General features: G+C 43.3%; 10 protein-coding genes and 1 non-coding gene across 14 annotated transcripts; 3 read left to right on the forward strand and 8 right to left on the reverse strand.

Annotated features, from left to right (window-relative positions):
* Positions 1-2,332: 2,332 nt before the first annotated feature.
* Positions 2,333-5,641, forward strand: LOC127784624 (uncharacterized). Its single transcript, XM_052311968.1, has 9 exons — positions 2,333-2,487; positions 2,583-2,782; positions 2,865-2,931; positions 3,610-3,662; positions 4,169-4,223; positions 4,320-4,394; positions 5,005-5,122; positions 5,225-5,271; positions 5,358-5,641. Exons 1-9 carry the CDS (start codon positions 2,380-2,382, stop codon positions 5,457-5,459), a joined length of 825 nt encoding a protein of 274 aa, XP_052167928.1. The 5' UTR covers positions 2,333-2,379; the 3' UTR covers positions 5,460-5,641.
* A 167-nt stretch (positions 5,642-5,808) lies between these two features.
* LOC127784623 (F-box protein PP2-A13-like) lies at positions 5,809-8,655 on the reverse strand. Its single transcript, XM_052311967.1, has 3 exons — positions 7,753-8,655; positions 7,090-7,208; positions 5,809-6,572 (listed from the first exon to the last, which is right to left on the reverse strand). Exons 1-3 carry the CDS (start codon positions 8,074-8,076, stop codon positions 6,143-6,145), a joined length of 873 nt encoding a protein of 290 aa, XP_052167927.1. The 5' UTR covers positions 8,077-8,655; the 3' UTR covers positions 5,809-6,142.
* Positions 8,656-11,562: 2,907 nt separating this feature from the next.
* Positions 11,563-15,229, reverse strand: LOC127783877 (E3 ubiquitin-protein ligase BIG BROTHER-like). Its single transcript, XM_052311021.1, has 7 exons — positions 15,040-15,229; positions 14,139-14,291; positions 13,952-14,016; positions 13,758-13,802; positions 12,677-12,801; positions 12,441-12,549; positions 11,563-12,164 (listed from the first exon to the last, which is right to left on the reverse strand). The coding sequence occupies exons 2-7, from the start codon at positions 14,281-14,283 to the stop codon at positions 12,129-12,131; spliced, it is 525 nt and encodes a 174-aa protein (XP_052166981.1). The 5' UTR covers positions 14,284-14,291; positions 15,040-15,229; the 3' UTR covers positions 11,563-12,128.
* A 1,678-nt stretch (positions 15,230-16,907) lies between these two features.
* LOC127784683 (protein YY1) lies at positions 16,908-17,653 on the forward strand. Its single transcript, XM_052312029.1, has 2 exons — positions 16,908-17,403; positions 17,511-17,653. Exons 1-2 carry the CDS (start codon positions 17,121-17,123, stop codon positions 17,513-17,515), a joined length of 288 nt encoding a protein of 95 aa, XP_052167989.1. The 5' UTR covers positions 16,908-17,120; the 3' UTR covers positions 17,516-17,653.
* Positions 17,654-18,148: 495 nt separating this feature from the next.
* On the reverse strand, positions 18,149-23,096 carry LOC127784682 (plant UBX domain-containing protein 8-like). The gene is made up of 10 exons (XM_052312028.1): positions 22,917-23,096; positions 21,585-21,646; positions 20,940-21,477; positions 20,648-20,748; positions 20,322-20,562; positions 20,053-20,241; positions 19,816-19,980; positions 19,231-19,374; positions 19,110-19,166; positions 18,149-18,584 (listed from the first exon to the last, which is right to left on the reverse strand). The coding sequence occupies exons 1-10, from the start codon at positions 22,998-23,000 to the stop codon at positions 18,471-18,473; spliced, it is 1,695 nt and encodes a 564-aa protein (XP_052167988.1). The 5' UTR covers positions 23,001-23,096; the 3' UTR covers positions 18,149-18,470.
* A 1,284-nt stretch (positions 23,097-24,380) lies between these two features.
* Positions 24,381-31,062, reverse strand: LOC127784883 (protein HAPLESS 2-B). Of its 4 annotated transcripts, none has more exons than XM_052312296.1 (17): positions 30,459-31,061; positions 29,367-29,455; positions 29,009-29,048; positions 28,705-28,762; positions 28,558-28,618; positions 27,958-28,036; positions 27,642-27,776; positions 27,369-27,566; positions 27,113-27,193; positions 26,943-27,043; positions 26,592-26,706; positions 26,280-26,312; positions 25,899-25,992; positions 25,708-25,796; positions 25,367-25,485; positions 25,124-25,179; positions 24,381-25,032 (listed from the first exon to the last, which is right to left on the reverse strand). In XM_052312296.1, the coding sequence occupies exons 1-17, from the start codon at positions 30,963-30,965 to the stop codon at positions 24,599-24,601; spliced, it is 2,289 nt and encodes a 762-aa protein (XP_052168256.1). In that variant the 5' UTR covers positions 30,966-31,061; the 3' UTR covers positions 24,381-24,598. The 4 variants fall into 4 exon arrangements, with proteins under 4 accessions (XP_052168256.1, XP_052168255.1, XP_052168258.1 ...); XM_052312295.1 differs by having other exon boundaries at positions 26,592-26,709; positions 30,459-31,060; XM_052312298.1 differs by lacking the exon at positions 30,459-31,061 and adding an exon at positions 29,714-29,723 and having other exon boundaries at positions 26,592-26,709.
* Positions 31,063-32,306: 1,244 nt separating this feature from the next.
* Positions 32,307-32,378, reverse strand: TRNAK-UUU (transfer RNA lysine (anticodon UUU)). Its single transcript has one exon. It is a non-coding gene; the product is annotated as a tRNA-Lys (tRNA).
* Positions 32,379-32,552: 174 nt separating this feature from the next.
* On the reverse strand, positions 32,553-35,875 carry LOC127785044 (RHOMBOID-like protein 2). The gene is made up of 5 exons (XM_052312466.1): positions 35,355-35,875; positions 33,995-34,158; positions 33,393-33,559; positions 33,061-33,308; positions 32,553-32,862 (listed from the first exon to the last, which is right to left on the reverse strand). Exons 1-5 carry the CDS (start codon positions 35,633-35,635, stop codon positions 32,751-32,753), a joined length of 972 nt encoding a protein of 323 aa, XP_052168426.1. The 5' UTR covers positions 35,636-35,875; the 3' UTR covers positions 32,553-32,750.
* Positions 35,876-40,502: 4,627 nt separating this feature from the next.
* Positions 40,503-43,376, forward strand: LOC127783828 (uncharacterized; the record flags this gene model as incomplete). The annotated part of the gene is made up of 2 exons (XM_052310980.1): positions 40,503-41,045; positions 41,125-43,376. Coding segments are annotated over 2 exons (741 nt in total), but the record flags the coding sequence as incomplete, so codon positions are not given.
* A 7,159-nt stretch (positions 43,377-50,535) lies between these two features.
* On the reverse strand, positions 50,536-57,649 carry LOC127784556 (homeobox-leucine zipper protein ROC6). Its single transcript, XM_052311884.1, has 9 exons — positions 56,739-57,649; positions 56,388-56,638; positions 56,173-56,290; positions 55,326-56,060; positions 55,136-55,237; positions 54,801-55,040; positions 53,531-53,705; positions 53,056-53,453; positions 50,536-51,589 (listed from the first exon to the last, which is right to left on the reverse strand). Exons 1-9 carry the CDS (start codon positions 56,898-56,900, stop codon positions 51,167-51,169), a joined length of 2,604 nt encoding a protein of 867 aa, XP_052167844.1. The 5' UTR covers positions 56,901-57,649; the 3' UTR covers positions 50,536-51,166.
* An 8,117-nt stretch (positions 57,650-65,766) lies between these two features.
* LOC127785184 (BON1-associated protein 2-like) lies at positions 65,767-67,071 on the reverse strand. Its single transcript, XM_052312610.1, has one exon. The coding sequence runs from the start codon at positions 66,773-66,775 to the stop codon at positions 66,185-66,187; it is 591 nt and encodes a 196-aa protein (XP_052168570.1). The 5' UTR covers positions 66,776-67,071; the 3' UTR covers positions 65,767-66,184.
* Positions 67,072-68,029: the final 958 nt, after the last annotated feature.

Genomic DNA, 68,029 nt, shown 5'->3' on the forward strand with positions numbered 1-68,029 from the left:
ACAATTAAGCCAGCCCCCCATTACCCAGGATCAGACCAGGTAAGCTGGACCTAGCTGCTACTACTTTCTGTGACCAAGAACCTGGCAGTGATGTAGTGTTGTGTAGCACCACAACTCAAATTATCCATTCGTACATCTCCCCAGTTTACAACAAGCAGATCAAGCAGCATAGAGGTAAGATGAGTTTCTGAATCTAATTTGCAGTTCAGCAAAGTAGCACTGCAAGGATGAGTTTCTGAAACTGATGGACTTTCAGAGTTGCAGTTCATCAGGCAAGCAGATAAGCAAGGCTCAGCCCCATCATTTTCAACTTATTCACCGGATTATTGTCACAGATTAATTGCTCCATGCTTCTTAAAAATACGAATTCTAAAAAAAAAAACCTACTTGTTTTAAGATATCTATTAAGTTTATTTCTCAAAGTATTTAATCTATCTCTGTAATCAAGTAGATAATCCACCGTAATAATCCAACAAATAATCTGTTTCAAACGCTAAACTGTCTCACATCTGGTACGTGCATACTTTGCACCGACGCGAGTGTATGCGAATTAAGGTATGGAGAAAAAGTGAAGCATTGGTATTGTAGCAAATGCTGGTGGTAGGCCATGCTGAAAGCATCATCCATCCAGCACCATGGTATCCAAAGTCCCAACCATCATTTTCTTTGCATGGAGACGCAGAGAAAGGAAGCTATCATGGACTTGGCAATACCTTGGAGTTGGAGGAGGACAGGTTGATCGGTTAGCGAGTGAATGGACGAACGGAAGAATGAATGAATGAAATCAACCTCTCCTTTTCCATCTCTGAACGATTCTGATCTTGACCCTCCAACTGAAGAAATCGATGCCTTGTGCGAAAACCACTGGCTTGATCGAACAGAAAACCGTGCTGCTGAATCCACCCCTTGTCCAGGCAAACGTACATAAACGTACATTGTAGTGCATCTTAGTTATCCAAAGGCTGAGAGTATTCTCAGAGCAATTGTATCACCATGATGTAATTGACTGAGACCAATAAAACGCTTCCGTGTTCCATTATCTAAAAAAAATTCAATTAATTTTCTGCTAAGTTTACACCGGAGGCCTTTAGTTCCTGCAGTTTATGCACATAACTGTTTATCCGAAAATGACACATACATGAACATGATTTTCAGAAGCTAATGAATAGGCAGAATAGAAGACGAGCATAATTAGCATCAATCGACTATGACATCCAGATCAACGAGTGGTGGAAAACACGAAACAGCTGGCGATAAGGTGGAGACTTTGCCGGCCGGGGAGAAGAACAAGTCACAAGAGAACAACTGAACGAGTTTATATTTTTTTTCTCTCTCTTGTTCAGTTAGTCTGTCAGTACCAGGCTAGCAGCTGCTTGGCAACTTGGCCAATGTACATGACGAATACATGATCCCAAAAGGAGAGCAATGGCGTAACTTCTTCGAGGAGATTTCCAAGGAGTTGCATTGGCCGCTGGCCGGTCGAAATCTCGTTCTGAATTGAATTCTGATGAATGGCTATCGTCGTCGTCAATCTTTTCTATCAGAATTCAGAAGCTAACAAAAACTTCTGAGCTTTCTCTGGCGTTTGGAAATTGGAAAGGAAGATGTGCAGATTTTTCTACTACGCGTGCTATCGATGGAGCTTTACGTAGCGATGGAGATGTGTGCTTGACAGAGACCGGGTAGATGTATTGGGTAGATGTATTGTGTCATTGTGTGCCTCCGGGATCTTTTCAGCAAGAACACATAGTGCTATTTAAGTAGATTTTTTTCTCTGTTCTTACTGGAAAAGATCGATCTTTTAGAGCATTTTTACAAAGTACTACTCCGTCCAAAAAAAAAAAATGCAAACTGTAGCTACGAATCTGGACACACATGTATCCAGATTTGTAGCTAAGATTTTTTTTAGGACGGAGGGGTACTCCAGTATAAAATATAATGGTACTCCATCTACTCATAAATATTTGAAATTCAAAACAAGATTTGACCAAACTTTTAAAATTTTAACTAGTTTATCAAATGCTTAGGTTTTTTTTTTAAAAAAAAAGCATGAGTACATTTGTCCTTCAAAAATATTACTCATAATACTATAGAGTTATTGCATTTTATAAATTTATTCTAGTATAAAATTGTTGTTAAAAAATATTGTTCTAAACGTTATGACACGAGGAAGTATTTGCAGAATGGGCTGGAGAAAAAACTGAATTCAGTCTGGGAATTTAGGCCCAGACCAGTATAACTATTGGGCCGAGATGAACCGGGCCCAGAATGAGCTCGCCGGTCCAGCCTTCTAGGCCTAGATAGATAAACCAGGCCCATTTGGTTAACCCTGAAGCTGCTGCTGCTGCCACTGCCCTCGCCGCCGCCGCCGCCGCCGCCATGAGAGGTCGGAGCAGCCGCGGCCATGCCGCCGCGTCGACGTCGAGCCGGCGTGAGGCCGAGGACGAGGATCCAGCCACCGCCTCCGACGAATCGGGCGACGACGAGGTAGCACCATCACCACAGGCCCCTCTCTCTACCCCCGCTTCCGTGTCGCGGAGCCATGGAGTGTTTCATGGGAATCCAATCCGCTTCCTCCGCAGGAGGTTTCCTCGTCGTCGGGGTCGGAGTCGGAGAGCGACGGTGACGCCGAGCGGGAGCGGGAGCGGGAGCTGGAGCGCGCGCTCGCCGACGTGCCGTTCGGGGAGCTGCAGCGCGCCCGCGCCGACGGATCGCTCGGCGGCCGCGGGTTTAGTGCCGCGGCCGCCGCGCAGAAGAAGGCTCGCAGGGCGAGCAAGAAAAGGTCCGGATGATCGGCGCGGAGCTGGTTTCGTTTTTAGGGTTCATGGTGTTGGTACTGATTGGTTCGTGCGTTGTTTGAACAGGCCGATGGAGATCAGCACCAAAGTGCGGCCACCGAGGTTCAGGGAGATCATTCAGGTTCCGAAGAAGGTGAGCTGCTACTCTGTTGAACTGTACAGTGTGTGTTGCAGGGAGCAGCAACCAGCAGGGTTCAGTTCAATAGATTACTACTCGTATTTGGTAGTGGAAAATTGGAGTAATGTCTATGTGAGTTGAGCCTTGAAGACTCACCATGCTGTTGTCCTGTGCAAACTTGTAGATAGATACTCCAACAAGCAATCTTATGCCTGTTCAAGTTCGACCTATACAACCTGTTGAAATCGGGCATTTTTTCGCCGCTTCAACATGGCTGTATATAAATGCTGCTGCACGTGGAATATTCATGCGAAAGTAGCAATTGTTATTGTGCGCCACAAAAGATAATTCTGTTGTATATCATGTGGATTTGAGTTTCATTTTTTATGCTCTGGTGCATAGGTGTAGGTGGCATTCATAATAGGTTCCTCCATTGGGATTTAGCCCAAGGACAAAATCTGCATAAATAGATTGCTTCTAATTTCTCTTTAGTTTCCCTAAACTACTTAAACCATTTTCTATTTTTATTGATGTTTCAATATAGGTGCCGTACACGCTAAGGGACAGTTTACAAACCATTGCTGCAGTTATTAATATATAAATTCTCAATGTGCTCTTGTTTGGTCACCAATAGCGGCAAACATATACCATTTTGTGATCCTTGTTCCATCCACTAAATTTGCTTTTCTTTAGGTTGTCAGGGACCCAAGATTTGAACCTGTATATGGACCTGTTGACAAAGAAGGGTAAGATTTTACTCCCTCCATCTCAAAATATAACAACTTTTAGCCCTCATGATTTGTCTCAAAATATAACAACTTCTCCACCAATATTCTCTTCTCAACCAATCACAACCCTCCACCATTCACTTCTACCTACTTTCTTAATAACTGTGTCCAATTCTAAAACTTCTTATATTCTAGGACGGAGGGAGTAATAAACTTACCATTGTATCATATGCTGTATGCTATTTTGTTTGGATAATTCTGCTTTGCTTTCATAGAGTGGTTCTATTAGGCTTTATACCATCTAGAAGTCCTGGGTCATTTACATTCTTGTCTAAGCATATCCTATTGGAATCCTGTTATTTTCTTGTTGATACTTGCATTTGTTTCCCTTCCCATATCTCCTAAGGTTTCATCCTCTCATGGTGCTATATGCCTATATTCTTTGCTTAACCTGGTACTAAGTAGTTGAGGTGTCTTTTCCATTAAAAGCTACTGACACGTTGATCAAATCTGTTGGCATGCAGGTTCAGGAAAAGATACAATTTCTTATTTGATGATGAACTTCCTGCAGAGAAAGAGGTTTGTTCTACTCCTTATGCAGATTCATTTGTTTGTAGATACTTCTATTGACAAAACTGAATGTGATTCCTGCACTGTCTTGACGCTTCTGACCAGAAACTACAAAAATCGATTAAGAAATCAAAGGACCCTAATGCCATTGAAGAAATGAAGAGTCGCATCACTTGGATTGTAAGTTTGTTTCTACTTTCTGACATTTTGGAGTTATATCAATGAAGAGTAAAGAGCTTTGGTGTTTTCCAATTGATGTTATATTTGTGGCACCTGCTCAGTGAAACTTTCATATACGAAGAAAAAGTCATCAGACTTTAGACCCCATTTTCTTGAGTTCTTTTTGTACTGGATTTCTGATAGAATATAAGACGTTGCACCTCAGCCTTGTAAAGCCTGTTAAGGAGGCATTGCCTGTTGTGCTGCATGATTAGATCTGTTTATATTTTATAACTGCTTTGTAGAAGATCATAAAAATTATAATGTAGTTATGATCAACATCATCTATTGTTGCTTCAAGAATTCAAGAAGGATAAGACAGTTAAGCAAGCTTCATTTTTTGAAGTTGCTAGTTGCCACGATAGGATAATCACCTTAGCATGAAACTAAAGTAAGAAAACTAGTTGGCCCCATCCAGCAAGCAATTGGCCAGTACAATTTGATAATCTTACTATTACAGTGAGAGTAAGAAATATGCATGATGTATCATAGGCTTGCATGAGCAATCTTATCAGGTTGCTCAATCTTTTTGTATATTTAGTTGATGCCTTGATGACACATACATCTGCAGGATAAACAATTGAGGTCTCATCCTAAGAAGAACGTTGAGTCAGAGATTCTGCGTGAACATATTAAGAAAGAGAGGGAAGCAGCAAAGACTGGAAAGCGACCATATTATCTGAAGAAATGTTGGTTCCTCAACCCCATTTTCTTCCCCCCCCCCCCCCCCCCATTACGTGTTTACTTACAGTGCTATTGTGCTAATGTTTACTTCCATTTTTCTTGATCAGCTGAAATTCGTGAAAGGAAGTTGATGAACAAGTACAATGAGCTCAAGGTAAAATACTCAGGACACATGACAGTTAACTTTCCACTCTTATGGATCTCCCCCTTTGGATTCGATTTAAGTATATCGTTTTACAGGAGGCAGGAAAGCTTGATGCCTTCATGGAGAAGCGGCGGAGGAAGAACGCCTCCAAAGATCATCGCTACATGCCATATCGAAGGAATGGAGATGGTGCATAATGATGTCTCTCAAGCTGCCTTTAGCTTGATTCTTTCATGATCCACTGGTCCAGCGTCCTGTACAACCTAGAGCGAAAGCTATCCATGGACGTTTGATTTGTAGCTGAAATTTGATTACTGATAACCACAAGCTGTTGTAAACTTAAATCATGGATAAAATATTGTTTTGTTTGCTGCTTTAATTTATCATTTTCTGGAATCAAAGTGAAAACCAGATCACAAAATTTAGTATTTCTTAATTGAGCAGAGCTGAAGAAGCATGTTGCTTTGCGCATGAACCTCAACAGTTACAGGCTGATGAACTGCAGCAACATATCAGACAACTGTGTAAAATGGCTTCAGAAGTTACTGATGAGCAAAACGCACTAGCACTTTTCATTAAGTCGAGAACTCAGAAATTGAGGATGAAATTGCTCCATGAAAGCTTTTGATACACTACCAGAAGAACAACATTGGTGCACAGGGTGTCAAGGATCATGAACCACAAAAGCTATCTGTATGCTAAATTAACAATTTACAAAAGTGTAACATGCTTCTAGAGGGACAAGAGGAAATAAAAATCACTTACCCCATGAACTACATATTACAGGATCTGTAAAAAACTCAAAAGCAAGCACACAAGTGGTGCATAAAAACAAAGCTATGCGGCATCGATGAAAATCAGCTGAACTTGATCGAAGAACCTACACATATATCCGAGATGCTTTCTTCTTCGCGAGGTATTGTGGTTTTACAGCCACGGAATCGACACAGAGTCCACCTTTTGTGTGTGTGCAATCTATTTGAACCATTGCAAATTGGATCTTCACTGGTTCATTTGAGCTCTTCACGACGAAATCGCCGACGTGGTGATTGATCCAGACACCAGGATCAGTTAAGTAGCACTTGGACTGAGCTTGCTGTCCATCAGAAGTTGATAGCTGGAAGCGCACTGGTTTTATATCCCAGCCATGGATGTGCTCGGAGCTATAAACCCGTCGTCCTAGTCGCTTGAGTGGCCTGCCTAGATGAAGACGGAAAAATAGGCTATATGTACCTTCTGGGAAGCAGAATTCAACCTCCCCTCTGACCTCAAACCACCAAATTTGTGAGAGATAAGCAACCGCATGAAACCTGAAGCAGAAGCAGCAAACTTGTCATGAAGGTGTGAAACATTGTTGCAATAGATCATATGATTGAAAAAGTACATGTGGCACAAGGCATGCATTTGGACCATATTTAGAAGCTCTAAGCACTATGTTAGTATGTTATGGCATTGAAGGTAATATGGTCCGTTAGCTCACATGAAAAGCGTGATTGATCAACGCAGACATCGGAAGAACTAGTATTCAAGATCAGGTAATATTGTTTGTGTTTCCCAGCATTTCAGGATCCGATTCAACACAAGCACAGGAAAACAGAACATTAAAATCTAACATAAGGTAATCAATAACTACATATCATAAATGCTAACAAATTCACATGAGAGATGAATTAATGATTTCCTCCAGTACAAAATTCAACAGATTAAATGCCACTATATTTCCTTTTCTTCATATCCCTATGTATCATATGAAATCATTGAAAAAGTTTTCTACAAATGGTAGCCAGTATAAGCTGCAAATCTGAGAGTTGGTTTTGGTGAAGGCACCTTGACTCATCATTTGGAATGAAATTCCAATATCTCCTATCATCAATGCCAGTTATTGAAAGTGCCCTTGAAGAGATTGTCATGCAGACACCTCCACCACCCTTGTCCAGCCAAAACTCCTACACATTCAACAAAACAAATTTCATATGTATAGCCGACGAAAACAACAATCCAAACCTGAGAGACTTTAAATAAACAAGTAACTTAGCTCCTTCTCAAATTGACAGATAGCTGAAGCTAATCAGACCAAAACAATCCAAACACAAGGGCACAAATCATTATCCCATGAACTTATAAGCCAGAACCACAACTTGAATTTTGAAACTTAATCTAGTTATTTTTTTCACCACTTCCTATTTTTCAGCCTTAACTTTTAAACCACTAAAGAGTAGAAGTACAAACATCCTAACCTAAAACCATTTTTAGTTGCTTCGTTCATTTTTTCTCGGTTTATAAGCCATAGCTCAACCAATAAGATCATTTCAAGTCCTTATACTTTTGGTTAATCACAGGCGTAATAACTTCCACAAGATCACAACACAATGTTGTGTTACAAACTAGTATCAATTCACACGAACATAAACATGCAAAAGTTCGCAAACAACATGATTTTTGAGCCTTAAATAGAACACAGCGAAAAAGGGTTGCGGCCAAAGCACGCACCTTGGTGCCGCCGTCCAATCGGTTCCGGCGGCAGAGGCGCGCGTAGACCTCCTTCTTGGGGATCGCCTCCACCGCCTCCAGCGCGGCGGCTTCCCCGTCGGCGGCGGCGGCAAGGAGGCGCGCGTAGTTGCGCGGCAGCTTGGCCTCCCAGACGCCGTCGCCGGACGCGGCGCCGCGGAATGTGCGGCTGAGCCGCGCCATCCGGCAGATCTCCGGCGGGTCCAGCCTGCGCAGCACCTCCGCCACGCAGCTCTCCGGCAGGTCCCCCAGCACGGTCTCCCCTCCTCCGCCTCCCCCCGCCGACGACGAGGTGACACCGCCCATGAGCTCTCGAGCTCGAGCTCGAGCTCTCTCAGCAGTAGAGGGTGAGCGACTTGGACAGCAGCAGCAGCGAGGCCGGCGACTTGGAGAAGGACGGTGGAGGCAAGCTGCTACCACTCCTCAGCGGCAAGGAGCCCATCTCGTCGCCGGCCTCCCCTCCTCGGTCGCCGTGCCGTCGGGGCAGGTGAGACGCCGCGCCCTCGCCGCCGCCGCCGTCGTATGCTCTCACAAAGCACGGTCGATTGAGCAGGCAAAGAATCTTGCAGCTCTTCGTCTACCTCTCTGCTCCTCCTCTGCTTCAAAATCAATCAATCGATCTCTGATGCGATTGCCAAGAACAAATCAAAGAACACAAAGAAAGTTGCGTGGCTTTGGGTCTCGAGTTTGCTCGGTGGCGAGGGTTAGTCGGTCATGGCGTTTGCTTGCGGGGTTAGGTTGAAGGTTGGTTGGTTTCGAGGGGAGGGGGGAGAAGACGATGGGCAGCAGCAGAAAAGCCGGGAAGAAGGGTGCCGTGTGTGTGATCACCGATGGTGAAAAAAAGACTCAAAAAAAGGCTGGATTTTTCGCCCATGAGGAAAGGCCAAAGACTCGAGCTTTTTTCAAGGCGGGGTGGCGCGAGTCGTCGCTGTCGCTCGCTTGCCTTTGATTGGTCGTATCGTATTTATCGAATTCTCAAAAAGAAAAAAATCTCAAAAAAAATATCGTATTTATCGCGAAGCATTTTTTTCCCCTCTCTTGAGCTCTGAGCTGAGCTCTCGTTCGCTGGCTGCAGCCGCCATGGTCATATGCTGATCTTGTTAAATTTTGACATGAACCGAGACGGGCGAACGGTCAGGTCCATCTCACGAGAAATGTCGAGAGTTTCTGTGCTTATCTGAAATTGCCAACTGCGACTGGTAACTGAACTTGTAGTGAACTGTGGCTGTGGGCTTCCGGTTGTTTCTGCTTCCCCCTTCCTGCTTTCTACAATGCTCAGATTTCATCACACTGGTGAGATTGTAATTCATCAATCAAATCTTTACTGGTTTTAATACTGAAGTATGTCTTTCATCATTTACGTTGTTATCTAAAATTTTAAACAGACAAAAATAAGTATATATAAAAATTTTACCTATCAATTATTTTATATCCTACTTTATTTTTCTATAATTTATCGGTCATATATCAGTGTTTTCAACAGTAGTTTTCCTTTCTTTTCTATTTTGTGTTTTCTTTTTCCCTCTAGGCATAGATCTGTCTGACTGATTGCGTTGTATAACAAAACCTCTATTTTTTTTAATATATTGACTTGTAATTATTCTGCGCGTTCGTGAAAGATTAAGAAAATAATTGTAATTGATATACTGTAGTTGTAATGTTGTGGACTGTAGTGCACCTGCTACGGTCCGAATAGGAAAAGGAGAACAGAGAGACGGTGCCGAAAGTGGATGAGAGGCAACCCAGATGTCTTGTTCGTCAAAAACAATCTTGAGATGCCTAGCTGGTTCAATGAATGGTAGTTTTGCTGATCTTTAGACGTCCAGCCAATCGCTGCAAATACTAATTAAGTTCAGAGAGTTCCAGAAGAAAAGGGAGCTTTTCTTTTTCCTCTCAGGTCATAGTGAGCAACCACGTATACCCCTCAATCAATCGTGATTGCCTTTAAGCTTCAAGTAAGATGCAACATCCATAGTCCAATCCTAAGAAAAAAGATAAAATAAAATAGAGGTCCAGATGATGCAGCCGTGCAAAGGACATTTCACTTTCCAACTAAAGTCAAGGACATTGCATTTGCACGAGTTCGTGCTACATGGAAGATTTTATTTTTCGTTGGTTTTTGCTGATCAGATCAGCACATAATCTGAAAGTGACACGGTTTAATTCACTGTAGAGAAAAGGTCTACCTGTCATTATTATTCAGTTCAGTTGATGAGTTCTTCCTGAAGAGCAGAGATTTGTGTCATGAAAGCAAAACATTAGCTAAACTAGATGTTTCTTTTAGTTTCCTCTGGATGAAAAAGAAAAGGAAAAGGCTCTTGATCTTTTCGTGATGCTGTCTAACTGAAACTTTGCAAGGCCTCACTTTAATATGCCTTGTTGATGTTCTCATCAAATTCTTTCCTGTGTAAAGCTAGCAATCAACAATTTTGTCTAGTGGAGGAAGCATTGCTTATAAACAATACAAGCTGCAGGTTTGGCATAGAATCTGTCATCTGTGGATAAGATCTAGTAGTATCATACTGTCATGCAGAGTAAGTACCACACTACTAGTAGCACTAACAACTAACACCAACCAATAAATGATTAAATGGACATCAATCATCTATGCTTCAAGCATGCATCTGAACTGATGACATCTATGCAAAAATTTCCTTCAGAGCTGTAGTAGCATCAGATAAATCTGGCAACCTGCATGTTTGAGCAATTAATCCACTCATTGTGTGTTTCTTCTGAACTGTCTGTGTCAGTTTGCCCCATTTTTGACTGGAACTGGTCACTGGATCAAGAGAGAGTTTGGCCATTTCAGCCAAAAGGAGGTGTAGAATAACATGCCAACAATAGGTGCTACTTAGCACTTTAGTAGTAGTTCCTGATCTAAACCAGCTTTGTTGCAATAATAATTAAAGTTATCTGTTTCCAGGTGTGGCCTGCAATGGACATCTTGATGGCAATTTTTTGAGCCATCATCAGGTGTTTGGTACTGGTTGATGCCTGACATGCAAATGTATGAAAAAGATAACTAGTTTAAGATGGGCAAGAGTTTTTTTTTCTACAAAAAATATTGAAATGGACAGCTCAGGGGAAAAAACAAATCGTGAGGTGAAAATTGAAATAAGAATAAAATCTCGCGAAATAATTGGAAATGAATACTCTTTTGTTGTATGAGATCAAACATAATAAACAAAGGTCAAAAAAGGACGAAATCTTCAGGTACAGCACAACTTCCATTTGTGCTTGTTTGTTGCATGTCTACGTCAGTTTAAGCTTTACAACCTTGGAGAGCTGATTTGGAGAATAATAGAGTAGGAAATGACCATTTTTTAACAATGGAAAAGAGATGACGACAAGAACATCTATCAACAAAAGAATCTATACACGATGGAGTGGATCTGAGTCAGCATTGGATCATGCTCCATTAATCAGCTGACAGTGTCATCATTAGCATTTTTCATTGTTTAAACAGCCAATTATACTGTGAAGTCTGAATACTAATCCAAGTTCCAAGGATATTTTTTTATCCAACACGCAGGAGAGCTGCGTAACATTGCATTAAAGAAGACAGGTGAAACCCTTACAGACACACCCACACACACTAAGAAATACTTCCTCCGTTTCATATATATATATATATATATATATATATATATATATATATATATATGAATTTAGATATATATGTGTGCCTAGATTTATTAATATCTATATGAATGTGGGCAATGTTAGAGAGTCTTGTAACCTGAAATAGAGGTAGTAACACACATTACCCTAAAGGAAAAGAAATAACACACATTAGGAAAAAGCAAGCAAGTCTACTAACATAAGCCTTTTCCTTTTTGCTGGAAAGTTTCTGACTGTGGTTTATGATATGTCTGCTTCATCTACCTTACAAAATAAGAAAGGAAAAGAAAAGAACATCACTATATGCTAACAAAAGTTTTGGCTGAAAGAACCATGTTCACTGTACACACACAAGCTGTAGAGCAAATGCAGTATTGCTGAATTAACTGAAGATGGCAGAGTAGGGGTGTAGAACATTCACAATTGTGCTTCTTTCCACAGCAGAGATCATGTAAAAGATGGCGCAATACATAGAGTATCTATTTAGCTGCTTCTGCTAGGTTGCATTACCAGAAAAATGGCAACCATAGTACTAGTACACACACAGATTTATCTATTTGTGATAAAACTCAGTTGGATGGACACATCACAGCCATGGGCCATGGCATGGTTCAGTTAGTAGTACGAGTATACCAAAACGCATTTTCCTTGAGCACCGGTGTATAGCATAGGGTGTAGGAGCATAACGTGTCTGAACACAACGCAAACATCACCAGCGTTGCCACAAGCGCTGTGATTCACCCAAATACCTCCTCATTGCAGACTGGGCATGCCTGAATGAAAACAGACATAAAATCAGATCCAGAATACATGGGATAATCTTCCTATACTAGACAAGGCAAGTTTGTATACAAAGCAATCAACATTCGGCCCATCAGACAGAGTTCAGACAATGTATCACATTCTATGTATCGAATTTCTTGAGTAATATTCAGACGTTACAGGTACTCTTGTTCGCATATATTAGCATTTAGCATCTATACACAGAATACAGAAACTTCTTTTGCATTTTGGAGGTACAACATCAAGTATAAAGTAGTATATTTTACCTTATTGATCTTAAGCCAGCGAGTTATGCAATCTGCATGGTAACAGTGGCTGCAGGGCAATCTTATCAATTTCTGTCGGCTTTTATAAGTCGATTTACAGATCACACATCTGCACATAGATATCATATAGTTGTATGCTTGTCAGACAACTTAAAACATGCCTTAGCACTAATGATTATGCCACGTTTAAAATTAAAAAAAAAAGGATGATTGGAAGTAAATTAACTGGCACATACTCCTCATCATTCTTCTTCCTGGAGAAGAAGCTGCATTTGTTCTTAAAAGGCACCAAATAGCATATCAGGTCATCAGATAATCCTCTGGATTGATTTCCTACTGCTTCCCCTAATGCTTGTAGTTGCTACAAAAATTGTAGACAATAAAAAAACAAACTTCCCAGAATGCGAGGAAGTTATAGATTTCAATTGAAGTACGCTTTCTCAATGAGATGGATTCTAAGGACAACTCTAAAGCTGAAACATACAGCTGCTGCCTAGCCAAAGAGCCCCTAAATGACGAGTCCAGATTCCAGACAGATAATGTTGGCACTTTGCTTATGATGGCGAGTGACTTCAGGGTTAGTGTAGTGTCCTTAAGACTTCAAGTTTCTATAGTTTACAGTTCTCCTATTATTTGAAATGAGCACATCCTTCTTACCCTTTTCTACAACTTGATTTCAAATTCGATGTTTCAGTTGATTTTTGGAAAATATCAACATTTGTGTTGGCTCTTCATATCAACAAATGTAGGTGACTCGACAATTACTTAGTGCTAGATAAAAACTGTATAACCTCTTTGCATATGAGTTGTTTCAATATAAGTAGCACATTCAGCAGTCTTCTGCATGGCACTCATTTCATTTTGTTCCAAAGAGAAAATTGGAATATATCTGATTGATTTTGACATTAACTCACAAAAGGAAGAATGAGAGAACTTGTTGCCAATGAACCTTTAAATAGGTAGTAAACACAATCCCTAAAGATGGTTCATTGTAGCAGAAAACATGAATTGTGTGTGAGAAAAGTATATATGCAGCACATTTTTAATATATCTGCAAAAAATTAGAAAACCACCAATATATGTTTACAAACACTTGTAACTCTTGATAGCTTTATCATTTCATAAATAATTGACAATCGACGATATCTAATAAATGCATTCCCATTTTGTCCAAACCAATTTTTCTCTTCTCTCCTCTGTATGTAAGATTGGTTTCATCATGGAGTATTGTTTGAGGAAGTACACTTTTCGAAATCCTATAGCAAAGGAGAATTTTATAATTTGTATTGTCCGTTTGGTAAAAGTATAGCAACATACCTCGTAAGACATATTATCAGGGTCAACATTGTCTTCCGTTGCAACCTGCAAATACAAACGTGTGGAATTCAGACATTCTGGGACCCCTTCCATACAAAGTTCATATATGTGGAAGTGGAATCCCTTTCCACTGGAAGGTGTAGATGATTCCTATGAAACAATGGAGGAAACATTAGAGTACAAAAGCAACAAACCTGAGCTGCATTATTGGGAGGTCTGTACTCAACAGCTGGTGACGATGGTTCCAAGGATGCGTTACCTAAAAAAAATGCATCATGAACATGTGGTAAGTGTAGATGCCAGTTGAGTACAGCTAATGAATGCACCTCAAACAAAGCAAAAAAAATGGTGAACATGTGGTATGTGGGAGTAGCACTATACCAGCAAATTCTCTTGTAGCAATAGCATCATGTGCATTCTCCTCCTCTTGCAACTGCCTAGCTAAAGCTTCATCAGATGCCAACCAGGCCTCAATCCTGTGGGTTTCTGAGGAGATATGGACTGAATAGGTATTTGGAGTTGCCATTGATGAACCTGCAATGATTTGCTAATTAACACTGACAATACATCAAGTAAATCAAACATTACAAATCAGAACCTGTCTAAGAATCCATCTTAATTCAGAAAAAAACTCAGATTAGATGTTCATGCTTCCACCAGAAGCAGGAATGTGCAACCTACACTTCCTGTAATTTCCATACTACAATGTCCCCACTGACCACTGTGCCTGATGCTCTATTAGAATACCACATCCTCCATGGCTCCATGTAAATGCATATAAATTTGACTCTTTAAATTAGTAACTACAATTTAAAATTTATCGAACATTGTTCAAATTTATAAACAGTTTCCCAAATTTAGATGCTCCCAAATGTACACAGCTACTAGTAAAGCACCATCCAGTTTCACCTGAACAGGACTGACATAAATGTGTGAAAAAGGGACGTCATTCCCCCAAATACAACTGAACAATCCTCCATCAGAACATTCATTTGATTGACATTACTCGGAGAGATACAGCTCGCAGGCACACGAGATTCTTCTGCCTTTCCAATTGCCACGAACCCACATGTCACACGACCAACCAAAAAGAGAGAATTTTTCTTTGCACAAACAAAAAGTGAGATTTTTTTTTCGCCACAAAGGTGCGAACTTTCTTCTCTATCCCACTTTCCAATCAAGAAACGAAGCACTCAAACCAAGAACAAACCAAGGAAGGAGAGATCGCTCCCTCTCCCAGAGCAAACGAAAGGAGAGAACTCAGATGGATGCGAACTACTACCTTGCCTCTTTCCCCGGAGAAGCAGCGAAGGAGAAGAGCGCGATGCCGCCGCCGCCGCCGCCTCCGGCAACCTCCGGCTCCGGCGAGTCCGCCTCCTCCTCCTCTCTCACCTCTCTCTTCCCAACCGTGTGGTGTTCGAGAAGCTTTTATGCGAGCGACGTGCAGTGGAAGCGGTTGCTCCCAAGTCAAACTGATGGAGACCACCTACTATCTTCCTCTTGTTTTCTTCTGCTTTTCTTTTCTTTATCTTTTTTCTTTCATTTTATTTTGAGCGATGAACTTGAGAACAGTTTGGTTGTGGGTTAAATTAAACGGTGCAGAATTGCAAAGCTACGTCCTTTTCGTCTGATTAAGGTGGTATCAGAATCCTAATCTGTTAGCTCAGCATTTGTTTTTGTGTGTTTAATTGGCCATGACATCAGATGGTTCAGACCGGTGGCAGGTCTTCATCGGAGAGGAGAATGAGAGCAATGCAAAGTTGCAAACAACAAACAGGTCCTTCCAAACCGGTTGGTTTCATTCCACAGAACATGATAGCAACCAGAGCACAAACCGTTCAACAATATATATATTTTTATGATTTAAAATTATATTACTATTTTTAGGATACGGAACTCTTAACACATGAAAATCTAAACATTTTCAACCAATCAGAACTACTAGAAAGATAATCTAACTACTTCAAAATTTAAAATTTGACAAATAAAATAACTAGTTTTTTCTAAAGCTATCTTCACTGGACAACTTATGAATATTTATATTTATGAAGCGAGTACTCTCCTAGTACATATTACATATATATTCTTCTTCTCATGAAAAATTAACTTCTCGCTATAAATCCGAACATATATTATGCGTAGCAAGTTGTTTTTTTTAACGGGTGGAGTAATATTAGAGTATTTAAATTCCTTCAAATTGCCATCCCTCTGGGACTTTGCTGCTGTTTGTTCTTCCACGGTTGCTGTCAGTGTCACCCAGGTTTGCATCCTTTCTAGCTCGTAGCTACTGTTCTGCATGTATTGGACTTGGATTAAGATCAAATGCAGTTGCTATTGTAACTGCACAATAGCAAGTGCACACAATCATGTCCATTCGTTTTCAGATCCAATGGCTCTAGATGACTGCTACAGTACACGCATAATAGTATATCTCTGCTACAGTGTTTTTGCTGCAGTACCACTTCATATCCTGGCCTTCCGTTCTAGATCATGTGACGTACATGTTTTTTTGAAACAACCCGCACAAGACATTGATAGAGTAGGAAATGTGATGTACATGTAACGGCTTAAGTTACAGTTACAATAACTGCACAGGATCTTGATCCATTGGACTTGTATAATATCTCATCTCGTGCTTCCATTATCGTGGTAACAGTTGGCAACTTGGCATCCAGTGCTGGAAACTATGCCGTGTGTACATCAGGATCGTCCTTTTTGTTCAGTTCCAAGATAGAACAAGTCCAAAAGATGGCCGTAGTTTTTTTAGTCACAGTGGAAGCTGACATCGCCGTGGAATAAGTTCTGCACAAAAGTTGCCATTCGAGATCAACTACTAGTAGTAGTAGTCATCTTCTACCACTGCGAATATTCGAAGGGACACAAAAAGATCAACGAGTAAATTAGTTCACCGGAAGACGACACATTATCACCACAAAAAGACTAAAAACAAAAAGAAATTGCCAGGCCAAAAAAGGCAAAAAAGAAAAAAAAAGATGGCACGAGGCCCAGGGCTACGGCCCATCTTGTCGCCGGCCCAACCGCGTGCGCGAAACGCTCTCGTCGGCTCTCGGCTCGCCGCGACGCGATGGAGAGTTCGCGCCGCGGCGCGCGCGCGCGTTCGGTGGCTCACACGCTTGCGCCCTCGTCCTCCCGGCCGGCGCGGGCGCCGACCGCGCGTCCGCCGCATGCGCGCGGCGTAGGTGAGCAACGCGGGCCTCGCCGCGCGCGCTCCCCTTCTTCGATCCCCTCCTATAAATCGAGCTCGCGTCGCGTATCGCCACCACCACCACGACACACACGCACGCACCGTGAAGGCATCGACGACGAGCGAGAGCCCCTCGGCGGCAGAAGACACTCACGGCGATGGCGGTGACGAGGACGGCGCTGCTGGTGGTGTTGGTGGCGGGGGCGATGACGATGACGATGCGCGGGGCAGAGGCGCAGCAGCCGAGCTGCGCGGCGCAGCTCACGCAGCTGGCGCCGTGCGCGCGAGTCGGCGTGGCGCCGGCGCCGGGGCAGCCGCTGCCGGCGCCCCCGGCGGAGTGCTGCTCGGCGCTGGGCGCCGTGTCGCACGACTGCGCCTGCGGCACGCTCGACATCATCAACAGCCTCCCCGCCAAGTGCGGCCTCCCGCGCGTCACCTGCCGTAAGAAAACGAATAAAATCGATTTGCTATCTATCAATGATTGTGTTTTTGTAGACTAAACTAAACCCCTATTAATAATCAACTAACCGATGAACTGATCGTTGCAGAGTGATGGAGATGGTGTGCCAAGGTAATAGCGTTTGCTCGTGCGAGGATGAGAAGAGAAGATTGAATAAGATGTTTGATGGCAACAAGTCATCAGGCGATCCGATCCCTGCAGCTATGAATGGGAGTATACGTAGTAGTGGTCTCGTTAGCATCTGTGTGTCGCATATGCACGCCGTGCGTGCCGTGTCTGTCCTGCTTGCTCTGCTGATCGTTCAATGAACGACAAATTAATCTAACTCTGGAGTGACCATGTGCAGGGTCTTTCAACCAAGGTTCATGTTTTCCACGAAAGCCGATTGAAACGAAACCGCGAAATTTTGATGCGAGACGAAAGCAGATTCCGAGTGAAATTTTAAATGGTTTTCAAGAATTCAAATTTGAAACAGGAAATTAGACCAAAATTTAGCAAAAACCGTCATTACCATTAAGGGCCAAGATCCGAAGCTCAATCAGGAAGGCGAACCCTGCTTTCGACCTTCTTGAGCTTCAAGATAAAGGGGCAATTTCTTTGCCACTAAAAGAACTCGAGCAAAATAAGGAATAAGCACAAAGTAGAAGCTAGAGTTTCTGTCGTTTGCCCTGTTTGATCAAACTAAAAACAAAAGAGAAGAAAAATCAGCAATGTGCATTGCCACAATGAAACTGGCTCAGGAGAACTGTCCCATCGACACTCTTTGAAACGAACAATGTCATATGGTTTTAACTAAAGGTATCATCATCCTATAAATATCCTGGCTCCATGTTGTTTATGGTTTACCCTGACATTAACATCGAACTCAAAAGGAGAGAAGTATCAACATCACGGCATCACCGCCATTTCACACCGCAGAAGAGGACTCTCAACTGAACCATAAACCAGTTGTACTATTTTTACTAACAAAAGCAAGATGCAAGTATAAAAAAAATGTAAAAACACAACTTTCTGAGGGTGTCCCTAACCATGACTAAATCTTTCTTCACTATTCTGTAATCTTTTCTAGAAATAAGGCTTCCTGCTTGCTTGTTAGGCCCAGATCACTAAATGACATATCGCCCTCACCAGTGGTGAAAGCACGCCTTGGGTACGACCTTACCTGCATGTCACAGAATGGTACATGTATGAGTTCCACAATTGTCTCAGACTACACAATTTCTAACAGTTCCACAATTTTAACAAGAGTGAAAAAGGAAATGCCCACTCAAATCAAATGGTAGCAGCTACACTGTGGAAATGGTTTTCCAAGCATGGCAGTAGCCTATTAGTTTTAAAAACTTTGATTTAGCAGAAGCCCTTCAGCTAACAAGATCAGTAGCCTATTAGTTTTAAAAACTTTGATTTAGCAGAAGCCCTTCAGCTAACAAGATCAGAAGTCGCACATACTACTAGAGTATATCACCAGAAAAGTCAGCGAAGGAGCAGCAAAGAAACACTTTAATGTACCCTGAAATGAATCTCCCTATCCTTTAGAAGCTAAACTATGGACTCATCGTTCTCACATCCACAACTAGATTGCACTCATTTGTATCAATATGATTCACTCTTCTGGGAGTACAGATAAAATATATGTCGTCAAATAAAGGGGGTGACCTTCAAAAAAGAACTAACAGTAGCGAATTACCAGTCTGTAGGTTCCTGGCTTATAAGTCCTGCCAATGTCTAAGAAATCAAAAAGGAACTGCAAGAGAAAGCATGTATTAGTGGTTATCCACATAAAACAGAAGGACAGAAAGTAAGCCTACCTGAAGTTTATGAGATTTCAGAAAGCGACGCCCCTGTCGACTACCATCAGGCATGCGGACTACAAGTGTGACAGCACCTTCCTCGTCTGCAGCTGGCTCTGACGGCAATGATGCTTGTTTGGATGCAAGACTGGACTCTAGCTCCTGTTTGCATAAAACGTCAGGAACCACATCACACACATTACAAATGGTGCAGAATACAAGTGCAATATGAATTAAGGAAATAATGGACAAAGCCTCAATGGAACTGCAGAAAGAAAGCACCAGGTTTGTCATACAGCTTTATAAGAACTTGATACTGCTTTAGCGAATTGCTTGTCAACAAAATGTAGAAAATATCAATATAATAATACAAAATGTCAGGAAAGAAGATGCCATGATGCTAGGTAGTATCCATCTAGACTTTATGCAGAGTTTCATCAACTATATCAACCAGCAGCTAAGCCTCAAAGTAGAACCCTTTGTAACATATAAAATAGAGCAGATCACCAGAGCACCAAGTTTCATATGCTCAAAATGTGAGTATTGAAAAGACTGTTGTTGATGATCAATTAATTCCATAATTATTTTTAACGAAAGGTTTACCTCTTCCTCCAGTTGTTTTTTACGCCTTTCCTCTTCCTCTTGCTTCTGTTTTTCAAGGGCAGCTTCTCTTGCAGCAGTTTCTTCCAGGCGACGAAGCTCGGCCTCCTGTAGGGCCTTCAACTCTTTTTCTTGATCAGCTTGGAGTGATGCAAGGTATTCATCATCCTGTAAATCAAATTAACAGTCATGACAATTTCATTGCATATACCAACAAATAGGTCAAACTAAAGATCAAACCTGCTGCTCACGTAACAACCGCTGTTCAGTTAATGCTGGTGATGGAGCATGCTCTACACGGGGATAAAGACTTGGGCTTCTATGAGATGGCATTGAGAACGGATACGTGGGTCCTTCTGGAATTCCACCAAACATTGCAGCCTCAAGCATAACAGCTTCATCATGCTCCTCAGAAGAAATGCCACCCCACTTTTCCAAAGGAAGAGGCAAACAGTGAATAACATATAATTTAACCTTAGGGTGAAGATTAGTATTACAGAAAAGAATACCTCTGATGGAAATTCATCTCCATTATTCTGGCGATCATTCAAATTTCCTTGAGGCTGAGAACTTGAGGGAGGACTATCGACCGTGTACACAGGTTGTGCTGACTCAGTGTTTCCAGAAGGGATGCGTCTAGAACGACGTCTAACTAATGGCTGTTCTTCTACATCTTCAGTCTCCTCTTGGAGGGTATCTTCATCTATTGGTTGCCTAGATGATCCAACCTTTTCTGTAGCTAATCCTTGCCTCCGAAAAGAAAGGACACGTATAAGGGATCAAGTGCTGGGTAGCAAGAGGATTAAAGAGCATGTTAGTAAAAATTAATATTCACCTTCCAGCTGTTCCGCTTGCAGTTCCCTTGTCCTCTTCATCAAAAGAATGTTCTGTAATGTTTACTCCCTCTGGCGGCTGTGTTATTCCTTGCTCTGCTGTCTAACATTTTTGAAACAAGTAGGTAAGGCACATGAAAGAGAAGTTTAACAAAAGCGTGGTTGAGGAAAATTAATACACTTGCGAATAAAGGATCAGCTGTAGCAAGCTCATTCTAATCATTCACATTTTTATATGGGAGAAAAGAACACATGGCAGACTAAAGCAAAGGAGATGAGGGTGTGCAAGCTTACAATTGTCATTGCCTCAGCATCCCTTTTTGAAGCTTCAATTGCTGCCCGGATCATTTCCTCTTCGATATCATTGTCATAGTCAGTAACATGAACCAATGGAGGTGCAGTTGGAATAGAAGGGTTCGGCTGCAATGAGCTATCAATATTAGCATGAAGAGAAGGGGCAGATGGCTGCTCATCATCATCATCATCAATTACAATAGCCCCACGAACTTCAGGACCATATGAAGATTCATGCCCAGTGACATCCTCGATAATAGGGGCCTGACCAGAAGGGCCTGTTTGCGGGTTGCTATCCTTAACTTCGATAGGTATCTCTCGCACCTCTCTAGGGTGTGAAACCTGTGGGCCATGACCGAAAGTATCTGTGGAACCAACTCTGTCAAAATAATTTTGCTGAAAGTTTGTGTCCATCAGTGCAAAAGGGTCACGCAAAGTTTCAGGGAACAAAGATCTTCTAAATGCATTATCAAGTGGTCCATCCAGGTCCATCATATCATCATGACTCTCAGGTATATTGTTTTGACTGGCTCTGTTCCTGTAGAACACCGGCATCTCATTCATCAGTTCTAGCAGTACAGTGTGGGCATATGGAAAGCAATCTTATATGTAAATAAAGTTGGATGGAAAATAGTAAAGGTGTACACTGTACTGTCTCCTTCATTGAAATGTGCATTGATTGCCGTGTTAAGGTCGCCACCATGTTCCTGAGTTACAGTGATGAGGTAAGCCATTATAAATAGATGAATATACATAAACCCAAAGGAAAAATATCATTCCAGTTAACAATCATTTCAGAGGTACTCCCTCACTTACTAATTAATCATGGTATATTCCCAAATGATCATCATATTAGTATTCATTACCAAAGTCTATTTGTTATCTGTGCATGGGAGTAAATATCCGCATACATCCATGCACACAACCCTCTACAACCAACATGCAATGTCTTGTTTTGTTATTATCTAGGAAGTAGCGGGGATGGTGCATGCATTGAGTTTGTTACTGGAGTAAATATAGTCCAGTATTTACTCCAGGAGAGTTATTGGCTTTCCTTGGTCTTGGTGCTCTCATGTAATATGATGATCAATTGGGAACGGAGGGAATAATACAACAGAGCATGTCTGAGGAATTTGCACTAAGCTCACTTACCTTTTTTTTTCCTTTCCTCCCACACGCGACTAAGCCCAGGACAGATCACACTAGATAGAAGATAAGCAAAGCAGAAGAGACAGGGACAGGGATGGCTAGATTGAGGTGAGGGGCGTATGGCCATTCGAAGGTACTCTAGATAGCACTATACCCAGCTGTGTTTTTTGTGTTCAAGTTAAAATCAAACAACCAAATATCAGATCCAGTAATCCAGCACACCGGATGGTAGGGACTATGGACAAACCATGAATTGACAGCTTGCGAAAACCTAACTACCTAAGTTGAGTTATTGAACACTCTAGATGAGCAATCACAAGAATTTCATACAAACTCTACAAGCCCCAACTTGAATGCGCGTGAGGAAGTCATATGAAACTGGAACTACAAATCTAACAGGGATATGGTATCAATGCCAAATCAATCAGAGATTCCGTGACCAAAACCCGCGCTCCCACCAAAATCAGAGCGCGATAAGCTCGCAATCAGACAGAGCTAACGCCACGAGATTTGTTCCAAGCGAATTCAATTCCGTAAAAGCGCCTTCACAGATTCATCACGAGTTCACGGCAAGTAAAACAAATCGGGCGCACACCACACCTCCACCTCAACCCCCCACATCGCGCCGCGCCGCGCCGCATGAACCCCCGCCCGGAGGAGGAGGAGGAATCACAAACCTAGCTAGCTCCACGCGACCACGCCCCCATCCCGACTCGCCCAAATCCGCACCCCCTCCACGAGCGCGCACGCGATTTACCGCACGGGATTACAAGGGGAGAGATGGGAGGTGGGGAAGGCGGGGAGGGGGGGCATGTGGGATGTACGCACCTCGAGCTTGCGGACGGCGAGGGCCTCGTCGGCGCCGGTGATGCTGACGAAGGTGTCGATCGCCTCCTGCGGCGGCCTCGCCATGGTTGGTTGGGTTGTGGAGGCGACGCGAGGAGAAGGGGGAAAGAGGATAGGAGCGATCGATCTGTTTGTGTTTGTGTCAATGCGGTGGAGCAGCGATGCGCCGATGACTCGGTATGTAGTTGTACGGGTGCTTCTGCGTCATTCTCACCGTCTCAGCGGTCGATTTCGCGATAACAAAACCAAAACCGACCTTTGGGCATGGCAAATTGGCAATCCACGATTCCACGTGTGGTGGAACCATGGAACGTTTACAAAGAGTAGAGATATGTACTCCTACTAGAGTAGGAGAATTTTCCAAGGAAAACATGTAGAGTAGAACAGATGGAAGTTGGATGGTTAGTTATAAAGAAAGATTTGCCATTGAGATAATAAAGGAATAACTACAATTTAAACTACTTTTATATACTATCTTTATCTCAGAATATAAGAGATATATGCATTCAAAATTTTTACTTAAATATAAGAAATATAGAGTACATCATATCCAATTAATTATTCACTATTCAATTTTTCTTCTCACCTTATCCTTCGACACCAACCACCTTCCCATTCACCACACAATAATACATTATATTTGGGGATGGAGGGAGTAAGAATCAATGTCCATTGCTATTGCTAGCTCTATATACTACATTATCATCGTTGGTACACTTCTCTTATTTCATTTGCTACCATGTTGGTCACCGGTTCAAGAGGCTTTAGTGCTAGGGTTGGTTGGGGGGCTCATCTTCTTCCTCCTCCTTTACCCCTCTACTCTTTTTCCTCTTCCGTTTATTTCCCTTCCCTCTCTCTCCTTCTTTCGATGGGGATACAAAGGGGGGACTTGAGTCCCCCGGTACCTATATTGGATTAGTCTCTGTTGTTAATTCTCAAGATTTAGGACAAGCGAATTTTCCAAGTTAGTGCCTTTAAATATAGGATGTTCTTGATGTTTGGATTTTGGAAACATTTAATCACACGTCGTAGTATTATTTAAAAGAAGTTTATACAAATATGAAAAAAATAGATCACGCTTTAAAGGACATCTAATAACGATAAAAACAAGTCACATCAACATAAATAATAATTACATGTTATTTTAGCAAGATGAATGATCAAACAATTTGAAGGTTAACAACACTATTTAAAAATGAAGAAGCCATTTAGTCATAACCCTTTACTATTGAAAAGCAAGGCCTATGTTCTGCTTTTCCTTGACTGTGCCCCTGTACCTACTCTTCTCCTAGTACTTCGTCAGAAATGAACACCTCACGGTGCTCTGCCTCTAACCTGCCCCACAAGTCCAGTAAACCACACGCAAACAGACAGCAATCTACGGCGAGAGGAGGAAACGTCAGTGTCGCACTGTCGCAACAACCAACAAAAGCTTGACTCTCACACTCCAATTCTAACGTACCCTCCAGATTCCAGAAACCACACTCGGGTTAACTTCCAAGACTACACCGCCACACCGGGAGGAAGCATCAGATGAAACATCAGCATTCACACAATACAATGGTTCCGTGCGTCAGCAGCAACATTTACAACATCGATCATAATGTGCACTTGTCAGTATGTCAGAACGCCATTTTAAACCGCGCCGGCGACCGGCGTCGGCGTCAGTGCCACGCGTGGTGCCTCCGATCACCGTGCTCCACGCTGCCGCAGCCGCCACCGTCCCGGACGATGATCTCCCCCGGCGGCAGTAGCGCAACCGCCTTGCCACCGTGGCGCCGGTGCTTGTTGAGCTTGAGCCCGTCCCTGTGCTGCACGCCGAGCGCCGCCTCGTGCCTGCCGTGCCGGCGGAGGATGACGTGCTCCGCCGCCGCCACCACCGGGTCGTCGTCGTCATGTATGTGGAGGACGTGGTGGCGGCGGTGGCCGGCAAGCTCGGTCTTGTGCCTCTTGTGCGCGTCGTGGTGGTGGGAGTGCCTGTGGCTGTGGGCTCTCTTGTGCCTCCGGCGCGCGCGCTCCTGCGCCTCCGACCCGACCACGCCGTCCCACCAATAGTACAGTGGATCGAAGAGCCCTTTCCGGTGCAGAAGCCACAGGACTGAAAGCCAAAATGAGGAACATATGTTATCACGTTTGGTAAGCAAAGCACGCATGGAAATGCAATCAACCTGATGAAGAAGACACAGCACCTGCGACAAGTAGCAGGCCGTGGATGACGAAGTTGAGGAAGCTCCAGCATCTCGTGCTGCCACATGAGAATGATCTACGAGGTCAGAAATGTGACACAAATAGATGAAGCACAGGAATGGCTTCCTACTATATCGATACAAAACGCCGCACTGTCTTTGCATATGGCATATAGCTTTTGTCGATGGGCATCAATCGGAGGGAGAAAAGAGAAAGTGCGGGCTGGAAGGAGTTTATTGACGCACCTGCATGTTGTACCAGTGAAGAAATTAATCAGCATGTGGCACATTTTGGCGCACCAGGCTTTGATGGCTTCAAAGAAACCCCAGATGCCACCCTTTGTGTGGTTTTCGGACGAACCAATCTAGAAAGTTGTGTTCAAGAACCATGAGTGTCTGTGTGTTTGATTGCTCAAGGTACTAGATTGGACAAACACGCTCCAAGATAAGTTGGCAAATGCTTATTAATAGGTAACCGGACAATGCTAAGGTTGTATGCAGATCTAAACTACCTCGTTGCACTTCAACAAAAGCAAAAGGACAATAAATTCTAGATCGGCTATTATAAGGCATGAATATTTCTCAACCTGTGTTCCATTGTTAAGAACTGTAGCTGTGATTGAGAATCGGGATTCTTTTCTGTCAAGTTCACTGAAATCTGACGCCTTCAAAATAGCTGCAATAGCGCAGAAAGAAATCAGATGTCGAGTCTCAAGTCTCCAACACAGGATTATGAACAGTAGAATACATGCTATGCTCTAGTTTATGTATAACTGACCTTGACATGTATAGTTCGATGCTTGGTCTGTTGACGAACGCAAATCAAATGTCCGAATAAGCTTTTCATCAGGCTTCATGATAAAGTACTGCTCCTGTAAATTGAAAAAAACAGACTAACTTCACTACTTGAGGAGAAGAAACTTAATGACTAGTACATAACTAGAGCACTAAGTACAATGATGACTTGATGATCAAATGTACACATCATGTACAACAACCTCATAAGAAGAATTCAGAAAAAAAAAGATCTAGAAAACTCAAGCAGTACACTCAATCTTGTATGAATTCTATATACTTTGAAAGGTTCAGAATAAAGTGAACAAGCTTGGAAAAAAACAGTGCGCAAAATCACAGAATGTGATTACTATAGTACCATTACCTCAACGGGATTGATGCCGCTTAAGCAGTCAAACTGCAAAGGAAAAGAGAAACCACTGTTAACATTTCAGGAAAATAAAGGGCAAGTTACACATCTAGTATATGGCTAGATAAAAATAAAAGAGTAAATAAAATTTTATGATAAAATGTATCGCTAGTATTCATATGATGCATCAGCACATGTAAGTATTCCAGATTGAAAATAATTGCATGACAGTTAGAAAATCAAATTTCTCCTTTTGAACTCGTTAAAAAATAGAATAAAAATAACAAAGTAACCTGTCAAACAGCAATTTCTTGACGAGATGCATACCGTCAAGCTATATGAAGCTTCAAGTCTTCCAATATTCTTGGTTTTGACTCTAGCACTGCCAACTTGACTTAAGGCTTCAAACGAAGAGATGTTAATGCTAATTATCTTCCCTGAGCTTCTGAAATTAACAAGGAAATTTAACATATTACACATACTGCTAAGCAAAGAACATAAATTAGTGATTTACAACATGAATTGAAATGTAACACCAGAGTAGAAAATTGTGTGTAAAATTGTCCACCATGTCTTACGTTTAGTGCAATAATGTCTGAAATTGTATACATTTAAAAGTAAGGTTGTGCCTACTGGTAATCAATATTCAGTCGTATAATGCAAAAGTATTATTAGTACCTCTGATAGACATATTCTATGTCATCAGCACTCAGCTCTATCATCAAATTGGTATTGAGAACTTCTGGGATTCCCACAGAAAAGGTATGAACTCCTGCATTCTGTAAATGTATCTATCAAAAAACTTTATCCAATGTTGGCATATAAGAAGAGAAGAGAAAGAACTTAACCGGATATTGGTTGATCCTTTCAAACTTTCCCAGAACAACGTATTGGGGTGGTTGGCTATTGTTTACCCTGTTTTTGTCAATCTGAAAAAAAATGGTGAATGATCTTTCAAGACCAAAACAGTTTTACAATTTAATAACAAGATACTTGGTACTCAGTTATGCTATGATGAACAAAATTAACATGGAAACTTAAAGCACAAGTGTTGTAGCAATAAGAAATAAAAGAAATAGTTACAGATCTACTTTTTAGTGTTACCTCCCAAAATTTGGAAAGCTGATCGCCCAAGCAGCTGTCAAGTGGCGATGAACAAAAGTTAGGCTGGCTCCTGAAAGCTTTATAGCCAACTCCAATCTTATTACATTCAAGACCATCTAATGTAAACAGGACTCTCTCCAACAGCATCCACCTGGAAAAGTCATCACCAAGCACTTGTAGTTGACCACCGCCAACACCCTTCAACATTTTAGATTTAGAAGCACAATGAAACTTCACGTGAGGGAAATATTCTTATCTAAAATTTTCGATTACCTTTCGTGGAGTCACAAGGTAGAAGTTCTCCAAAGATGGAAGACTTGTATAACCAGCAAAGTCGCCAACTAAATTTACTCTCAGGGAGCTGTCTTCAGAAACAACTGTTCTATTTTCTGGACCAACAATAACCTCCTGGTGTGTAATGCTAATTTAGCAAAGATAACCAAATTTTGGGAAGTGCTTGGCATAATCAAGGTTCAAAACAACACATTGCCATAATATATGTAACTATGACAATTCTTGCTTACATATTTCTACAAGAGAACACAATTTATAACGGTCAGAAGTCACAGTGCAGAATTTCAATTCTTACAGATTCAGAAGATCCTTTCTTTACTTGCACTCTGATACTGAACCAAAGGGATCTTCTCCCAATATCAAAAACATGAAACCTGTTACACAATTATACACAAATTTGCGTAAATAATTACCTGATAAAATAGCCATAATAACAGAGAGGCTGGGATGCACGTTTATCCCATACTTCAGAATAAGTAAAGAAATGAATTAGATCATTATATGCTTCTTCAATATGTGAAAGGCCTGTTTCCATGGTGTTATTTACAGAAGGTAAAATAGATTCGATCATCTCAGAACAAAAATATATTAGGCTATTGTGCACTCCTTCCAGACATGAAAACTAAAAGCATGCTGTTTTGTACAGATGGTCTCCAGAATGTAATGTACTCCACATGAATCGTATATCGTATGTCTTCATAGCTGAAGGGAGCATTATAAAGTAGTATGGGTTCTAGAAGTACAAAAACATAAGATAATTTGCCAACTGAAACAAGTCCAAAAGTCATAGTTTAGACAGTAGCTTATTTGTAGAATCAGCAGGTGAGTTAATCAGTTAATATTTACAGTATTGTAATTTACATAGAACAATGGTAAATCACAACTAATTTCATACCAATCATCTGGAAAACGTAGACAGTGAGCTGTGTTAGCTTTTCCTTTCGCCACTTTATCAACTGTAAAATAGATGGATATGAATGATGTGAAGTGATGTTATATTGATAAATCAAGAATACATAAAACCTTTTCTGTTGGTACTTACAAATGTTTCCACAAGATGAAGGGACACGGCGGTGAGGCCCACAAGGGCAGCAAACAGGCTAGAACCATGCAAATGCAAATTAAGACAAGATTGTAACCATCAAGACATAGTAAATATATCTGATGTCAAAATAATAACACAAACAACATAATGCTATCGAGTCTGAGCACACAGATGTATATTGTCAGGAGCTTCAGGTGTGTGGTGTGTCTGTGTTTTCCTTAATATGAAGACTAGTATATTTAAATATTTCAACTGCTTAGACAGTGAGATAATAAGGGTGACAAGGGGAAATGCTTCTCACTTCTGTATGCTCAATTATGCTACCTTTCTCATCCCGTAACCTAGCATATCCAGGAAGATTGCATCATCAGTATATACAACAATTATTATATTTGAAGCATTGGATGAACAAAAAAACAGTACTTAGGGGTTAGGATGTTTCAAATAGATTGCTTGAATTATGTGAAACTAAACTGTATGCTATTGAAATAAAGTCATTCCCAACAGTGGTAGTAGATTACATATTGTCCATATTTGACAGCAAATATGGTATAAGATAGAAAGATGAACTGGCAATTGTGATGTGATGTCTACCAAGTACCAACTTGGATCCTTCCCAAAAGAAAAGTGATGAAGATTGAAATCCTAAAATGAATTACCTTTCACAAGATTTGACAACGTTCGCACCAGCTTCAGGCTCACATTTACGTGTCTTCACATATTTTTCTTCAGGTTTGTAAGCAACATCCTGAAGATACACCAAAAACATGTTACAGACCACAAAGGATAACATCTGTCCAGTTTGGTAATAGAGTGATTTGACAAACAGAAAAAAGGAGAACTTTCTAAAAATCAACATGCCGAAAAGAGATACAGAGAGTGCACAAAAGAATTTTCTTTAGAAGAGTCAGATAAGAAGTATAAGATTACTAACGAATTGATGTTAATGAATCTGTCTAGATTCATTAACATCAATATGAATTTGGGAAATGCTAGAATGACTTACATTGTGAAACGGAGGGAGTAGCACTTAGTCAGAAACCATCCAACTAAAGCAAAGCATGTTATACTTATATAGCTTGGAGCCTTGGAACATATCGCAAACCCTAATGATGATGGAACCAAATTCACATCAACTCAATTTTGAGATCAGGAATAACTTGATTGTGCAGTTGAACCCTCTTTTTTGAAGTTAGATATCAGGATATTGCTTTTCTGCTCAAAATCGAATACCACACCTAAACATTTTAACACCTAGTCAGTAACCGCCCTGATTTAAAACTTACTCCCTCCGTGTCATATTATAAGTCGTCTGACTTTTTTCTTAGTCAAGCTTTGTTAAGTTTGATCAAATTTATAGAAAAATTTAGCAACATCTAAAATGTCAAATTAGTTCCATTAAATCTAACATTGAATATATTTTGATAATATATTTTTTTGTTGAAAATACTACTATATTTTTTTTATAAACTTGGTCGAAGTTTGACTAGGAAAAGTTCAAACCACTTATAATATGAAAAGGATGGAGTACATAAGAGTATACAACACAATAGTTAGTTCACTGCTCCTTAAAAATAACATCACAATTACTGTCCAGCGTCCACATCTCACTCCAACAAACGTCAATAGGCAGAAATCAAGAGGGCCACACGAAGTGACGGATGATACACAGAAAAACGCGCATAAAACTGGTGTTCAGTATCGCTTAGTTAGAAACCAGAATCCAACAGGTTAGGAAGCAGAGGGTTTACCCTGAGGTAAGTGAGATCGTAGAGCGCATACACCTCGGATTTGTTGATGGTGATGATGAGGGGATCCCGGATGGGCATCTCCCCCGCCTCCGTGCCGTTCTCCTCCACCTCCGCCACCCGCGCCACCAGTGACGCCTCCCCGCCGCTCTGATCCCCCACACCGCAAACGTTAGCGAAACGAACAGTGGCGTGGAGAGAAATTTGGGGGGAAATGAGAGAGAGAGAGAGAGAGAGAGAGAGAGAGAGAGAGAGAGAGAGGGGCGGAGAGTCGAGCGCGATTTCCGAGCCACTGGGCACGGCCAGGTCGACGACGATCTTGCTGTCGCAGGTGAGGCGGTCGCGGCCGTCGTCCGAGCCGCCGCGGGCGCAGCTCTCCAGGCGGGACTTGGCGAGGACTTCCACTCCGCCGGCGGGCGCGAAGTTGTTGACGGCCGCGGCGAGGAGAGCGAGGAGGAGGAGGAGGGGACGGGAAGAGCGAGCGGCGCGGCGGCGGCGGCGAGGCGCCATTGGTGGTTGCCCGCGGCGGAGCGAGAGCGAAGGGGAGCGGGGCGAAACTGACAGAGAGGAGGGGCAATGGAAGAAGATTAACCGTTTTGAGTTCAAAATACTACTCCCTCGTCTTAGAATAAGTTTTCTTTTATCATTTATTCTAAAATAAATTTATTTGTTAGTAATTATTATATCAAAGTTTATAAAAACATGTAATGAATACATTAAAAGTAGATAAAATGATGAATAATTAATTTAAGATTTAAAAAAGTAAATAATATTTTAGTTACTTTTCAATTTCTTTTGAAGGACCAATACCTATCGGTGCATTGATTCATAAAATAGATTAGGAAAAAATTACAATACTAACACCGTAGTTAGGAAAGAAAAAAACTATCACCGCACACTATGTTATTTTTAGTTTTGCGTTGATATATACGAGATGAGTAAAAAGATAAACTTATTTTTGAATGGAAGTAAAACACGTCTTGCATCTTGTGTGGCTGTTGAGTGGTTTGATGGCTTTGCAACTTCACATTAACCGCACCATTTGGAAGTGAGGATGTATTGATCAAAATCCTAATAATTTTCTGTGTGTGTATGTGTGTGTGTGTGTTTTTTTTCCAAATTTTGTGCTTTACAAATTATCTGATTTTTCATTTTTTTTTCATAATATATACCATTATTCAATTAAAACATTTTACTTTCACGTGAAACAATATCCATCAAACGAGCTCTACGTCTGCATGTCTGCATTTGTACTTCTCTTATTAATACAACTATCATGGTGGATTGCACATTTGCATAACTAGACTTAGTTTTAAGATTCACGATTTGTCGTATAATGTACAAACACCATGCTATTCATGATCCACCCAGCGAGAGAGTCTCGCCGAAACTCACATCCATATATAGAGCTCCTAGACATGTATGTATGTACTGTCTACTTTTTGTTCTTTTCCATGTATGTTCTGTCTATTTTGTTCTTTTCCTTGCTGATTTATGCTCCCTCCGTTTCACAATACAAGTCATTCTAGTATTTTTCATATTAATATTAATGTTAATGAATCTAGATAGATAGATATATATGTCTAGATTCATTAGCACCAATATGAATATGGGAAATGATATTATGAAACGGAGGAAGTAATTTGCTGGTAACATAAATATGCTTCAGGATCTCTGCATTGCTAGTAACTAGTAACACCTGTGCTTACATGAGTTCGATCATAATTCTCATCTTTTAATGATTCGACTAATGGTGCAAAACTGCAAATACTTCCTTTTTAATGTGGTAATTTCTAGTACCTTCATATAGCAAAAAAAAAAAAAAAGGGGGATGATGCTTCCAAAAATGAACGCCGTCCGTGGGGATCGAACCCACGACCACGTGGTTAAAAGCCACGCGCTCTACCACTGAGCTAGGACGGCGTTTTGAATGAAAAGAAATAGATCAAATATAACTACAATGATCGTTTAGAATTGCACCATACATCAATTGCTTTGTCTCTTCAGATCAAGAGCATTTGAACAGACCAGAATGCATAGAACAACTTTTCTGCAATGAAGGCATTTGAAGCAAGAAGTAACGGGAAAGCATAAAAATAACTAGAATGCTCAACCTATATAAACTTCAGTAGCCGACGGAACAAATTTACAGGAAGAAAACAAATCGCGATACAGTAAAGAACAAACATGATAAACAAATTTGTTCATATATCTACAAACACACAAGCATAAAATGGTCCTCTGAATACTACGTATTTTTTTTTTTGCCGAAAATTCAACAGAAAACTAAACTCCTTAGGTATTGCACTTCCACTTCGATGTGGGTACGCAGTTCAGGTAGTGGCACCAGTGGCATCCGTCATTTCCATTCTTACCCTTGAAGAGCATAACTAGTGAAACCACAAACCTGCATTGCAAATTCTTGGTATCAGGATCATTTCAAGTTTGACATAAAGATACACCATCTGGATGATGCCCACTAATAAGGAAATAAATCACCAGCATGAACGCATATTTCTATATATCATATTTTGGACTATGAATATGCACATAACAGTGGTGTTCCCCAATATTTCTAACCATATATTGTAGCCAATTAACTTACCCGACAAGCAGCAAAACGAATGCCACAACCCACAAAACATATTGGTATGCTTTGTATTTGGGAGGCTGATTAGTTTGGGGCAACTCATGTCGTTCCATCCAACCAAACTGTGGCCTTGCCAACAAAACAAATCCCAAAAGGAAGCCCGTCACAAATCCACCGATATGAGCAAAGTTATCGGCATGAGGTAGTATCCCAATAGCCAAGTTGATTGCGATTATAAATAGAAGAGTTATTATGGCTGCTGCCTGCAAGAGTGGATTAGCTTGATCAAAACAAACATCAAGCAACTGAATAGTGAAAATGTATGTGCATCTATCTCATTTACTAACCTTGTTGGAATAAGTAGTCCAGTTCATAATAAGCTCAGAAAGCATTGATCCAAGCAGTCCAAATAAAGCTCCAGAGGCTCCAACAGAGATGTAGTTATTACGAAGGAAAAGCGCAGACAACACACTCCCGCCAAAACCAGATAGCAGGTATATGGCACCAATGCGAACTAGTAGGTAAGGAAACTAGTGTCAGTTTACAGATTATTAACATGCACGGAGTGGTGACATCAAAATAGAATAATAAATAGAGCACTAAAGAAAGTCTTAAGAAGAAGCAAAAGGTGACACAACTATGGAGACAATTAGAAAAATGAAGTCATTTATGATTTTATTTTCATATAAGAATGGCAACCCAGCTTCGACTACTAGATCTGCTAGAAGTATTGGGATCCTATCCGTTTGAGAAACATAATGTCATCAGAACAGAAACCATAGCCATGCATTTCAAACCAGGTCAGGAGTGTTCAGTGTATATCTTGACATTGAAACATCCACAAAACAGAAATTCTATGAGATGGCATGTATTCAAAGATATATGTTAACACTAAGAACGTATTCTCATAGTTAAAAATGACACTGAATCAGCATAGTAAGAAACTTACCGAACCCAAATTGCTGTTCAAGGCGGATTCCAATAAACAGTAAACTCAGCATGTTCACAACCAAATGGATTAGGCCAGCATGGAGCCAGATACAGCTGATGAGACGCCATCCTTGGTGCTGATGAACAACTTTGTTCCAGTCAAGAGCTCCCATTTTCTGCAAACTGCCAATCAAAAAGAGAGATGTTAATAGGATCACCAATCATGTTGTTCATCCAAGAAAGCTGGGTGCATCATATGATGCAGAGTCTGGGATTTTCATTCCATTATCTAATAAAAATCTTGTTCATCCAAAACTATATTAGTCAGACCTATATTAAATTCGCAAATAAAAGCAAACAGCAGACTTCTGTGGCCAACTGGCCACTGAGCTATTATGTTCCTTACAAAGGCGTTACAATTAAAATAAGCAGGCAGACAAGTACCGTCAAAGAGAAAGCTCCAACATTTACCAGTCTTTGGCTTACGTTTTTTTCTGACAGAACTAGTACACTATACATATTGTTAGTAGGGTATCAGTATATAATAACACATGATCCTAGGCCTGTAGCAACCATGTCATACAATTCCCAGCTGCAATCTGATAAAAGTATCAATATGAAATGTACTAGGTCTGTAGCTTAAATACTGACAGCAGCCATCACGAATATCATAAGAGACTGTCGAAATGAGTTAGTATTGTGCCACAAAAACTACACGATTTAAGGCACACGCTCTGTTCCGAGGTTATATCCCAATGTGCCCTATTAGCAACAAATTGCACCACAGGGAGACTGAAGCTATGAGTGGATTAAGAAACCAAAAGCAACGAAGCTCTAGATCAGTCCAAGCTATAGTCCGGATTGAGATCTGAATGGTCACCATCGGAGCACAGAGTCACAGAGTTCCCTGTCTCCTGAACTTAAAAACATTAAAAGGTGTGAAAGATTGAATTGAAGGAAAAGGAAGTTTGTTGCAAAATATCCTTGTTTGGATTCCCCTTGGGCAAAGCTTCGGCCACCAAAGAAAAAGCTCGGAGATTTCCTCCCGCTGGTCATACTTTAAGTACACAGAATCGCGCGCTTTCAGTTCATCATCAGTGCTTAAAGATGAGAGTACTTTTAATTAGACCTCCAAACCACACCCGAGAAATTCTAATTTTACTCAAAATTGACCAGTTAGGCAGCTGAAAATCTCGTCTTCCTATTCCTGGCAGCGCCTCGATCAAACTGCAAGATCCGAAACTCAAAAATAAACCCCCCCAATCTACCCGCACAATTCCGCCTCGAGCGCACCCAAAACGCCCCCAATTTGAGCGACACCATGGACAACGGCAACAAGAGAAAACAAAAAAAATCTCAGGAGAGTGGACAGAACGTACGTGGCGGAAGACGGGCCGAGGAGCGGGTTCTCGCGGAGCGGCTGGAAGGAGAAGCGGCGGAGGAAGCCGGCAACGCAGCCGCCGAGCGCGCTGCCGTGCTTGGGGCAGTTGTTGACGTACATCTCGACGATGAACACCGCGATGCAGGCGACGATCACGGTGGGCACGAGCCACGGCCACCACTTCCTGTCGTCCCGCCCCTCGTACCCGCCGTACCCGTACCCTCCCCCGCCGTACCCCGCCGCCACCCGGCTCTTCTCCTCGCCGCCGTTGCTCGCCATCTCCTCCGATCCCTCTTCCCCTTCCCCTCAGTGGCGAAGAAGAAGCTCGAGTGGCTACTAGTGGTTTCCCCGGAGCTCGGGTTTGGCTTCGAAGCGAGGGGAAGAAGAAATGATGCGGCGGAGGAGGAAGGGAGAGGAGACAGCGACCGGCGTGGGCCCCGCGGTGGGTGGAGGGCCTGTCTCGCTGGCGCGTGGGGTCCCCCGCGACACCGGGCGGTGAGCCGTTGCTGTCTCCGCCTCCTGGCCCCGACGAGGCGTCGAGAGAGAAAGAGAGAGAGAGAGAGAGAGCAGAGTGGTTGGTCCGGCTCGCTCGCAGTAACTGCTCCACACAGGGTAGGCGAGGAGGCGAGGGGAAGGCGAGCACGCGACGCGGGCGAAGGCGAGGACTCGGCGTACGTGTGGCGTGTCGTGGCGAGACGAGGCGCGAAGCGTGTGGATCCGAGAGGGGGGATCGTTCCATGCCACGGCACCGCGACGGACGCGGGTGCGTGTTGCGGGCCGGGGGTGAGCTGTTGCACTGTCGCTCGGCCCAGGTGGCGTCTCCTCTTGCATACTTCCTCCGTAAAACAAAATATTTAAATTGATCTTATTTCAAATCATACTAATTTTTATAAGACTGTTAAATATGTACATACATTTAGTCTTTGTACCAAATATTGATAAATAGATAAAAAGTTCTGCTAAAATTTTAATAATATTATCAATTACCAAAAATTTGGTATTGTTTTGATTACAGTCTAAACATCCTCAAAATCAATCTAGATAAGAATATGATATAACCTAAGATAACGAATCTAGATATATTTGTATATAGATTCATTGTCTTGGATTATGTCTCATTCTTAATTTTTTTGGGTTATGTCTCATTCTTAATTTCTTATTTAGGGTCATATTTTTGAGACGGACGAGCATAGTATAGCCACCTGCTCTGCACGGGCGCCCGCGCCGACTGGGTAAACGGCGCTCCGCCACCACCGTGTCACCCTCACCGTGCCAGCGTCGCCAATGTACAGTACACAGTCTACAGTAGATGCTACGTACTACTGTAATACTACTGGGCTCCGTGGAAAAGGTGACTGACACGTCGTCGACGCAGCCGCATGCAGCAGCAGTGGAGGCTGTCCTCGTGTCGCGCATTCCGCGTTAGATCTGGGAAGAACTGTGGTGGGATCATATGCAAGCTGACCGCGTCGTAAATGGAACTTTTTTGTGTGTGGGTGCGTACTGTGCGCGTGTACGGCCCGTGTTGCATTTAACCGCGCCGTGCGCCGCCCGCGTACTGTGCGTGCGTACGTACGTACGTGGTGGCGCACGCAACGGGAGACCCCAAGTCCCCAGCCACGGCCACACCACAACCCCAACTCTCCAAGGCTGTGCCTTGCACGCACCGACGCCGTGCGACGGTGCGAGGGCGTACTACTCAGTTGCATTGCATGCGCTCGCGTAGGCGTAGGGCTCACACCGAGCTGGTCCGTCACGTATGAGTACGTGCTCCAGCTTACCCAGGTCCCCCCACCGACGAGGGATCAAGATCTGGTGCAGTCGTTCCTACGATTGCAACTTTAGGAGTTACAGCGCAGCCGATGGATAAAAAATCAACGGTTCAGGTGGCAGGAAAATACTGTTCAGAAAATACTATAGCAAATCTGTACGATAGCGATTACTGTAGCATCGATGGTGCAACAGGATGACAGAGCGAATCAGGGCGTTGGCTCCATCGATCCAACGGCTATAACGTGCTCCGACTACTAAAGTTACAGTCGTTACTACTACAGCACCGGATCTTAATTCAATGCAAGCAAGCCATCACTTGTGATGCCGGAGAACGCTCGCGAAACGGTCAACACATTGCTATTGTATTTTCTAAACAGTATTTTCCTGCCACCTGAATCTGAACTGTTGATTTTTATCCATCGGCTGCATTGTAACTGCTAAAGTTGCAGTCGTAGTACTGCACCAGATCTTGATCCGCTTGCATTGCAGCTGGCTGCAAGCCCTGCAAGCTGTGTACGTGCCTTCAATCCCCGTCCGTCTCGGCGTCTCGATCGATCGCCGGTGAATCGGTGATCGATCATGGCTCTGCGATTTCTGCATGCATTCAAGTGTCGCAGGCGAATTGCTAGCTGGAAAATGGAGTTAGCAAGCATGCATGATGGATGGATATGCTGGCAATGGTATACGGCCGTGGCCAACAAATCCAACTGTACGAACAGGGACGGCTCGCTCACTTTCTTTCACCTCAGCCTTCGTCGTCCTGGCCTCCTGGCCCGCATCCAAAGGGCATGAATTGACCGAGCAACTCATCAGCCAAGCCAGACCCCCAATCCATTCCTGAACTCGTGGTGACTGGTGAGGGCTCCACATGTCGGATCCCAAGCTTTTGGGTATGTTTCGTTAGTGTTTGGTTACTAGCCACACTTTACCACGCCTCACTTTCCACTGCCACAATTTATTATGTATGTAGGGATGAAAACGGTCGGAAACGATCGAAAAACAGCCTCAACCATTTCCGTAACCATATTCTCGGAAACGAAAACGATATCGGAAATATCAGAAAACCGGAAACGGAATAATACGGACGGAAACATATCGGTGCAGATCGGAAACCAGTAACAAATATGGAAACATTAAACTATAAAAACATATATTTAACTTTACATAAGTATATTATATGTATACATAAATTCAAGCTTATACTATATAAATTATAAATTAACTTCATTTTAGCCATGCATAAAAGTTAGAGATTTGATTGAAGAGTCAGTCAATCTGTAAGCTGTAGGCCAAGTATAGACATGCCCTATAAATATCGACATATTTAGAATACGGTAATTACCATATTATAAGAAACGGTAATTTCCACAAGAATACGGTAGATACGAAAACGATCGATATAACAGCAAAACCATTTCCGTTTTCATTTCCATATTTTTTGCCATTTCCATTTTTGTTTTGGTCGACTACCATTTCCATATCGCTCGGCCGGTAGAAAGTCGAAAACGAACGCCGGTCGGCCAGTAATTTCCGTTACTGTTTTCACCCCTATATGTATGTGTTTGGTTAGCTCAACTTCCTTACCAATTTCACTATACTTTATGACTAGCAATTTATTCATCACATTTTATGGTTGTCACAACTTATCTAATATTAGTTGTGGCAAAATATAACCGGTAACCAAACATATCCTTACTACTGTAGTTAAGACTTCTTTCAAAATCACCAGTTTTTAAAAGGTCAAAGAATAAATAGTTACCCCCCTTCATAAAAAAAAACTAATATATTTGTAGTAGTATTATATTTGTTTTTAGGCAGAAGGAGTATATAGTCTTGACAATAAATTAAAAGCCAGAAATCGAAGAATCAAGGTTATTCAGATTTTTACAATTTGCTTAAAATTCCAATCTCTGTACGTAGCCCTTTGCCTTATTTTACAAAACACATGACGCCATTGTAAAAGATTCCACATAAGTTAAGTGGCTATTAGAAGCTGTGGTGTGACGTTGTCTCGATGGCAAAATCATTTTCCGCAGGGCAGCTGTACTGACCCCATATGTCGCCTCTCGCTACCGGTGGTACCGACTACCGACGATGCCACAGCATTTGCTGCTGAAAGGGAATCATTGGCTTGCCAAGTTAATTAGCAGCAGCAGCAGTATATTTTGGTCCTAATCAAAAGGGATTATGCTACTTGGTGGTTATCTCCATATTGTCATTGAGTTTACTCCTAAACAATCTGATCTTACTTCCTACACGCCAAAGGAACCTCCTAGTTTATTGTTGAGCTTGCATTACGCAAAGCTAAACAATGTTGGATTACGCAAAGCTGAACTATGCTATAGTTCTCTTTGACAGGACTGAACTACTGTAATATTTTCTTCTTTTTTTTTTGACCGGACTGAACTTGCGTTGTTCATCACTCCAACGTCCATTTTCTAAGAATCGATGTGAATGATGTGATCATTTCAGCCAATGGGCCAGGCTCCGATGGCATATCCATTTCATTGCCAAAATAAACCCTATCACTATTTATTTCAATGGGCCAGGCTCTGAGGACATATCCATTTCCTTGCAAAAAAAAAAAAGTGAATGTGACGGGACGGCATCCCGTTCAGACGGGATGATATATCTGAGATATCATCTAATACCTTAGTATCAGCCGATACTTACCAGGTATCAGGCTGATACTAAGGTATTAGGTGATACCTCGGAGGTATCATACCGTTCAAATGAGGTATCAAACAATACTTACCAAATATCAGGTGATACATCAATGTTATCATTATGTCCGAACGGTATACCTTCTTGTATCATTTCCAAAAAAAGAAACTTATTATTATTATTTATTGGTAAAACCAAAGATTGATAATGCCAAATGTTGCCAATATAAAAGATGCAAATGTGTTGTTGTCTGGTTTGATTCCATATCAAAATTTAAATTTGGTGTAGTTTTGTAAATAGATGGAGTTCGGTAAAGTTGTAATGGTGAAATCATGTTCAGTTTATTGTCGTACAAAAATTTGGTTGACAACAAAGTGAACAAATCTTAAATATAATTATGTACCGTATAATTGGCTGTGTTTAGATTGGTCCAAAGTTTAGAATTTGGTTAAAATTGGAGACAATGTGACTGAAAAATTATGTGTATGAAAGGTTTGATGTGATGGAAAGTTGGAAGTTTGGAAAAAAACTTTGGAACTAAACACACGCACAAACGTGACGAAATATCTTATAGGCCTTGTTGCAATGAGCCTTTTCGGTCAAAGAGCCCAATTGTGTGCTACAAGGCCCGCATCACGAACCACTTGAACCCAAAGATTTCTCATGCCAATTCGGCCCACACCAACCAACCCCGCAAAACCTCCCCTAACACCCCGATGCTCCGCCGCATCGCCGCACTCCGGCCGCCGCCGCCGCCGCAGTCGCGGCGGGATATGCATCCAAGTCCACCACTGCTGCTTCTGCGGGACCACGCCTTCGACGGCATCATGGAGTGCGCCGCTTTCTCGTCCTCTACTCCGTCCTCCTCTATGCGGCCACCCCCACCGCGCTCGCCGGCGGCGGCGGAGGGGCCATCTCCGTGCCCTTCTCCCGTCTTGGCGCCAGCTCCGCCTCGCGCCCCTCGACGCCGGCCGTTTCCTCCTGCGCCACCCGCACGCGTTCCACCGCGTCCTCCACGCCCCGCCTCACCCCGCGCGCCGCCACGGCGCTCCGCCTCGAGGCCGACACCATCGCCTCCTCGCTGCCGGCCTCCATCATCCGCATCCGCAAGCTCCTCCTCCTCGCCCCCCCCCCCCCCCCCCCCCCCCCCCCCCCGCACAACCGCCTCCGCCTCCGCCTCGAGCACATCCTCCTCCTAGGGGAAACCAGGGTAAGCTGCACACCGTGTTCCTTCGGGAGGCGTATTACAAAGGTCAACTCGTTGAGCCCAATGAGATTTATGCGGCGAGGCGGACAATGTAAGAGCTGCTCATGTGGAATTGAACCCGCAGAAGGCGAATTTGGACCGGATGTTCACTAGCACGGGTCGTGGGTGGGATGAGCTTGGTGGCGGTCGTCGTGGGGGAGCAGAATTGAGGGAGGAGTTCCTTGGTGAAGCGAGTGACCGGAGAGCGAATATTAAGGCTGATGGTGATTATGGTGGAGATTGTGGCCATGACTCGGGAGTTGAGTCACTCTACATTGAGTGAGGACTGAGGAGCAGAATCATACTGTGGTACTAACATCAACTAAGGAAGCTTGCCTTCTAGAACAAGTATTGACACCATCTATAAGCTCTCTTCTTCTGATGGTGAATTAACAGTCGGATGCAGCAATGCTGATTGAGGAGAAGATATTGCCACCCGAGGCTAAAACTAGTGAGATATCTTGTGCTAAAACTGTTGATATTGTCAAATGAAGACTCTGGGTGTCGGCATTTAACTTCACTGCAATGGTCGGATGGCATCTTCGTTTTGCACTCCGTTGTATGAAGAAGGAACAAAGAGAGAGGCATGGGAACTGAAAACCCCTCATTATTTTGAGCACTTGTTCTTCTGATAATTTTTACTGAGTCTTGTGAGTACTCTCAGTCTCTCACACTAGGAGTGAATCTCTCTCTCTCTCTCTCTCTACCTATTGGGGATTGGCATTGCCATCTCAAAATTCTGTGACTATACTACCTATCATTTCTTATACATCGTATAGAAACAATTGAACTTTTATGTGTAATAAGTGTTGCAGGGAAACTCCAGCTAAACTGAATTGTCTGATGTCAGTGTTAATGTCAATATTTAATCTTATTAATTGTTTTATGTTTTCCTTGCTATGTCTTGAGTCTTGGCTAAGAAATCTGGAAATACAGTCCAAAAGAATTAATTTCCAGAGTTGATTTCAAGGAAAAGTAAGACTGGCCTTTTGGATCCTGTTGTCGTATCTACTCATAGACTGGCACTAATCTTTACCTTCTACTTAGTTAACGAAGGATCATTGCATCCGACTACGATTTGATGCATAATCAGTCTTGAACTATACATTGCAGACATGTTATGTCTTCTGTCCATTGTGAATTTGTGATTGCTGAACCTTACTATTTAGTATCATATTTTACCCTGCCAGTTTTGTAGTTCTCAGAATGTTTAACCTGACTGCAAGGTCTAACCTATTAGATATGTGTTTTTCACTTTAGGTATGGTCGACAACCATACAGGTAGTGTTCTTTACTATCCAAAGATAATAAGATATTTGGACTTTTATTCAGAGCGTCATGGTTGTAAACAGCACTGACTGATTAAACAAAAAGAGTTTCTATTTCATTTCACTTAGTGACTAATCAGCTTGACTGTTCTTCAAAACATTGTTCAAGTTTGGAACTTCTGCAATCCCTTGATTAATAATGATTCTTCTATGCAAAACAACAAATTTTCACATGTGAATGTAACCTCAGTGGCTTTCATATCTGCAATGAAGGAACGCGGTACAGATTGAAAGGGCAACCAATGCACAGTGCAAAAGACATTGATGAAAAATCAGAAAACAAATATTACAGGAAAAGTCCATTCAGTTTGGAACAGAATGATGAAGGCTCATGTAGCACTGCAGTTGGCATGCCTTATTGAGGTCTGCAGCTTGCTCACTGTTTCAAATGCACAGTGCTGGAATGTCTTGTGTTGTGGTTGTGAGTTGTGACTGTCTCTGCCATATGCACTTTTATAAAAGACTTTTGCGGGTCTCCGGTTGCAGGCAGGTCCGGTTAACTCTTCAATATGCACTGGAATGCTGAATGTAATGAATTGGCAGTCTGTAGGATCAAAGTTCCCGGGTCGATGGGATCGAGGAACAGGGTCGAGAAACATGGTACGCTACTTACAAGATGGGGACGAAAATGACCTCGTGTTCCTGGGACGGCGTTCCCGGATTGAGGATCGCTGCCACCGACCCCGTTTTCTGTGACTATGGGATTTGTTCTTCTGAATATCATTTGAAACCTCTGAATTTCAACTTGCATGATATTGTGAACCCACTAATTGGTACGTGATGTCATCATGGTTATAATGTCTGATATTATCTGCCAAATATGCTGCTATCATTGGGCTCCATTTTACTGCTTTGCAGATGTTTTTACTTTCTAAATAACCTGTTTTAGGATTTTTTTTATGTCATTGACTGCCTACTTTTTTTAGTTTGAGTTTTTAAGTGTTAACACCCAATTATACTTTAATTATTCTGAATTCTGAACTAACTTATTGTCCTCTTGCCACCTGAAATTGTCAGCTCTCCCTTCAAATAATAATACTATGATCCTCAAGTAATATCAACTAGTAGTAGCATTCTCTGTTCATATCAGATAATCGTGCTTGTCATTTTTCTTTTGGCCTTCTTGTGTGATGGGACTTAGTTCTGATTTGTGTCTCCTATCTAGCTTTATGTCCTTTTCTGAAAATTTATTTGTTTGATAGTGTCATTAGATGCTTATAGTAAATGGTCTATTCTTGTAACATGTATTGATGACAGCATGGGTTAAAGGATATAGGTCTAGTTTAGCAATCGAGCATAACCTCATTTATGATGTTAAGTGCTGATGAAGATTGAAATGTATAAAAACAATCTATGTTGTCCACAATCCAACAGACATATTAAGCAGGTCTCTCTCGCTCTATTTAATTCAATTGATAGTAAGCTTTTCTATCAGCTTTTGTAACTCTGCTATCATTTTCGGGTATATCTTTTGTCCTCTACTTTCTGTCTGCCTTGTTGTTGCTACTTCTTATGGGAAAAACATACAGGATTACTTTTGTGCGCCAAACCCATATTCCTTTTTTTTTTCTCAAACCATTATGCAGTGTTCTGCTATTTGTGCTCTTACATGGGTGTTTTGAACTGAGCTAACTATTTTTCTTGAATGATACAGAGCAAAGAGAGGTGATATATGGTCTCTACATTGCACTTATTATTCTGGAAATATCATCTCTATCATTTATGTTGCCTATATTAGCTGGATTCTTTTGGCCCACAGGTATGTTGACATCACATAAACATCTTATTCCTAATTAATTGTGCTGAATGGAATTAAGAGCGTATGGACGAATTACGTAAGTTCGTTTGGTATGGTGTGATTAATTGCCGTTGCTGTTAAGCCTTTCCAGTTAGGTGTGCTGGGTTGATCCAATGCAAGGCCGTATTTGTATCATCAATAATTGCCATTGCAGCCGCCGCACGCACGACCCACATGACCCATCCACTCTTGGTCACTCATATCAGTGTTTCAGCTTTCAGCCTTCAGCCTACAGAAAAAAAGGGGGGTGTTATTACAAACAGCTTTTTAACTAATTAGTACCAAGGAATAATCATGTGGGTAATAGTAACAATTTTTGGGAACAGGTCCACGTGAAGATTACTATTGTCCAGCTCTGTAGGCACAGCTAACACATGCTGACATGCAATACTACTGCTGCTCTGCTTCTCCCTCTCTTGGGGTTAAACAGGATGTCATCAGCATTAGGCCAGGAGGTCGACGCCAAACCTAATATCCGAGTCCAGTGAACAGTGGCCGACAGAATTAGAGTTAGAGATCGGATTAGATTGAACCCTATTTAGTGGTAAATTCATACAATCGATGACAGTAAAAAGGTTAGTATATCCTTAAAACATAGCTGAGCTCAAACTGAGCGTGCTTAAAAGCTCGAAGACAGCTTGAGCTCGAGCCCAAACATACCAGCAATGTAGAGGGATGTATTACTCCCTCCGTTTCAAAATGTTTGACACCGTTAACTTTTTAGCACATGTTTAACCGTTCGACTTATTAAAAAATTTTTGTGAGGGAGATTTGTTCAATCCCTCTCTTGATGTTCTTCTCCTCCCAACGTAAGTCTCCTCAACTCTAGCAGCACTATCCTCCGGCTGTGCTTATGTCATAGCGTTGGACCATGACACAGGACTTAGTAAAGCCTTATATGTAAGTACGTGCCATGGGGGTCCGGTGTAAATCATGGGGCTGTTTCAACCAACATTCACTGCACGACTACCAAAATTCAGCAGCATATAGTAACTCCTTTTACCCTCATGACAGCCATGCATGATCTCTGCACCACACAACTGTGAAACGCTGCAGTATAACCACCACCGCCGAGCCTCGTGATTCACACTTGCCGCTATGACTGTCAGTAGCCTTTTTACCGGCCAACCTTTCTTGTTCTGGCTGCTGATCGATGGACGGATGCCCGGACGACTTTCGATCAGGGGCGTCAAACTGTCATAAACCTGAAAAAGCATTGGTCATTGGCTCCTGTTAGGACTGAGATGTTCCGACATGTTTGTTACCCGCGGTTATCACCATTTATCAATAGAAGTTATTACTACATCCGTCTCAAAATAAGTACATCTAATATTGAGTATAGCACATCTTATATAAATTCGTAGTATTAAGATATATCACATCCAACATTTGATGTGTTTATTTTGTGACGAAGGAAGTATCAAATTTGCATAAAGTTAATCCCTAAAATCTGTCACATCTTAGCAAAACAAGATTGTTTGGAAAGCTATTGATTACGAGAAGCTGGTGAATAGCTGGTTGGTAAAAATCTGAAAAAACTTGATTTCTTAGTTTCTAATTTCTAGTTTATTTTTTGAATTTTATAGCTACATTTTTTTTGAAAAATGTGGATTGTTTAGAGAGCTCGAGCCTGAAGATTATAGTAGAAGTTGTAGTAACTAGAAACTTCTCTAACTATGGCCCAAAAGAATTTTGCCATATATACATGTGGATCAAATTTATTAAAAGAAATTTTTGTTATAACTCTGACTATAACTAGATAGTTGTCTAAGTTAATCAAACTTGACTACTATTAAAGCTCTAAGAATGTAGCCTTTGGCTAAATCTTATTAACAAATATTGTATGTTTCTATACCTGTCCGAGTTGATCAATGGTCAAAGTGATCGAGAAAGTTAGTTGCCGCTTCACTATATCGGCTACTCCCTCTGTTTCGTATTATAAAATACTTTTGACTTTGTCTTAAAGTATTGCTATGCTTGTTGAAAATATTGTTATATTTGTTTATAAACTTAATTAAATACGGAGTATAAAGTAGTTTGATTTTAAAAAACTTAAATCATACTAACAAAGGGAGTAATCAAACATGGTGGTAAGTTGTGGTGGCCAACTAATCAGACAGCTATTTGCCGTACTCTATCCGTTCAAAAAATATTAAACTAGGAGAGGATATGACCATCCTTCTAGAACAATAAATCCGGACTATCTTAGTCCAGATTCGTTGTCCTAAGAGGGTTTTTTTTTTTTTTGACGGCGAGTAAACCTTTGGATGCTACTACTAGCTATAGCATCGGTCGATCTGTCGTTGCAAAGGATTGAGTGGCTGGATGCTACTACTAGCTACAGCTATATGTCAAGTTCTCTACAGAAAACTGGACCGGATGGCGCAGCTACTCCCTCTATCCCGAAAAAATCTAACCTAACTAAAAATATAATTCATTCTAGTACAACGAACTACCTGGCTGCACGGACGACGTCGCCGGCCGGCCGTCCCGTCGCTTCCGGTGTCCGGGTGACTTCGCCTTCGCTACAGGCCAGAAGCAGCATCTTCCGCGGGAGCCCAACAGTCAACAGTGGCCGCCGTACCGTACGTGCACAGTTACAGCTGCGGCCATACCCGCCCGATCGGGGCAGGTTCGATCAGTCGCCGTGTTCGCTAGGAAAGTCGCTGGATCCACCGCGAATTCCGTGTAAAAGCTTAGCGCCGCCGCGCGCTCCGTCTCCACGGGCCTTTTCCACCGTCTACAGCCCGTACAGTTGCTTTCTTGGCACCGGTGTTGAAAGAGGAGCGCTAGTTCGGCTGTGTTTAGTTCAGCGTAAAGTTTGGATTTTGGTTGAAATTGGAGATGATGTGACTGAAAAGTTGTATGTGTATGACAGATTGATGTGATGGAAAAGAACTGAAGTTTAGATCCAAACTTTAGATCTAAACACAGCTTTCGTGTAAGTTTCAATTTAAATCGTAAGTATAACATTCATTCCTGGCTGCAAGTATTCCTGCATTTTATACTTCCTACCTTGAAGAAATAAAAAACTGTTCAAATCCATTGTACTAGGAGGTTAGGAGGTTAGTTTTTTTTTACGGAGGAGTATGTTCTTGATTTATTTTTCATTTTTTTAAAAAAAGTAATATGTAAGTATTAGTAAAGGACGTCCTTGCAAAGAGACAGGAGGCAGCAGATGTTGGGGTGGGGGTGCATTGCAACTTTGCAAGGCAAGGATATGAGAGATCTTGTGAACTTGTGATCAGCTAGCCGTCTCTGAGCTTGCGCAGGATGGGCAGCAAACACAATTTATTGCCCGGCCGGCGGCAGAGGGACCCGCACACCAATGCAGTAAACGGACGCGGATGCTTACCCTTACCCGGCTCCAAACGGTGTATATATTGCAAATAAAATACGTGCTCTTAGTGATTTAAAAGTAAAGACGGTAAAATAAATTTTAATGAAAAGTTTCCAAAAATCAGCTTTAATTTAAAGTTATAAATTTAAAATTTAGTTAATAAGTATAAGTATAAACGAAAAGATGAGACCGGGTGGTAGCTGATGTACCCCCCTTTCATCACCGAGGAGAGTCATCTGTTTACATCAGGCTACCAGCCAAACTCGAGGCCAATCTCAGGGCCCTTTGATTCAAAGGTAATTTTAGGCCTTATTCGGATTAGAGGATTTCTAGAGGATTTTCGAAGGAATCCTGTTCAATAGGAATTTTTCCTTTCCTATCATTCGGATAGCAAAAGTGGATCACAGGAAAACCAAGGGAAACTTTCCTCCGCCCTTGATTCCAAGGGAGAAACGCAGGAAAAAATACATGGACTCTGACCTCTTTTTTTCATTTCCTTCACGTAAGACCGAGGAAATCAAGCCCTAATCAGTTGGAGTGACATGATGGGACTAATATTTTATTGCTTAATTAGACTATAATCTATGAGATTACTGTTGATTGGAAAATTCCTATAGTTTATATATTCCTGTATTCCGAACGCTCCACACCATCAAATTCCTATGTTTTTCAATCCTACGTTTTGCACATGCAATCCTATAGTATTCCTGTGTTTTTCCTATTCCTATGTTTTTCCAATCCTTTAATCCGAACAAGCTCTTAGAGGATCTCATTCCTATAGGATTTTTTCCTATATAGCCCTTTGAATCAAAGGAATGGATCCTATAGAATCCTATGAAATTCCTATGGATTGTCTTTTCCCATGCAAGTTTTGGAGAAAATTTAACATGAGGTAGAATCTCATGGAAAGAATCCTTTGAGTCTTCATCTCTCCTCAAATTCCTGTGTTTTTCCTGTGTTTTGTAATCTCCTGTTTTACACTTGCATTCCTGTCAGAATCCTATGTTTTTCCTATTCCTCCGTTTTTTCATTCCTGTGATTCAAAGGGGCCCTCACTGCCTCTCGAAAACTTATACCGAGAGTATTTCAAAATTGGAGAGAGCAAAGATAGTACGATACGCAGGTTGTACGTAGTAATACTTTGGTGCATGGTCCAGATTTTTTAAAATTCTCGAGTGAACTATATTGCGGCAGATTATCTTCTCAATTATAGTGATAAACAAAATGTTTTAAGAACTGAACTAAACAAATACTCCTTATATTTTGTAGTGTCAGACAAATAATCTGGTGGATGGATAAATCGAAAATAATAGGGCCATAAAACAGAAGCAAATACTAGTAGCACTTTCTGAGCAGCCTAAAGGAGGTGCCATGTTTTTTAGCATAATTTTTTAAGTAAATTTCACTTTGACCCACATTTTATTACCGATGTTTTACTTTGTATCACTCTTTAACTAATATTTTCACCTAGGTAATCTGGCCTTTGTTTCGCTTTGGATGATCACTTAACTCTTTTCTCAAACATATGAACGATCTTAAGAACGTCGGTTTATACTTGTCAATGAACTCTAATATATAGCTATATGTTTTCTTCAGCATATGAAAAATTGGATATAGATAGATAAAAGAGCTGAGGATGTTCCAAAGTGCCACAAAAGTAAAAATACCTTGTCCAAACTGAAAACATTGGTTAAATGGTGATTCGAAACGAAACATTGGTAATAAAAAGTGATCCAAAATAAATTTTACTTTTTTTATATCTAATTACCTCAGGTATCAGGAAGTTATTAGTGTTATTGACAATATAATATGACGTGCTTAGAGGCCAAAAGCCCAAAAGTGGTTGCTTACCGTTATCTAAATATAAAAGGATAGGGATGAGCGATCGACCAAGAAAGTAACATCACACTAAATGTGGGTATCTCAGTATGTTGCTGTCATGAACAATGGCCACACTGTTGACACTAACTGCGGATACACACGTAGCTCGACATTATTAATGTCGATGTACATAATTAAAGAGCCATATCGGACAACTGATGCACATTAATCAGCTTGATACTACAAAGTTAGACAAGCAACAAAGGACTTACTGACAGATGTGTTACAGAGAATTAACAAGGCATTACGGCATGTCTCTTAACTTATGTTTCACGTACATATATGTATGCTTTAGATAGGAAAAGTGATGCTGCAATTAATTACCTGCTCTAACACAGAACTAGCTAACCAGACGTACATACAAAGTTGTACTACCCTCTTCTATTTACCATTTTTTACTTCATTTAAAATTTTCAAGTTAACACTGTAATTAGTAAGTTGTAACTGACGGGAACATATTTCTAAAATTTTGAGGTTAGAAATTCAATCCAACCTAAATAAGTAAGGATTCTCACTGTTTCTCTAATTATCGTCACTCCCTTTAGTTTGCAAATACGTACTTGTTTGCTGGAAATATTCATTAAGCATACATGAAAGTTTACTAATACGATATGTGTTTGATATTCCCTATAATCAAGTATGTTTTGTTGAGCATCTATACCATTTTATGGTGTGATAAACCAGGACTCTGATATATAGTAACGGTCGTGTACGTCCATCTTATTATATAGAGGCTGGGATTTAATTTCATTATTAAAAAATCAAGTGAGTATCAAAATTAATTTAATAACTGGGAGTAAAATTGTAAAATCTCTTTTGTATTTGTTTTCGAGCCTTTTTAGATGTAGAGGTATTTAGTGTTGGACTGTTGGTCAAGAGGTACATACCCTTGTGGCTCTATCAAGACGAATAAACCTTCTGACCAATAATATGAGATATGCATATCTCGCTTTATATATACCTCTTAAGATGAGAAATGTATTTTGTCAATGAAACAGCTCTATTTTTTTTACTTCTCAATTAATAGTTGGGAGACCTCCCAAGGAGGAAACCTCTAAAATAGAAAAACATAGACTTTTTCCTTCACAATTTAAAACGATACCATGATAGAAAAATGATTCCAAAAAAATTGCATAAACAAACATAGAATAAAATTGAAAACTTAAATATGATTTTGATGATGTTCTCAATTAATCTATCAACGGCATTCTGATTAAACATAGTATGCCAAAATAAACATGTTTATATATCAACTCATTCCAACATTATGCAAACTAGACAAACACCAACGATCTTGGGGATCTGATCAGTATTGTTTCTCTATATTTCCCCCATTTTGGAGAATTAAAAAAAACTTCACAAAATGGTTAAATTAAGCAAACTGCTAGATATATATAGGAGATCAAAGCCCTAGGGGTTTCTTTTCACCAGAGACTAAGTCAATACCCGAACCACCACATCAGCTTGAGCCAAGCCTAGCGCAAGGTTCGTTCTTGACTTGATCCCTCTGCAACTCACCCCATTTAATTTGCTCATCTATGCAAATATACTCCACACACTATATATAACTTAATTTTATTTTTATCCTCGCTCGCATATCGCCTCTCGAAAACTCTACCTGATCAACGATTGAGTTGCATCCATCAGCCAGTTTCGGTCGGCCATCGCCCGCCGCGGAAGTCCTCTCAGTCTTCTAACCTTCAAAAGTTAGACATTTGAGGTGGCATCCGATTCGACTCAAAAATGGTCGAGTCGGAATCCACGTCAAATGTCCACTTATCTATGGTGAGATGATGCTGGCCTGCAGTGCCGACTTGATCTTCTGGATGGTGCAGGAGAGGAGGTTGCTGACGGTGTCGACGGACTCCACGGTGAGCTTCGCCGTCGGCAGGTTGTTGACGAGTATCTGGAACGCCACCGTCACCAGCGACCCGGTGTTGTTGCTACCGCCACCGCCACCGGCGGCGGAGTTCGGCGAGGCGCCGCCGCCGACCTCTGCCGGAGACGGCGAGGCGCCATTGTTGTGGCCGTCGGGGAGGATGGCGAAGCCGGAGGGGAGGAGGGAGACGTAGGCGGAGTCGCCGCCGTTCATGACGACGTGCATCGACTGCACGTCCACCGGAGCGTAGACGACGAGGGAGCCCGATGAGTCGGTGCACGTCTCCTGGAGGATCAGCATGTTGTTCTGGTTCCCGCTTGTGGCCTGCAGGAGAGTCATTAGTATTTGTTTTTTCAAGATATGAGAAGTGAACAAAACTTAATTTAAGGCAAGAATTTCTTGGTGGGTTTGAACATATATTGGTGAATTCGAACATTGTTCAGGAATAAATTAACCAGATAGAATGAGCTGGTGCAGATGAAAGTTGTAAAGTGGTCTCCAATCTAGAGGGAAAATTTTAACTTGCCATACCATGAAAATTCGTTGAAAATGCAAAGCTGAAAAATTGGTATATGAATCATATCTAATTCATCTGTTAGCTTTTGTACACAAATCTGGACATAGCCTATATCTAGATTTATATATAAAAATTGACTTATTTTGAAACGGAGAGAGTGGTACTTTCTAGTTTCTTTTTTTAAGATAATATCATAATAGTACATTCTAGTTTCTACAACTGCATGTATATAAAATATCCTAAACTTTTGGAGACAATTTTGTAACAGCAGTCTTGGTGGAACCATGGAGCACTAGTATGTGCTTGCAGCAACTGCCAGAATCAATGCAGTCAGAAATCAGGAGTTGCAAGTTAAAAACAAGAAAAAGATGTCATCCTCTCCAAAGTAAAAAAGAAAAAATAAAAAAGAGACACGGGGTAAAGCCTGACAGGCTTTCTGAGCCAGGACAAGGGCAGCAACTCAGCAAGGCTAGGCTGCAAGCAAGCTTCCAAAACATGGAGAAAGTTAACAGCTAGCCTTCTCTCACAAATGTCAACCCGGTATTTTTATCCTTTTCCGAATTGTCCTCTTGCTTCTGTCACTCACTGAGCTAGCTCATCAGTCTCAGCCCATGCATTACCCATACAGGCATACAACCAGCCACCCTCATGGTAGTACAGTACTAGGTACTACTAATTGAAATGTTGTAAAGCTTTAGCAACAACTGCCAAGTGCAGCTAATGCATAGGCTGTGCTCACTCAGTGCCATGTTAATTAGGTAAAAGTTTTCAGCTTAATTATATTGCCTCTCCCTCTTTTGCAGTTAGGGTTTATCACTTTTGCAGGGCCCTGTACAATATTTTTTCTTGCTATCCTTGAACTAAAGAATTGCAACCAAAAGAACCTAATGATAAATTTACTACAACCTTCTAGTTTATGTACACTAGTATAGTTCTTTTGTGAGAAACGCCCAGGGTCTTCTGGCTAGCTCCACAAGGTGGTACGCTAGACGATCTGGATTCGAAACCTCACCCCTTCTAATTATTTGATATTAGATCATTTCCTAATATTCGTGTCTTTTTTTTCATAGTCCTTTTGTTGTAACTTGCAATAACAAAATACGTACATTGCAACTTATTTTAAAAAATATATATATACCCCATTTATCTAGCCTTAAAAGATCCTATCAACTCTAGAAGGCAGATTCACCACAATCACCATCACCACCGCCAGGTTTTTTTTTATGTAGGAGTAGTAGAGATTTTCATGTGTAGGAAGATGAAAAAAACTTACATTTGGACGGAGGAGGGAGACGGCATTGCCGTGGTGCTGGCCCTTGGCGATGTGGTCCATCTCCTGCATGGCCTCGCCGTTGGCAAGGATGTCCCAGTCGCCGCGCCGCTGCTCGTCGCGGAGGTAGTCGAACACGCGCTGCGGCAGCGTGCCGGGGAGCCGCACCGACGTGGTGGCGCTCAGCACGACGCCCGGCGGCTCCCCCGGCGCGCCCACGCTGTGCCGCGCCATCATCCGCACCTTGTCCTCCCCGTCCCCGCCGCCGCCCCCACCCTCGCCGCGCCACTCGTCCAGGCGCCGCCACTTCTGCGCCGCCGACGCGCACACCCCCGCGCAGAAGTTGTCAGTCATCCGCTGCGCCAGCTTCAGCATGCTCCTCCTCCCCACCGGCGTTATCGCTGCAAAACCACAAGAACCATTAGTAAGATCGAACTCCGGCCACCGGAGCTAGCACTAGCACGAACGGCGAGCTCACCAGCGTGGTCGCGGGCGGGGAGGGAGTTGGAGCAGAGGATGGCGAGATACTGGCACTGTCGCTGGAGCGAGGCGAGCCAGCGGCGGGCGCCGAGGGCCTGGCCGGAGCGGAGCAGCGGCCGGTAGAGCTGGTGCGCCGCCGTCTCGTCGTACTCCGCGTGAACCACCCACGTGACCTGCCCACACGTACACACACACACATTAGCCTAGCTACCGGCAGGTGAATCAGTTACTGCCATCACGGCGAGCTCAGCTCAGCTCAGCTTCGTCACAGCCTCGACAAGGCAGTAATGGCGGAGGCAGGTGAAAAAGACTGGTGCATTCAGCCTCATCACGTAGCAGTAACAATAACTAGACATTGCAGATTTGCAGCTAGCAGCAAAAGGCACGCAAAAAAACCCCCAAAAACAAAATGACCATGGTAAAACCCCAGCACCGGAAGCAGCCATCGCACAAGAGGACAGACTACTGTGTTAGTATCAGTCGATATGAATAACAAGCACCAAGTGTTAGCATAGTGGAAATCCAGTGGTCGGCATGCGTCGCCAGAAATTCAGGACTGACCGCTGCGAAAAAACCCTAGCTAAGCTCTACTCCACCACAGTAGCATCGCAGAGAAGATGAGCCAAAGAAACAGTAATATAGTACTACTACTACCACAGTGCAACCAAGAGCTCGAGGTCGTATTAAAATACTGTGATGAACTCCATAAAGAAACACTAAAAAACTGGATCTTGGTGGCACGCACGCACGCACGGACGGACGACGCAGCGAGAATATTGGGCTGCGGAAGCATCGAAACATTTCAAAATCGAGAGCTCATCTAACGAGGCGTACGCCTAGCTCTCTCGCAGTACAAGGTCAAGCAAGCAGCAGTTGCTGGCTGCTGCTGCGAGTGACGACGAGTTGCTGAGTCGTCGCCGGCGAAACCGGCCGTTGTTGTTACGCGCGCCTCGGCGCGCGCGCGCGCGCGTCCACGGCGGTCATCACCACCATGCGCGCGTACGGGGGCGCATTGACTTGGGGGCACTTGGCGACGCTGCATCGGTTGGCGCGCCGCGTCCGTCGTCGCGGCGCGGCGCGGCGCGCGCGGCTTTGGATTCACCCAGCATAAAATACTGAGCTGTACAAGGTCTTAATGGCGGTGTCTCTCTCGGGCCAGGCCACCACTGTAGCCGCCACATGCTTGCTGCGCCGTGCGTGCAAGTGCAAACACAATCGACGGGAGAAAGGTGTAGAAGTTTTTGCTTGCTTTTGGTTTGGTTAATTACCTTGGAGTAGCCATTGTTCATGTCCTGCACGATGCAGCCGGTGGGGAGGAGGCGGCAGCCCATGTACGACGACGACGACGACGACGACCCGCCGCCGCCGTTCTGGTCGGGGCGGAGGACGGCGTCGACCGAGACGTCGACCACCGCCCAGAGGCCCTCGGCGTGCTGCTTGCAGAAACGCAGGAACACCACCTCCCGTATCGGCACCAGCGGCGACAGCACCTGCAGCTCCGCGTGCATCTGCGCATGGCATGGCATGGCGTGTCTGAGCCGGCGAGACGCCATGGACGAACAGCTAGCTCGCGGCGAGGGGAGGGGGGAGATCGATGGCTCACCAGTTGAATTGACCCGCTGCGCGTGCCGCCCATGCCGCTGGAGATGATGTCCGTGGTGCTCGCTCTCGCCACCACGCACGGGAACATCTCCGACCACCGTGGCTGGCCGCGGATTGCATTGCGTCAGTACATAGCTTAAACAAATGCGTTGTTTTTGGAGTTAACCGTGCGTGCGTGCGTGCGAGCGTACCGCGTCCATGAGGCTGTCGACGAGGTCGACGCTGCTGATGATGGCGATGCCGGACTCGCGCGTCGCCTCGGAGACGTAGCCGGCGGGGCACTGGCCGAGCACCCTGGCGAACGCGCGGTGGTACTCGTCGTAGTTGAGCGTCTCGAACCCGCCGTCGAGGCTGGGGAGCCAGAGCGGCTCGTCCATCTGCGCCACCTTGACGAGCTCGTCCATGGCCGCGAGGGCGAGCTCCAGGAGCACGGCGCGGTCGATGGCGCCGCCGTCGGCCGCCGCGTGCATGGCGCCGTCGAGGCCGCCAATGCCCGCGGGTAGGCGCATGGCGGCGGAGCCCACGGGCCCCCCCGTCAGGCCGGAGGAGCCGCCCATCAGGTCGGGGATGGACTGCATCGCCGCCGAGGCCCCGAGCGCGCCGAGCCCGAACCCGCCGTTGCTGCCGACGCCGAGCTCGAGGCCGGAGCACGCCTGCAGCGACGGCGGGCCCGGGGAGGAGATGCTCGAGATTGGCCGGCCGAGGAACTTGCCGGCGAGCGCGCAGACGCGGTCGAGCTCGTCCTTGAGCCGCGCGTTCTCGATGCGCAGGTGCTGCTCCTCCAGCGACACCTCGCCGAGCACCGCCGCGCCGCCGCAGCTCGCGCACATCGGGTTCCTCATCGCCTCCCGGATCGTCATGTTCTCCGCCCTCAGCTTGTCGTTCTCCTGCCGCAGCAGCGCGTTCTCATGCCGCTCGATCTGCGTCTGCTCGCCACCACCACAAATCGAACCAAAAAAAAATTCAAAATCATGATCAAACGAACACGAGAAGAATCAAACATCATCATGGATTGATCTGTGCAACAGCAAGCGAAACCTTCATCTGGGTGCGGCGATTCTGGAACCAGAACTTGACCTGGCGGCTCTCGAGGTTGAGCCGCCGGCTGAGCTCCATCCGTTGCTTCTCGTCAGGATGTGGACACTCCTTGAACACGCTGCACGATCGCACGTAGAGAAAAAAAAAACCCATCAAAAATCAGAATTTGCTTCGTTATTTTTTTTTCCTGATGTCATCGAGAGTTTGACGCTTACGCTTCGAGTTCTTGGATTTGCTGCGGGGTGTGGCGGTGATAACGCTTCTTCTTCTTGCGCGGGTTGCTGTTGTCCGGGTCGAGTTCGTCGCCGGAGGCGCCGTCCAGGTTGTCGCTGCCGGAGCGGCTGTCGTTCTCGTCCTCCCGGCCGCGTCCCAGCGAGTCGCCGTCGCCGCCGCTGCCGCTCCCGCCGTTGCCCATCATGGCAAGCGACCGGTTCACGTCGCCGAGCTGGCTACCGTCCATGGTTTGCTAAACCAACACAAGATTAAAATTTTAAAAAAGTAAATCAATATCTAAGCACGGCAAAGAATCACAAACAAAAGAAGTGGAAAAGCTCGTGAGAATCTACCAGGCCGAGAGAGAGGCCGGGAGCGGCGAACCCGCCGCCGGGCTTGGGGACGGGCGGCGTAGGGAGGAGGCGGGAGTTGTGTACTCCGCCGCCGCCGCCGCCGCCGGCGTCGTAGGAGAAGACGCCGGAGCCGGCGCCATCGAACATGCCACCGAAGCTCATCACGCGAGCTCACTACAAATGACAAAACAAACACCAGTTTTTCTTCTTCTTCTTCTTCCTCCGGCCAAAATCACTCCACCGTGATCCTACCAACTCCGGCGGATCCCCTCAGATCCCAACAATTCAATAATTTTTATGAGCCTCGGGGAGAGGATTTGGCACGCATTAAAACGGCTGGATGGCCGCATCAGCAGCGCGGCTATACATGGCATGGCGGCAGCAAATATGGAAGCGAATTATTGCAGCGTCGCGGACATGGAAGGCAACAAGCCGGACACGCCGGAGGCGCGAGCCAAGAAACAACAGCTCATCCGCCGGAGAAGACAACTTTACACACACACACCCCAAGCTCGGTCGCCGCCGGCGTCCGTCCTCGCCGATCCTTGCTTAAACCAAGAAAGCTACTACTACTACCACTTCCGCCGCACCGTGCGACAGGAGAAGGAGAAGCTAGTAGTAGTAGCTAGCATGAGAAAGAAGCGAAGAGAGGAGAGGAGTTGAGGAGGAGGAAGGATGGGAGATGAGGAGAGGAGGAGGAGGCGAGAGGGTGGCTGGAGAGAATGGCTATAATAACAAGCGTGTTAGATAAAGCTGGACATGTGGAGAGTCCACGAGCAGCGCAGATAAAACAGAGGCCGCTACTGCTGTTACCGCCCAAGAAAACGGCAGCTAGCGGTAAAGATCGATCAGAGGATGAAACGGGGTAAAAAAAATCAATCGCAAGTGGGGCTGACTCGCACGCGGCGTCGACGGCGAGAGTCAAATGGGCGGCCCCCCACTCTCACCCTCACTCACCGATGATGAACGAACGTAAGCAGACGCAGGTCCATGCATATACTCCTGCCCATTTTTATATGCCTCAGATCCCGGCGAATAACGACGATTATTTTATTCGATCAGCTTCGGATATCGTGTGCAGAGTACTTCTCCATACCCGCAGCCGGTTGTGTATAGACTTGTAGTGTAAAAAGGGAAATAGGTGAAAAGTTGTGTTACTGCGACTACTACCTTTGATTGGTGGTGACACCTCGCCACTCGCTGTCAGCCGTGCTGTGGTGAGAGAGAGGAAGAGGAGAACTGTAGCGGGCGATACCGTGGAAAAAAGCGTGGGATTGGAGGTGCCCGACGGGGACTTCTCACGGGCGCGGCTTTGAATCCGACGCCCCCCGAAACGCCCGTACACGGTCCCCCCACCGCCACCGCGCCGAGACGCAACAGATTTTGGCCCAAACGCGCCCCCCGCCCGCCCGACCCGTCCTCCGTGCGATCGAGGGAGAGCGGAGTAAATGGACGCGGTGTGCGGTGCGGCGCGGGAGCGGAGTAAACGGGGTGGGACGTTTTCTTTTTTTCCTTTTTCTGGTGCAACGTCCGCGGGAGGGAGGGAGGGAGGCGGCTCGCGTTTGCTTGCCGATCGATTGCGGTGGGGCCGCGCTGGCAAAACGGGGGTGGGTTTTTAATGCCGGCAGCCGCACGGTCACACGGCCCCGCGCGTTACGTTGCGTTGCGCCACCCACCGTGACGATGGATGCGGATGCCGGCCCCGGTGTGCGCGCGGGCGATCGATCGACTGATCGCGGGGGTGGGGGGTGGTGGCACGGCACGGCACGGCACGGGCAGCTACCTAGCTGGTGGTGGCAACCGTGCGCCGTGCGCGGGTACGTGATCGCGAGGCCCCCGCGCGCGGGTGGATGATCGCTCGTTCGTTCGGGGCCAGCGCTTGTTCGTTCGGGTGGCCCGCGCGTGGTTCGATCGGAGGAAGTCGTCGCGGGGTTAACGTGGTGGTGTTGGGATGCGTTGCTTGGACGTTCATTGACGTGGTGGTGTAACTGTTCGGTGCGTGCTGGTCGACATGCTGGCTGCATGCCTGGCGCGTACAGTAGTATGGAGTATGGACGCTGGATTAATGCGACGATATGCCGCTTTTTTCCCCATTGGGCTGGCTGGCTGGCTGGCATGTACAGCACCTATATATGGACTGATCTTGCCATGTACGGCGTCGACGTAATAATATACGAGTACTAGGACGACTCTGCAAGGGATGGACAGTATGATGGGCGCAATGCACACACGGACACACGGTGTGTGTCATATGTAGTCAGAGCTGATGAGCAACGCACAAGCATGCGTGCGTGAAGCAGCTGATCGACGACTATGTCCCCGCTGCACGCTATATAGATCTAGTAGTGGCGATCATATCAGGCGTTGATCGTCTCGCTACATTTAAACAGGTATTCGTCCATTCGTATCACTGAACTTTCTAGTACTCCTTGCTTGGTCTTGTGACTGCATACATCAATATGCTTTCAATTATCGGATTTGCTATTTAACATCCGACATAAATTTTGGTCGCAAATCTGTCAAATTTTGATTTCGAGAGAAACTAAAGCTGCCGCAAGGTCCTCTGAAAAAACCCTTACATTCACTCCATGTTTATGATTTGTCCTTCATGATAGAGTTAGATTTGTTCAGTGTGCTTTTCTCTATCTATTCAATTTGTTCGAGTCTATTTTATACTCCGTCCATCTACTTTTCATATGCATATTTCCAAATCTGAAAAATTTATTTTTGATAGATATATTTCAATCCAACAACCTATCATCTTAATGATTTTTTCCAGATTTAATGTATGACTCCCTACTCTTCTACATAAGATTGGCTACATGTGCATTGAGAAATATAAATATTAATGAATCGCTTGTTTACGAGGAATAACCAGTAATATCATGTTTAAATGGATGATAAATACAATTACTTATCTTTGGTCTGTATGCCAAGATAAAATATGACTATCAAAACTAGATGGAGTTCATAGGATCCTCAAAGGATATTTAGTACTGTTTGTTTTGTCAGTTCATCGATGATCGAATCTGCGGGGTTGACTTTAAGGTCTGGGTTGCTAACTTGTTCGATGGACCTATTTTGTTATTTTGTTCAGTGAATGAATATGGTAGTTGATAGTTTTTGGCTTTCAGGATGTACAACCTCATCTCTTACGGCATTACAGGATGTACAACCCTTTTTTCATTTTGGGGGATATTTTTGTTTTCAGCTATTGTAAGCACAATACGACATGGTTGTAATATATTAATTTTTTTCTATTACTAGAAAAAACACATGTGCGTTGCAATAGGTAAATATATTTTTTATCCTATACATTATACTCTCTTAGTTTTGGGCTGAATGCTTACTTATTTTTAGACCGAACATTCATTCTTTCCTTCCTTTTCAGCTCAGTCCTAGAGCAGTCCTCTACCTCTATCTGGCCTATCTCTCCTCGGCCTTCCTTCCTTTTCAGCTTAGGTTGTGTTTAGTTCGTGTGCCAATTTGTTTTAGATATATGGACACACATTTGAAGTATAAAACGTATACTAATAACAAAAACAAATTACAAATTACAGACTCCGCCTCTAAACTGCGAGACAAATCTATTAAGCCTAATTAATCTGTCATTAGCAAATGTTTACTATAGCATCACATTGTCAAATCATGGCGTAAATTAGGCTCAAAAGATTCGTCTCACAATTTACACGTAATCTATGTAATTAGTTATTTTTTTCGTTTATATTTAATACACTATGCATGTGTCCAAATGTTCGATGTGACAGGATGAAAAATTTTGCCGGGAATCTAAACAGGGTCTGAGATCAAAGCCATTTTGTATGATATTTATAAGCGAATAATTCCTAACAGTTATGAATGCCCACTAGGACGACAAGTTTGTAGGACAGATGAGTAAAAACAACATAAGGTGATTTTTTTAATAATGGAATTCAATCAAGAGATATATGAGCTGATTACCAATTATGACGAACGAAAACTTAATATAATCAGTGAACACTTGCGATTTTATATGTTAATTTATTGGGATTATGAACACGATGCATGGAATGCATAAATGCAAGCTAGTAATGAAATCATGTGGAAATTGTGCGTCTCAATTAATTTGTACATCATGCCCATCGTTTTTATATTTGAATAGATGAACTTGGCATCATTTGAAAGGCGTGCGGCCTACAAGAGAATGAACTTTCTTTTTGCTTGATTGTATGCTTTGTAAAGTTATCGCGTTTATTTCATTTCTTATTTTTATGTTTTCGTTCATGATGTAATGACTAAAGCAGCTAGCAAAGACATACGCTGTACAGTAGGACTGAGGTCACTATTTGCTTCGAGCAACTGAACAAACAGTGTGCACAGATGAGTATCCCTCTGTGCTAGTAATAACCGTACTATAAGTTTGATAAAAATCTACTGCAAGCATCTACCGCCCCTATATATTAAGATTGCAGCTCTGATGAATGACATTGACCCAACGTGAATCTTTGCAGAAGCCAAATCCATTCCCCCCCCCCCCCCCCCCCCCCCCACAATTGAGATTGGCAGTCACCCCAGTGTTCTTCATGAACTCTATTAACTCCGAGCATCTAAATTAAAAGATGCTTCTTTTGCTCAGAGAGAATCAATGTGTGTTTGATGGCTTTGATCTCAGGACCTGTTTACATTCCGGTAAAATTTTTCACCTTGTCACTCAAACATTTGGACACGTGCATGGCGTATTAAATATAAACGAAAAAAATAACTAATTATATAGATTGCGTATAAATTGCGATAATAATCTTTTAAATCTAATTGCTCCATATTTGACAATATGATGTTACAGTAAACATTTGCTAATGACGGATTAATTAGGCTTAATAAATTCATCTCGCAGTTTACACGTGGAATCTATAATTTATTTTATTATTAATCTACGTTTAATAATTTAAATATGTGTTTGTATATCCGACCTGCAGGTCTTGGCATGCATAGGGATTATCGCCGATCGACGACGTCTGTCTGATACTCTGATCCTATCAGAATTCGGCAGCCGATCGATCACGTACTCCACTACTTTCTCGGCGCGACCGGCCGCAACGGCGGCGGGACACGGGCGCGTTAACTGCGATGAGGCTACGGGATGTGTGTGTGGGTGTGTGTGTTGAATTGGTCAGGAGAGGAGGCCGCCCGGCGCCGCGGCGCATCAGCCCATCAGCTCGGCGCGCGCGCGCGCGATCGATCGATCGCCCACACGCGTGATGCGCGCGCGCGGTGCGTGGCGCGGAGGACGTACGTACGCTACGCACCGTGTACCGAACGAACGACGCGACGCGACGTCGGCGGCGGTGGCGCGGGCGGTTGCGCCATAATTGGGATGCATGGGCGGATGTCGAGCGCGGACGCGCGCGGCGCGGCGCAGTATCTCTCGGCTGTTTTTGCTTGCGATCTCTCGACTCTCGTGCGTCGCGTTGCCCCGGTGCGGCGGTGCCCTCCCATACCGTCCGGCTTGCGTCGGCGCGATCGGGACACGCCAAAGCCGATCGCTAGATCGACGCCGTGTCTCATGGCCATGCACCATCCATCATCCATGCAAGGTCGCATAATAACCATGCACGATCGATTCAAAAAGGAATTGGGTTACCTTTAGTTTCTTTTTCCTCCTTTTTTTGCTTGTTTGGAGCCTGGTTCTGCCTAGCAATAGCACAGCCATTATTTGCTCGTCTTTTTAATTTTCTCCTCGTGTAAATCCCCATGACCACTATGTCAGGTTACAGTCATACAAAATTCTCTCCCCCCGCTAATATATTGACATGCAAAGCTCTTATGCGTTAAAAAAAAAATTCTCCTCATGACCTGTGTGGGACATGATCCACAGCCAGTTACAATTCATTCAGAGCATCTACCAACTGACATGGAAACTTGGTGGCAATCTTCTCAGGCTGCCATACAAAAATCATAGCAGAAAATCTTCAACGCACAAGTGATCTTGATTACTTAGGGAGTGTTCGTTCTGGTGACATAGGGTGAGAAAGGATATCGTATTCCACGCGCACGCTTCCCAAACTACTAAACGGTGCGTTTTTTGTAAAAAATTTCTATAGGAAAGTTGCTTTCAAAATTCATATTAATCTATTTTTGAAATTTAAAATAGTTAATACATAATTAATTATACGCTAATGGCTCACCTCGTTTTACATATCTTACCAATCTTCTCAATCCCCTCCTCAAACTCACCCTTAGATGATTTGGAAGAAGAGAAACAACAAGATCTTTGAAGGAGTCAGGAAAACCGCCACCGAGGTCTCCTAATGCATACCAGAAGAATGGTGAGCACGGCAAGCTGCTAGTTTTGCAGGCATCATGATCAAAGAGATATAAGACCCATTTGTTATCCTAGTTGTGCCATGTAGTTAGGTATTTACCAGCAAAATACATTCCTTATCTTAGGATTGGGTTGTTTCCACAACATTCATGTTTGTTGTTTTATGTAACAATCTCCTCATTTTCTTCATGTAATTGTTCGGGGCTTTCCTCCATCTCCGACCCGGCGAAAAAGAAAAGGAATTGGGTTACTACTTACTACTCGAACTAGGCTTTCAGGAAGTCGTAAACTGGTGGGTGTTTCAGAGTTGCAAACTTTCACTAGAACTGAAAACAAGCGAGGCCATTCAACTCAACTCCTAGTACTCGTTTCAGAGTTGCAACATTCAGGAAATGGAAGTTATTTAAAGTGTAACGGATTTGGTTGGCCACCATGAATGTGAGTTTCCCATTGTGCCAGTAGGGAGCAACATGACAGCTACTGCCTGACCCGATTCATGCGTATTGGAGTGCGGACATTCATTTACGCCGGCGCTGCCAAAGCCAATGCCAAGCGAAGCAAAGCCTGCCGGTTCGTTCCAGACTTGGCAATTTGGCATAGCCAGCATTGGCACATTTCTTTCCTCGCAACCATCACAGCCAAGCATAAGCTTTCGAGATAGCTGAAATTGATGGATAATCTGATATTTGTAGTATCCATTTGAGGATATCAATAAATGAATTAGCTATTTTTTAATTTATTCATACAAAGTTGAAAAAATGTTTTAGAGAAGTATGCCAAGAAAATCTTACATATAAATATTTTGTATGAAACACATAGTCTAGCAGCTTAGGAAGCGTGCAAACGAAAATCTAAAAATTCAGGATCAGAAAGAACAGGGCGCAGTGTATGTGGCGCATATTGCTAGTCAAGCTCGTCTGAATTCGGTGAGCGAAATGTGGACATGGAACAGAACAAGTCCTTGCAAATAATGCATCATCTCCCATGTCATATAGTCAGAGAGTGTAGACTGGCATTGATTATTGGTAGCTCGTGGTGGCACGCAGCCAAGACTGAAGGAAACAAGGAACTCTTCTGAAAGCGAAATGACCCTATCGGAACTTTGGACAGCTGATCATGATCACATTGCTCCCCGTCCTTGGGTGATACAAGTAGTAAGCAAAGAGGCACATGGCTTTGTCCCACAAGAAGAACAGGAACAAGATCAAGAGTACTGCCAGACAAGGTGAAGATTAAGAACAGAAGAATTGCAGAATAGGAAGCAGAATATGATTATGTCCCCGGCGTGTACTTGTACACATTTTCAACGCAATTTCGCTCATTGGTCAGAGAGCACTCATCAGTGACAAGTGTATCTTCAGTACTTTCTTCTGATTAAGTGATTATGACACTGGCATGTGACAAACTACCATTAACAGTTTATCTGATGATGTTGTTAAAAGTTGGGAGTTCACCACGCGAGTGATCCCAAGAAACGCGGCTGTTCTCTGCATCGTACTACGCACTGCAGCTGATCGGCTCCGGTAGGTAGTAGTACGATGCTGCCGGTGTCGGTGGCGCCGCGGCGTAAGGCGGCCGGCTTGCTGATTGCCAACGGCGCTCGACGTGCTCTGCTGGAAGCTAGATTGCAGCAAAGACCAATTCTCTGAACTCTGAATGAGGCAGTTACCGTATTCATCAGCTTAAGTAAACAAATCATCTGGAGTCTGAAACATTTCTATGGTGGATCCGTGGAGTCTACAGGGTCATCGTTGAAGCTCAAGTTCTAACAAAAGATGAGACACAGTTCTCCTGGTATTATGTCTAGTGCATTTCACATCACTTTTAACTCAGGCAACAGTAAGTTCAGACTGAATACAAAATGACCAAGCTCTCATCACTCAACTCGTTGCAATTGCAGGCTTTGCATTGTCTTGCTGGCTTTTGAGTTCTTCGCTGTGGTGTTTTGCGTCGTTCTGGTCTGAATATGGTGTGCTGCTGTCTGTTGTTGCCTCCTATGCATCATGGCAATTCTGTGTGAATTGCTGGATCAAGTAAAAGAAAACATCTTCCTCTTCTGAATTTCTGCAATTTTTACCCCTGCTACTCTGCTAAAACTGTGGCAACTGAACGAGGTTGCTCTAATTTACCTCTGATTTGTTCTCCATCAGCACGTGGCATCTGACGAAGACATTCTCCTGCTCCCAAGGTACAACAATTTCTGGCGCATTTGCAATCAAGGTGCTCTCTGCTGGATGCCTGCAGGTTTGCCGGAGTAACTACAGAGAGTGAAACCGACCAGTTCATCGGCAATTCATGGCCCTCTGAACAGTGAACACCCGGAACCTTCAGAATTCAGACTTCAGTGTATCCAAGCTTGTTCAGAGTGAATATCAATTGCGTCTTTACCCAGCAGACACCATTTTCATCAAGCCTGCAATCTACTGATAGCAATTGTCAATGTGTGTGATCAGGCAAACAAAACTATAGGAGTGAGAGCTTCATGCAGAAGTTCCTTGCTGCAACGCATCTGACCGCGTTGTGACTTGTAAACGCGTATAGACTCTGCTATACTGAAAATGTTTTGTACTTACAAGAGAAACTTCAGGTTCCTTTTCCTGCTCTAATTATAGAGGCCAAATGACACGGTAGTACTCAGACTAACGTGTGCATTTAACATTGACTTGAGAATGTGCATGTTGACATAGACTCCAACGAAAATTTGGTCAGAGTCGTAACAAAGTAACAGGTCGGAACAACGAAATCACTTAACATTTCTATACTGAATGCATAAACATTCAGTCAAGTCAAACGGGCTTAAAGCCTTAAACAATGATGAATCACATGTCAATTTCCCAAGCACACGTTGTTTTAGTCTTAAACAATCAAACAAATCAAATACCACGTAGAAAAAAAATCAACGTAATCCTTTTTACAACCTGAGCAGGATTCTGCTTTTCTTTTTTCTTCAGCACATGAAGAATAAGAAAAACATGAACAAAATCTGATCTGCTCTCCTCGCAGAAAAGAAAAAACTGATGTGCTAATTTGTTTCAATTTCCTGATGAATTCATCAGAATCTTTATCAACAATTAAAAAATTGCAATGTCGAGACCCAATCCCAATTTCGGTTTAATCCTTTCCTAACTGAATGATATTTACCATTCTACGCGCAGGCCTTGCCATTGGCCGTGAATCCGACGGGGAAGCCCATGGCTGCGCCCGCCGGCGGCACGCCGTAGCAAGAGCCGCCGCTCCCGCTCGCGCCGGCGTACGCCGGAGCTTTCACCGGCGGCGGCGGCGGCGGCGGCGCGGTGTACTTGACGTCCGTCCTCCTGACGGTGATGTTGACGATGCCGTTGCGGCGCGTCCTGCACCCGGAGGCGTCGAACAGCCTGTAGCTGAGGCAATGCAGGTGGCCCGGCGGGCCGACGGTGAAGTCGCCGACGGGGACGCTCGCCGCCGCCACCGCCTCCACCTGGCCGTTCGGCCTCCTCCGGCAGATCTCGACGTCCAGCCAGCGCGCCCCCTCCGGCAACGCCACCCGCAGCGTCTCCTTCCAGTAGGGGTACCCGTTGCAGTCGCCGCCCGATTCCTCGTCGACGCGCGTGCACACCGCCGCCGCCGGCGACGACGCCGACGCCGCCGTGCGCACCACCGCGTACGCGCCGCGGACGAGCGGGCGCCTCGTCGGCGGCAGCACGACCTCCTCGGCGGACACCACCGTCACCTCCAGTGTCATCGTCCTCGACGCCATTTGCACGCGGCGTTGCGTTTGCGAGCTTGCGGATCGGAAGAAAAACCTAGGGCACGATCGGTGCGGATCACGGCGACCGCTGCTTATATCGAGTTGAGACTTGAGAGGTTAGAAACCGAATCGGAAATTTGAAAGACGAACTAAAATCGGTAGTATTTGTTGCGAATTTACGCGCCCTTTGATCTGATATATTCATGGAAGATTAGCGCGTGGCTGGTTTGGAAATATACGAGTAAATGGGTAAGACGTGTTGATGAGTATTCGGGGTTCGGGTCACATGTAAAAATAGTATAAACGTATAAGTGGTGGAATTCGAGTGAAATTTGGGCGGAATTTGCAGGGAAGACGCGTGTGGAACTGTGGACGATATTTCCTGCGAGTCGCCGGTTTTTGGTAGTTTTTTAGTACCAAGTAGTTTAACTTTTATCGTCGTGGTGGTCGTGGCGCGTGGTTAATTAACCCTTTTACCCCGTGTTGACCGGCATGCGTCATGCGTGTGTCTTCCACCATTGGACGGAATGTTTCGCAGAATACATGACACACTTTCAGAGCTGGCTTATCCGTCTTAAAATATAATTCTTCATTCCAAAAATCTAAATCATATTTCATTCTTTAATTTTTTTTTCATAAGTCTAAGTTGTATTTGTAGTCACTATATGCTATATTAAATTTTTTATCGAAACTCAAGAAGTCATTTTAATACTTATTGGTTACATGTTCATTGATTTTGTTACATGATAAATGAGTTAACTACACCTTAATCTTGGTAAAAAAGAAATAGGACTTAGACTTTTGGAAGGAGGGAGTAGCAATTTTTAAATGTGGATAGAACATACTTGAACTATGAATCTGGAAATTTTGCCTAGATTGGTAATTTTAGAATATATCTAGTATTCAATTCACTTAAAGGTATATTTGAGAGAAGCTAATTCACGCGCGTTTTAAGCCCATAAGGCCCACGCTTAGCCTAAGTGCATGCATGTTTTTAATGGCGTCCACGTACGTGCATTCTTTTTTTTTTTTTGGAAAAGCTAACTTCCACGTGTCATTTTTGTTTCTTTTTGCCATTTTTTCACAATTTTTTTTAATTTTCGAAGTTGAATATTTCATCTTAAATTTCAGTTGAAAGTTTTGAATTTGAATTGAAAGCTTTTAAGACTTGAGTTGAGTTTTTGAATTATGAGATGAAAGTTTTTAAATCTGAGTTAAAAGTTTTGAATTTTAAGATGAATATTTTTAAATCTGAATTAATAG

This window comes from Oryza glaberrima, chromosome 9 (genome assembly GCF_000147395.1).
Source record: "Oryza glaberrima chromosome 9, OglaRS2, whole genome shotgun sequence".
Taxonomy (NCBI): Eukaryota; Viridiplantae; Streptophyta; class Magnoliopsida; order Poales; family Poaceae; genus Oryza; species Oryza glaberrima.

Coding starts and splice junctions, on each gene's coding strand:
- LOC127784624 (XM_052311968.1), top strand. CDS start 2,380: ATGAGAGGTCGGAGCAGCCGCGGCCATGCCGCCGCGTCGACGTCGAGC. Junction 2,932..3,609: donor TCATTCAGGTTCCGAAGAAG/GTGAGCTGCTAC, acceptor GCTTTTCTTTAG/GTTGTCAGGGACCCAAGATT. Junction 5,123..5,224: donor ACCATATTATCTGAAGAAAT/GTTGGTTCCTCA, acceptor TTTCTTGATCAG/CTGAAATTCGTGAAAGGAAG.
- LOC127784623 (XM_052311967.1), bottom strand. CDS start 8,076: ATGGGCGGTGTCACCTCGTCGTCGGCGGGGGGAGGCGGAGGAGGGGAG. Junction 7,209..7,752: donor GATTGGACGGCGGCACCAAG/GTGCGTGCTTTG, acceptor TTGAATGTGTAG/GAGTTTTGGCTGGACAAGGG. Junction 6,573..7,089: donor ATTCCAAATGATGAGTCAAG/GTGCCTTCACCA, acceptor CTTCTGCTTCAG/GTTTCATGCGGTTGCTTATC.
- LOC127783877 (XM_052311021.1), bottom strand. CDS start 14,283: ATGGCAACTCCAAATACCTATTCAGTCCATATCTCCTCAGAAACCCAC. Junction 13,803..13,951: donor CTCCCAATAATGCAGCTCAG/GTTTGTTGCTTT, acceptor TTGTATTTGCAG/GTTGCAACGGAAGACAATGT. Junction 12,802..13,757: donor CTGATAATATGTCTTACGAG/GTATGTTGCTAT, acceptor CAATTTTTGTAG/CAACTACAAGCATTAGGGGA.
- LOC127784683 (XM_052312029.1), top strand. CDS start 17,121: ATGGCGGTGACGAGGACGGCGCTGCTGGTGGTGTTGGTGGCGGGGGCG.
- LOC127784682 (XM_052312028.1), bottom strand. CDS start 23,000: ATGGCGAGGCCGCCGCAGGAGGCGATCGACACCTTCGTCAGCATCACC. Junction 21,647..22,916: donor TCGCCGTCCGCAAGCTCGAG/GTGCGTACATCC, acceptor ACTGTAACTCAG/GAACATGGTGGCGACCTTAA. Junction 19,375..19,815: donor AAAAACAACTGGAGGAAGAG/GTAAACCTTTCG, acceptor TTATGCAAACAG/GAGCTAGAGTCCAGTCTTGC.
- LOC127784883 (XM_052312295.1), bottom strand. CDS start 30,965: ATGGCGCCTCGCCGCCGCCGCCGCGCCGCTCGCTCTTCCCGTCCCCTC. Junction 28,763..29,008: donor GCATAATTGAGCATACAGAA/GTGAGAAGCATT, acceptor GCATGGTTCTAG/CCTGTTTGCTGCCCTTGTGG. Junction 25,797..25,898: donor ATCGAACTATACATGTCAAG/GTCAGTTATACA, acceptor GCGCTATTGCAG/CTATTTTGAAGGCGTCAGAT.
- LOC127785044 (XM_052312466.1), bottom strand. CDS start 35,635: ATGGCGAGCAACGGCGGCGAGGAGAAGAGCCGGGTGGCGGCGGGGTAC. Junction 34,159..35,354: donor CTCGGCCCGTCTTCCGCCAC/GTACGTTCTGTC, acceptor TTTGATTGGCAG/TTTGCAGAAAATGGGAGCTC. Junction 33,560..33,994: donor TGAACAGCAATTTGGGTTCG/GTAAGTTTCTTA, acceptor CTTACCTACTAG/TTCGCATTGGTGCCATATAC.
- LOC127784556 (XM_052311884.1), bottom strand. CDS start 56,900: ATGAGCTTCGGTGGCATGTTCGATGGCGCCGGCTCCGGCGTCTTCTCC. Junction 56,061..56,172: donor ATCGCCGCACCCAGATGAAG/GTTTCGCTTGCT, acceptor GGTGGCGAGCAG/ACGCAGATCGAGCGGCATGA. Junction 51,590..53,055: donor TCTCCCTCCTCCGTCCAAAT/GTAAGTTTTTTT, acceptor ACTCTCCTGCAG/GCCACAAGCGGGAACCAGAA.
- LOC127785184 (XM_052312610.1), bottom strand. CDS start 66,775: ATGGCGTCGAGGACGATGACACTGGAGGTGACGGTGGTGTCCGCCGAG.